Genomic DNA, 61,991 nt, shown 5'->3' with positions numbered 1-61,991 from the left:
GGCCTTCACTACCAAGAAGTCTACCATGATAGGGGCTGCGCAAGGAGCATTGACCACCAAGACAGACAAGGTGATCGTTCCAGCCGGTTGGATTGTCTCTCTGGAGAAGCCTTTGAGTGACATCGAGGCTGGTTGGAGTCAAGCTTCCACGAGGGAAAACACTTTCCAGAACAGAATGTCTGCCAAACTACTGTTATTGATGAGGATCCTTCTCGTGGTGAAATTGACGATTTGCATAGTCACCACCAGCGCGTCGTAGTGCAAGTAGAGGACTCCTTCCTCATCATGGGGGTAGGTTTGCCCCTCCTGTACCTGGTGGGATGATACATCGCCAAGTAAACTTCTCAGTAACTGGCCTTGGCGTGTGCCTTGCATCTGGAGGAAGTCACTCCTTAACTAGCAAAGCCCCCCACTATAGTTTTGATATCCTCCACCAAGGGCATCTCTCGGTGAGGGTTCTGGAGGGACCACGTGGAAGTTCTCCCTCAGCTTCCTTTCTTCACGAGCTCGCCTCTCTTCTTTGCTCGTAGCCCCTATTGGGGCCTTTTTCTCGAGAACGTGTCCTCCATACCTACTCTTCTCATTGAAATGGAGGGTGTCTCGGTGCTGTTCGGCCCACCCTATTTGAACGGCATTTTCCCGTATTGTGGGTGGTCAATTGGTGGTAGATGCAATAGCAACACGTCATTTGGTCGTCCTCTTGAGTTGTTTGGCACTCATCCTTCTGGATAGCAAACACTAAGTAGTCCTATTGATATGCCATATTCCTTGATGAAGGCTCCTCCTTCTTCCCCTCACTCAGCTTCCTTTCTGCTTTTTCGCTCAAGAGGCCTTTAGCCGTGGCCTTTCCCTTTCGGTCTACCCGCTCCATTTCTGTTCTCCTTGGTTTAGTTAGGCCGCAGAGTGTGTTCTCGGTATTGATCAAGTTATCTACCTACTCCATGAACTCTCATAAGGTCGTAAGGGTTCTCTTGGCCAGTTCTGTCATGAACGCAAATCGGGACCATACCCCCTATGAGCGCTGCTAGGGTAATCTTCTCATCCTGGTCCTCTACCATCATGCGCTCTTTGTTGAACCTGGCCAGGTAGGCTTTCAAGCTCTCGTCCTCTCTCTACTAAATGGTGAAAAGGAATGTCGTAGGGCACCTCCTTCTCCTGCTAGCTATAAAGCGCATGAGGAACTGGCGGGCCAACTCCTTGAGGTTTTCTATAGAGCCAGGTGCCAAAGAACAAAAGCAAGCTCTTGCCGATCCTCTTAAGGTTAACAGGAAGGCCCTGTGAGCCACCTCCCCAGGTAACCTGTGCAAGGTCATATGTGCCTTGAAAGTTTTGAAATGCTCAATCGGGTCTTAGGTCCCATCGTACACTTCCATGGGGGGACCCAGAAGTTTGGCAGCAGCGGGACTGCCATCACCCTCGTACTGCATGGCAAGCCCGTGCTGACAAGTAACTGATCCACTGATAACGAGCTGCCATCTTCTTCATCATCTCCTTATATTTTCCTTTAAGGTTGCACACTTCGTCTTACATGTTCTTCCTCTCTTCTTGCTCATTGTCATCTCCCTCCACATGTCTAGGTTTGTGCTATTCACTAGCACTAGGTTCTTGGTCATGCACCAAGTCCTGGATGTTGCCCTTGAGGGTCTTGTCTTCCTTGCAGAGGGCATCCACCTCGTTAATAAGCTTTTCTATGACTTGCTCCATTGCTGCTATTTTGGCCTCCATGTTTGTTGATGTCGCTTATTCTTGGTCCTGAACTATCTGAGAACGGGTTCTCGTAGGTATACGAAGGACATGTAAAGTTTTCTAGGATCCCACAGAGGCGCCACTATTAATATCGAGTTTCGTATGCCTATGGGTCGGGCTCTCAGTAGTCCGAATCTTCGATGTGGAGGGTCTACTAACAGAAAGAGGAGATCGGCAAGAGGTGGCCCTAGGGTGGCCGGGGGAGCCTCCGAAGCCTAAGTCAATAATGTCCTTAGAGATGGTGCGAGAAAGCAGGAGTTAAGTTAGAGAGATTTGTGAGTACGTAATCAGTCCCCCCCCCCCCCCAAAATTCAACGCTTGGGGGGTTCCTTTTATACCTTACCTCCAGGGCCAGGCAACCATGCCCTGCGGCTGGGTGGAGGAGTGTCCTCCTAGAGTCCCTTCCGCCACACATCATTTAATGTGGTGTGGCCTTCTGAGTGATGCATTTGATGCAGCGTGATCTCTTGAAGTGCTTTAGGGTTCAATCTCGTCAAAATGGTATGTTTCCCTCCCTTTTTCATCAGGTAGCTTCCCGTGCTCCTATAATAGAGACCTGTCGTTCAACCTGAAACCCTGAACCTAGCTTTTACCGGTCGAGAGCCCTTGACCGGGCCGCTTAGTGGCTTGATGGATACAGGTCTCTCTGTACTAGGCCTAGATCTCAAGGTCCTTTGGGCTTGGAGGAAAAAACCCCCCAACACACATGTTGACCTATAATATTTGGAAGGATAGGGTCTTGCATTTTTTTTTTTTCCCAACAAGCTTGCATTAAAATCAAAAGAGAGAATACAGAAGTGAGGATGGGTGATCCAGACAAAACCTCTTCATAGAAATTGCAGTGCATAAAACACAAAATAAAAATAAATAGACAATGATACTAATAAATTAGATAGAGCCCTTGTTAATTGACCACGCTAAGGAGAGGACCACTACAATAGCGATTATAAAATCCAACTGGTGAATTTGTCAAATGTGGTTGTGATCCGCATCCATGAAAAAGACACTACAACAGTTTGTTCGTGAGTACTTGGCTGTGTTGGATAGGGGTCTTGCTTGTCATATACATACAATTGGTTTTGGTCACTCATGCTGAATGTTTGACTTCTTTCCTTAACAAGCTACTGCAAATTATCTATTGATCACCTCTCGCCTTCCTTAACATATAGTAAATAGGTTTGCCTAGGAAAGACAATACGACATATATATATATATATTTATATATATGTCACAGTTTGAATTCTGAGACTCTACAAATCGAATTGTGTAAGCTACCATGTACGTACGAATGGATAGAGTAGAATTGGTTGGGTTAGGCAAGACTTTGTAGGAGGTCGAATTAAATCCCCAAGACTGGTCTATGGAAGCTAAGGCCTGGTTTGGATAGCAAACTCCTCCCAAGTCATCATATCTCATCTCAATATCCAAACAACTAATTTGCAAACCCAGTTTGCAAAAGGAATTAATAGGATATAAAAATGTGTTAAGAGCAAATTGTATGCTTGGCCTATGAGAGAATGAAAGTTCAAAGAGAGGTCTGTCACACAAATGTAGATGATATAGTAGATTTAATTAATATAGTGGAAATTTGAATTTCTTTTTAAAAAAAAGATAAATTTGAATAAATATAGTGGAAATATAGTAGATTTAATATTTTAAAAAAATAAATAGATAAAAGAAAGGCCTTTCATACAAGAAGATCTATGTGTAATTAAGAAATTTGAATTTATATCCGTATTATATCCGTACTGTGAGATATGATTTTAGGTGACAGTTAGTAACTCTCCGACCCATTCAGGATCTGAATGTTACTGAGCCATGCAATGAATCCTTACCAAGAGACAAACAATGAGCGGTGAAAAGGATGGCTAGTCACCATGACCGAACACTAGGAGATGAAGAGAGAGAAAATTCTTACTCACGGTGGAGAGAGAGAGAGAGAGAGAGAGAGAGAGAGAGAGAGCGTGGTTAAAGAGCATATCGAAGACCTTACCAAGAGGGGTAGATAGACCCAGTGGCTAGGGCAAACGTTGTCGGTGGTTGAGACATCCATGTGGAAGGGTTGTGCATGGCTTTGGTACTTAGGTGGCACTTGAACAAACGAAGAAACAAAAGCAAAAAAAATTCCCAACTTAACTTTCGGATTCACACTGTCTCGACATCTCGACGAGAGAAAGAACAACAGAATGCAAGGAAAAAATACCACAAATAGAAAAAGTGAATAAGAATTTCAAAATATATCTTCAAATCAAGAAGCAACAAAAGGACAAACACATTTTGAGCTACCCATCAAAAGCAACAAAAGGACAAAAACAACCGACACGGTTGCGAACAAAGCCCGTCTTTAGCGCCTCACCTCCAAAATCCCTCTTATGAATGGCCAAGAAAACGAACCAACGACTTTGAGCTTGAAACCTCATATTAGAGGTGTAATCGGATCGGTTTGGTCCCATTTTGAACAAATTTTGGCACTGAACTTGTATATATCGGTTTTGAGTTTTGAATAATCAATACCACACCAGTTACACTCCTAAACATGCACTTTCGATTTTTCCGATTCCGGTCTAATTTTTTGATTTTAATCATCTGCCATAAAAAAAACTATTGCCATGTAAAACATCTACTACAAAAATATAAAATCTTCTACTAGCTTGCAAATAGAATTTTCTACCTTGTAACACCGTAATGGCCGAAAGAATCAATTACCCTCCAAAAAATCCTAACCAAAACTTGAAATTTTCAAACATTCCCACAATCAACCCCTACCAGAATATGAATGAACTTGCCACAATGAGCACATGATCAACCTATAAGAAATGAAAATGCTACTGAATGTATGAAAAGAATACCAAAAAAAAGCTTAGTAGAATGATGAAGGTAGAAACTGAAATAAAATTGTTTTTGTATATTTGATTTCTGTGTTTCTGTACAGAAGGGCCTGCCCTTTATATATACTTACATATGTGTCACTAGCATACAAAAATCTGCAATTCGTACATCCTACCACTACCCTGCACACACTGCTTTTACAGAAATGGAAATGTAATACAAACAAAAGAACATGGTCTGGAGGTGGCCTGCACATAGGACAGAGCTTTATTCCTCAGAATTGTTCTCCCATTTCTTTACACAACTGCTTCCCTTTCTTTGCTGACCTGTCATTCAATGGTGATGCAGGTGAAGGTGACTGTGCTTCCTAGTTCTCCACCTCAGCAGATTCATTGATCTTCAACAGCCCCCCGCAAGGTGGAGAATAGATATCTGCTACTCCCATCTTGGACATACAAGAGTAAAAAGTTTGAGAGTCCAAAGCCTTGGTTAGTATGTCTGCCACTTGTGATTTGCTGGGTACATGTTCAGTGATGATGCTCCCTTCTTGTATCTTGTCTCGAATTAAGTGGCAGTCAAGCTCTATATGCTTGGTCCTCTCATGAAAGACTGGATTGGTGGCTATATACAAAGCTGATTTGTTATCACAGTATAGGAAAGCTGCTTGAGAGTGTTCAATATGCAAGTCCTCAAATAAGTATCTCATCCATGTCAATTCACAGCACACATTGGCCATGGCCCTATACTCTGCCTCTGATGAGGACCTAGAAACAACATGCTGTTTCTTGGACTTCCAAGACACTAATGATTCACCAATTAGCACACAGTAGCCTATCACAGACCTCCTGCTATCAGGGCAAGTTCCCCAGTCCGACTCACTATATCCATGTAGCTGTAGTTTTGAGTTTCTTGGATAGAATAACCCTTGGCCTGGTGCCCTCTTGATGTACCTTAAGATCTTGTGTGCTGCATGTAGATGTGGGACCCGAGGGCTATCCATGAATTGGCTTAATAACTAGACTGCATATGAAAGATCAGGCCTAGTTATTATCAAGTATAGTAATTGACCAACTAACCTTCTATACATTGTTGGTTCTGGAAGTAACTCCCCTTCCTCCTTGCTTAACTTGATGTTTTGTTCCATAGGGATCCTAGCAAGTGTAGATCCAATGGTTCCTGAATCATTTAGAATATCCAAAGCATATTTTCTCTGGCATACATGAATCCCATCCTCGGTCCTGGCCACCTCAATTCCTAGGAAGTATTTCAACTTGCCTAGGTCCTTGATTCTGAACTTTTCATGAAGGGAAGTCTTGAGATAGTTGATACTTTTAATGCAATCACCAACCACTATGATATCATCCACATATACCAATATGGCTGTGAATGAATCCTTAGTCCTTTTGGTGAACAAGCTGTAATCAGCTTTAGATTGAGTGAATCCTTGCTTAGCAATGAAATTTGAGAGCTTAGAGTACCACTGCCGTGATGTTTGTTTTAGTCCATATAGACTTTTGTTCAATTTGCACACCTTCTTGCTATCTACATTACAATACCCAGGAGGAAGTTCCATGTAGACTTCCTCATCTAAGTCACCATGCAAAAATGCATTGTTTACATCAAATTGGAAAAGTCCCCATCCCTTTATTGCTGCTACAGCTAGAAGTGTTCTGACAGTGACAAGTTTAGCCACTGGTGAGAAAGTTTCATAGTAGTCTAATCCTTCTTGTTGGGTATATCCCTTTGCTACCAACCTTGCCTTATATCTCTCCACACTCCCATCAGCTTTATACTTAACTTTATATACCCATTTGCACCCAATTGCTTCCTTATCAGGTGGTAATTTGACCAAGTCCCAAGTGTCATTTAGTTCAAGAGCTTCTATTTCAGCTTTCATAGATGTGCACCATTCAGGTGAACCTTTTGCTTCTTGATAAGTTTTAGGTTCAATTTGAGAGGTAATGGAAACAACAAAGGCTCTATGTAAATTGGAAAGTTTTTCATATGAAATATTATCACTAAGAGGGTAAGAATTACCTGATGGACTCTTGCCTTTTTGTTTGTTCAACATTTGAGATGGGTGAAGAGAATAGACCTGCTGACATATGAAATCCTGCAAATGGCAAGGTGTTCTTCGATTCCTTGTTGACCTCCTAGGCAAGTGAGTTATATTTGATGGATGGTGATGAGTGGGAAGGTCTTGAGAGCTAGTTTCTAACTCGATTTGAGGGGTGTCAGAAACTTCTTGTTCAGATATGGTATTTTGAGAATTTTCTTCTGCTTCTTGAGAAATGTTTGGAGGAGTTGTGATAGATTCTATAAAAATGGTAGGGATTTGAGTGAAGCTGATATTGCTTTGGTCTAGTTGCTCATGAGTTTTTGTGAAGGTCCCATCTTTGTAAGGGAAAACACTTTCATAGAAAATCACATTTCTAGAGATAAATATCTTCTTGGTTTTAAGTTCTAGCAAAGTGTATCCTTTAATTCCAAAAGGATATCCTATGAACACACACATTTTTGCTCTAGGGTCAAATTTATGCCTTCCATTGACAATGGTGGTGGCAAAGGCCAAGCAGCCAAAAACTTTGAGGTGCGTGTAATTTGGGGTTTTGTCAAAGAGAATTTGATATGGACTTTTGTTGCTTAGTACAGGTGAAGGTATCCTGTTTATCAAATACACAGCAGTCAAAATACAATGATTCCAATATCTTAAGGGTATTCCACTTTGAAACCTCCATGCCCTTGCTGTGTTTAAAATATGTTGGTGTTTTCTTTCCACCACAGCATTTTGTTGAGGTGTTTCAACACAGCTCCTTTGATGTATGATGCCCTTTTTGAGATAAAAATCCTTCATGTTAAACTCCCCTCCATTGTCACTTCGAATGATTTTTACTTTGGTCTCAAACTGAGTTTCTATCATAGCACAGAAACTCTGAAGTGTTGTGGTTGCATCAGATTTTAGTTTTAACATGTAAGTCCAGGTACATCTACTGAAGTCATCTACAATAGTCAAGAAATATTTTGATCCATCACTGCCAATCTCATTGCAAGGGCCCCAAATGTCGCAATGTAACAGTTCAAAACACTTTTCTGTTTTGTGTATGCTTAGAGGAAAAGGTAGTTTGTGTAGTTTGGCTAGAGGGCATATGGAGCAAGGTTTTTCATTTGGAATCTTGGAAAAATGAACTTTACCATCTATATTAGAAACTGAGTAAGAAGAATGTCCTAGTCTATAGTGCCAAACATCAAAGTTTTGTTCATTGCTGGTGACTGAAGCAGAAATAGAAAAAGAAGATAGTGGACTCATTTTGCTCAAGGCATCTAACAAGGCTGAGGGAGAGACCTCCCCTTGCAGCATGTGGTACAGCCCCTGCCTCACTTCACCCATGCCAATCGTCTTCCAAACTGAAAGGTCCTGTATGTAGCAGAAATGGGGGAAGAAAATCAAACAACAATGAAGGTTTTGAGTTAATTTTCTAGCAGAAATTAAGTTGTAAGTAAAACTAGGAACACAAATAACATTATGAAGGGTTAGAGAATTTGTGACTTTTACTGATCCCATGTGAGTAGCAGCAGCAACATCACCATTAGGTAGAGCAACAGAAAAAGAAGTTTGTGATTGGATTGATGAGAATAGTGAAGGAGAACAGATCATGTGATCTGTTGCCCCTGTATCAATGATCCAAGGCACATTCAATTTATTTGAAGGCTTGGAGTTAAAAACAGATAAGCATAATGAGGGTGTACCAGAAACTTGATGGACATTTTCATCAGAAGATGAAGAGGCAAAAATGCTTTGGACATTGTTGGCTGAGGGACCTGCTGCTGGTTTGAGCAAAGTCAGAAGCTGTGAATATTGTTCTTGGCTTAAGGACACTTGAGACCTGTCATTTTCCAAATCATGAGCAGAAGCTGAAGATGAAGTGACTTGATTTGCTGAGGGTCTGTTCCTTCCATCAAATTTGTAAGTTGGTGGATATCCATGTAGTTTAAAGCATTTATCTGCAGTATGACCTGGTATTTGACAATGAGAGCAAACTGGTTTGTTTGGGTTAGCCTTAAAGCATCATTCTAGAGAATGTCCTGTAATTTTGCAAAAGGAGCAATAGTATCGATCCCTCCTTTGTGTAGAAGTGTTTGGTTTACCACCCTCCTTGTGGTTGCCTCGAGTAAACAGTGCCACAGATTCATGGACAGATCCCTCAGTGGATATTTCCCTCCTTTTTTCTTCTTGTTGTATTATGGAATAAACCTCATTAAGACTAGGGAAGGGTTTGATTAAGAGAATTTGAGCTTTGATTCTGTTGCCCAGATGACTAACACAAGAGGGGGGTGAATTGAGTTGTATTAAAAAAATAACAATTATAAATCAAATATATAATATAAAATATAAACAAAATATGAAATAACAATAAATATAAAGAGTAAGGGTAAGAGAGAAGCAAACTCAGTATGTTAACGAGGTTCGGCCCCACTGCCTACGTCCTCGCCTCAAGCTACCCCTTGAGGATTCCCAAATTCACTATTCAGCCTCCTTCAGGTAGAGATAGAAACCTATTACACCTTTGAACAACACCGCTACAAAGGATCCGTGTAGAACACCCTCTACACTTGCAATCACCTTACACGTGGTGATTCAACTATTCCCCGTGTAGAATATTTTCTACACGCACAAGGGTTATACACACCCTTTTTCTGATACAAAAGCTGATAGTGGGTAGGTTATCAGAAAACACTCCTCAATGAATGAAATAAGAACAATACAGCGCAAACTATATCTCTCAAAATGAACAAGGATTAAGGCTCAATGCTTAGAGAAGAGAGAATGAAAGCTTTGAATGAATATTGTATGCTCTTGGTGTTGTGAATGTGAAGCTCTTAAATGATCTATTTATAGGCATATGAGACTTCATATTCAAATTTAAAAAGATTCACATGTCAAAGACAACATCATTCATTTTTTCAAAAAATTCAAATAAAAGGTTCTTCTTTTTCAATTGTCAAAGACAACATCATTCACTTTTTCAAACAAATCAAACCTAATCTTTTACTTTTGGCATATGACAAAATGAGCACACTTTTCCTTTTCAAAAAATTCAAACCTAATCTTTTACTTTTTGCATATGACAAAATGAGCACACTTTACTTTTCAAATTTTTCAAACAAAATCATCTACCTTTTGTATAAGTCTAAAAAAGCAACAATTACTTTTGAAAATATTCAAATAAAACATGCACATGTGAAAGATGACTATCAATCATCTTTAATATTTTCAAAGTTCAACCCTTTAATCAAGGCATGCACATGCAAAAGATGACAATCAATCATCTTTCAAAATTTTCAAATTTAATTTTCAAAAATATTCATGCACATGTGGAAAATGTATTTTAATGCTTTATGATAAAATATTAATTTTGAGCATTAATCCTAATTTCGAATTTTGAAAGATTTACAACATTACTCTATGACTTTAATGTGAACTTGTTTCCTTCTTGCTCATGCTTGGTTCTTTGATGTGCTTGATTCCATTGTGTGAACAACTTGAGCTTGAAACTCCTTTATTCTTTGAATTCATTTGTTATCATCAAAATCCATGTGTAGATTTATAATCCCATGAAACTTGAAATCTTGGGTTCAACAGATTCCCTTATAGGAATCATTCAAACCCATTAGGAATTTCATAACCCAATCCCTTTGTTGGTTTTGTACAACAGTTTTCAAGCCTCTACAGCTGCAACTTGGAATTGTCTCATAGTTCAAAAGCTCATCAAGTAAAGTTTTGAGTTTGGAGAAGTAAACACTTACAACATCTTGGTTTTGCATCAGCATAGTTACAGCTTGTTTGATCTCAAAAATTCGAGGTGCATTTTGTTGTGCAAAACGTTGCTCCAACTCAAGCCAAAGTTCATGTGTTGTTTCTGCATATACTGTGCTGCACTTGATATCAAGAGCCATGGTGTTTTGCATCCAAGTGATTACAACATCATTGCAACGCAGCCAATGTTCCATGAGAGGGTCATTTGGGTCAGTTGGCTCACATAAACTTCCATCAATGAAGCCAAGCTTATTTTTTATTCTTAAAGCTCTTTTCATTGATCGAGCCCATGAGTAATAGTTACTGGCATCCAAGCTATGAGTAACAAGCATGGAGCCAGTCCCATCATTTGTACCAATGTAGTATGGACTGCTTGGATGAGCAGGGTCTTTGGTTGGGTTTGAGTTTTGGTTTTGGTTGTGACTTTCTGAGTTGTGTTCCTCCATAGCCTAAGCTCTGATACCATATAAGAAATGAAAATGCTACTGAATGTATGAAAAGAATACCAAAAAAAAGCTTAGTAGAATGATGAAGGTAGAAACTGAAATAAAATTGTTTTTGTATATTTGATTTCTGTGTTTCTGTACAGAAGGGCCTGCCCTTTATATATACTTACATATGTGTCACTAGCATACAAAAATCTGCAATTCGTACATCCTACCACTACCCTGCACACACTGCTTTTACAGAAATGGAAATGTAATACAAACAAAAGAACATGGTCTAGAGGTGGCCTGCACATAGGACAGAGCTTTATTCCTCAGAATTGTTCTCCCATTTCTTTACACGACTGCTTCCCTTTCTTTGCTGACCTGCCATTCAATGGTGATGCAGGTGAAGGTGACTGTGCTTCCTGGTTCTCCACCTCAGCAGCTTCATTGATCTTCAACACAACCGCAAAAACTAGAAATGAAATCCCATTATTACTAATTATTTTACATCATCACAACCTTAAAACTCCAAAAATTAAAAAGAAAAGCAAAAGACTACATATAATGTTACTTCGCACATTCTACCCGCATACTCTATATGCATACCATAAATTGAACAAAACCCTATAAATTACTCAACAAGATCGTTATAAAAAATAAAAACAAAAAAAAATCCCAATCGTTTGCAAAAACCAATACCATAGTTGCACAAGAAGTTCAAAACACCCATTGAAAACCTTAAAATTCTTGATCAATGACCAAAAATACAAAGGACTAGAAGGAAAGAACAACTTACCACATGATGCCTCTCTCCTTGAGGGTGTATGGCCCGCTCTTGAGGGAGTGATCAAAATGGCTACGGACCATGTGCTTGCTTGTGCCACTCTGATCCAGAAGAGTGAGCTCGAACAGGGCTCGAACATATGTCGGTTCCCTCGCTGGCAAGCGCGATGAAGATGGAGATGTAGGTGGAATTGTCCTCGGGCTTCTTTCCATCTGGGTAGAAATAGATGGCCCACTAGTAGCCTCCCATGGTGAAGTTGTCGTTTGCAATGTGCTTGCTGATGCCAATCCCTTTGGCTAGCGAGTAACCTTTGATCATGAAGTTGTGGGACCTGTTATAGGTGACGATGTGAGAGAGGGGCTGTGAGTGAGAGAGGGCTGCGAAGATTGGGAGAGACTCAGAGAGGTAGAGCAGAGATGAGAGAGGGTCGGGGAGGAGGGGAGGAGTTAACCTTAAGCCCCAACTAATTAAAACAGCGTCATTTACTTCCCTAAAAACAACGTTGTTTTAATTAATTGGAGCTAATATATCCACCCCATTAAAGGACTCCATTTGGCCTTTGGGACAATATATATAGTATATATAGTAAATATTTTATATATATACTAACTATACATTTTACTATTATAGTGATAATAACTATATATTATGTTATTTGATTATTATGAGTAATAGGATTTTAAAATTTAATCTTATATTAATTAGCAATTTAGCATATAATATAAATTTATTTTATATTATAGAATATAAAATATATATGTATATACGGACCGGTCTGGTCTGATGCAAGAAAAGAAAAAATTGAAACTAGACCGGTTCGGTCCAGTTTAGGTTGGTTCACCAGTTCATCTATTTTAACTTTCACTCTTATCTCCCGTCAACCGACAAATACATCTCTTTATCCTCACAACACATCATACCAACACATTGTAGAATGCAAAAAGGGTGTCGATTTGGTCTTCAAAAGATAAAATAATCCATTGCAAATGAACGGAAAAGAGAACTAAGCCCCTACTAGGTCTGAAACTAACTAAATTGAAAATACTTAAAAAAATATAACAACCACCTAAACAGGGGCAAGAATGTAAACATGCGAATAAAACAAAGCCAATCACAAGGATAAAACGAGACAATGAAAAACATAGTGACAAAATTAGAAACTAAAATTTAGAAGAAAAAAAAAAAACCCTGTTAATAGATGAATAGACTCTTTTATAATAGAGAATAAATTAACGTGGTTAATGTATTGAAAAGGAGGAGGATAGGTGAAATAGCACAATCCCTTATCGTTAGGGGAGAGTGGACCAGACCAATTTCCTGCCTGGTCCGATCCAAAAATTGGAGGACCAAATCCATTCAGTCCGGTCTGCGGTCCAAGGAGTTTTCACCTCAAACCGAACCGAATGAAATTTTTTTTTTAAAATTATATATATTATTTATATAAATAATTGTATAAATTAATTATGTATATCACAATATTACATAAGTATTATATTCTTTAATGTATAACTATAATATATAGTACTAGTATATATTAATATATTAACATATTATAAGAGTTATAGTATAAATTATAGAATATGTATATATTTATAATAGTAGTAGTATAGTTAACTTAATATGTTAGTATTAAATCACTATAACTACATAGAGTATTATTTATATAGTATTTAATATAACTACATAGAGTATTAGTAATAAGAATATTACTATTATTTAATATAGTATTACATAGTGTCATGGAGGATTAATAAATGTGTGGGGTTTGAAGAGATATAGTAATACTAGTGTATTACATTAGTATTACTATTATTACATATAGTTATTATTTATAGCATTAGTACTAGTGTATTATTAGTTATAGTAAATAAGTTAATAACTATTACTAATTTACTATATACTAATAGACTAATAGTATTAGCGTATTACTAATATATATATAATAGTATACTATATGTATATATATTAAATATATCACAATATAATTACATAAGTATTAAACAAAATGTCTTTAGATAAAAAAAAAATTTAAAAACAGTTTAAGGTGGACAGAACAGATTGACCGGATTGGACCGATCTGGTCCTTAAAGAGTTCGGTCCGATCTAGGATGAAAAAACTATTAACCGAATAGGTCCAATCCAATTCACAAAACCTTCCTAAACAAGAACGGACCGGACCTAACCAAACTCCCCCGACATATCATCATGGATCATTGACCAACCATAACGGACGAGTAGATTTGGAGCCATAAGCTATGGGTGGAAGAAATTCAACAATGGTGGGAATGATGCTGGAATTATGAGACATAAGTTGGAGTCATGCCAAAAGGGTCTACAAGTGGCAACAAGGAAATAAGCTAGTCAACCACAAGGCCACCAAACAAGCCTTAGACCAGATTAGACACATCCAACAAACTGGTATTGGCTCACATATCCCTTCCATGATTCAAATACAGAAAGAAGTGGAAAACTCAATGGTTGCAAAGGAGCGAAAATGGTGTTAGAGGGCCAAGCAGTACTAGCTACAGTTTGGGGATAGAAATACATGCTACTTCCACCTACAAGCATCTCAAAGAAGAAAGACAAATGCTATCAAAAGTGTTGAGGACCCACAAGGGAGGACAGTTGCTGAGTAGGAAGAAATAGGGGAGGTATTCAAGGGTTACTTCTCTTCCATCTTTACTACATCTAGCCCATCTGGTTTTGAAGCATGTATGGGTGTAATGAACTCTAAAATGAATTATGAGATGAAACAATGGCTCATGCACCCTTTCACCAAGGAAGAGATAAGAGATTCAGCTTTCCAAATGAACCCATTAGGATCTCTAGGTCCTGATGGGTTCCCTGCCAATTTTTTTCAGAAACATTGGGAGGTGGTGGGTGAAGAAATATGTCAATTTGCTCTTCAGGTCCTCAATCATGATGGGTCTCTTCGGGAGATTAATGACACTTATATATCACTCATTCCAAAAGTAACAAATCCAAAGAAAGTTGGTGAATACAAACCCATTAGCTTATGCAATGTAATTTACAAAATTGTTTATAAAACCATTGCCAATAGGTTGAAAGGAATACTGCATAGACTCATATCCTTGAATCAAAGTGCTTTTGTGCCTAATAGACTCATTTCAGATAATGTTCTAGTTGCATACGAAGCCTTACACTCAATGAAATCAAGGATGACAGGCAAAAAAGGATGTTTGGCCTTAAAACTAGATATGAGTAAGGCATATGATAGAGTAGAATGGAGCTTTGTCAAAATAGTCATGACAAAGATGGAATTTCCCCTTCACTGGATTAATCTCATCCAATCATGTCTCAATTCAGTATCATACTCAATCCTAGTTAATGGGGAACCAGAAAGGCAATTTAGGCCTTCTAGAGGCCTTAGACAAGGTGATCATGTGTCCCCTTACATCTTCATTATGTGTGCTGAAGCTCTCACTGCCTTATTGAATCAAGCAGAACAATCTGACCTGATAACACCTACACCAATATGAAGAGGCCCCATCTCAGTCAACCATCTTTTCTTCGCGGATGATAGTCTTCTTTTCTGTTAAGCAACCCCTTAAGAGCTCCTTACTATGCTTAACATCCTTTCTACTTATGAGAAGGCTTCAAGCCAAGTGCTCAATAAAGAAAAGTCCACTATTTTCTTTAGCAAAAATACCAAACAAGATGTTAAGCACCAAATTTTGAAGCTGGTAGGGGTCAATTCTTGTAGCAATTTCAAAAGATATTTGGGGTTACCAACACTAGTGGGCAGAAGAAAAGTTGTAGAATTCCTTAACCTTATTGACAGAACATGGGCCAATGTGACTAATTGGAAATCAAAATTCCTATCTGCAGCAGGTAAAGAAGTTCTCCTCAAAGCAGTGTTGCAGGCCATACCTACCTATTCCATGGGGATCTTTCTGCTTCCAAGTTCAATAACAAGAAGGCTAAATCAACTTCTAGGGAAGTTCTGGTGGGGCTACAATGAGGAAACCTCGAAGATTCAATAGGTCAAATGGAAATAGATTAGTCATGGTAAAAATAGTGGAGGACTTGGTTTTAGAGATTTCAGGAGTTTCAACTTAGCTTTACTCTCAAAATAAGGGTGGAGAATCCTTCAAAATCCAACATCTCTAATTGCAAGGATCCTCAAACAGAAGCCCTCCATGGAAAAGCTTTCATGCACCCCCACAAGAGTATTCCAGAGGGCAATAGAGGAGTTCACAGCTCACAAAGAATCTCTTACAGCATCAAGAGGAGACCATGAGAAGGCACCAATAGTCATCCAAAGATGGAAGAAGCCTGAGAAGAACTAGTTCAAACTAATCTAGGATGTAGCAGTCAAAGAAAAGGAGGGGCGAATTGGCATAGGAGTAATTGTCAGAGATTTTCAAGGACAAATCATAGGTACTCTCTGTGCCCAAAGGCCTCTCAAAGGTTGTTCCTCGGATGCTGAAGCTTATGGACTACTTATGGCTGCAGTTTTTTACAAAGAACTTGGTCTGAAAAAAGTCTATCTAGAGGGTGACTCAAAGCATGGAGTGGACTTATTGTTAAGCAAAGGTCTGGACTGGAGTTTGTGAGGCTGCTTGATTGAAGATGCACGACAAGTGTTAAACTCAAATACCAAGTGGACAGCTTCTCACATCAAGAGGGAAACAAATAAGGCTGCCCACTAACTAGCAAAAGCTGCTTTTGAGGAAGTCGAAGATGTCTATGATATTGAAACATGTCCTTCATGTATTAAGTATATTTTGATTTCAGAATTGATGTAATCTCTTGTACTCTCTATGCTTATTTACCATAGAGTATGATGTTGGTTAATGATATCCTGATTAATGAGATCAGTTTTTTTTTTTTAAAAAAAAAAAAATAGATTTGGAGCCTTCCAACAATTGGAGCTAGCGCCACGTGTTTATCGCTTTCTTTCTGACTTTTTGACTTTTTGCCGGAGCTATAGAATGAAAAATATCTGTCCCTCGTCACGATTTTTCAAAAAATAAAATGATTTTAAAAGCAACAACATTAACTTTCTTAAATTCGATTATTTTCAAGTCTCATTAAATAATACTTTATATATACATACATATATGTATATATTTACTTTTTTTTTTTTTTATGAAAGGATCTATATATATTTTACAAACTCGTTGAACAGACCACAAATGTGGAAGACTTTGTACCAACTAGTATAGACATTGTCTTATAATTTATTTTAGAATAATAATCAATAATAAGATACAATGTCAATTAAATTTAAACAATGGTTTAATATTATCTTTCTTCTCGACGATATCAAAATATCTTTTTATAAATTCATATTAATAGATACTGATTTAATCATTATATGTGAGATTTATTGCAATTTAATTGAATTTTGATAGAATGAATATATATAATCACCTTATCAGTAACTTAATAGTATGTAATAATATATTTTAATGAGTTAAACTCTAAAAAAATTATTTAAAATACAACCTATATTCAGCAAAGTTAAGACATCAAAATTCACCCATAAAAAATATTAAAAAAAAAAGACAACAAAATTCAAATTAAAAATCAACATATCTCTAATTTTCAGCAAATTGTATTTTAATCAAAATGATATTTTCATTTTCTCTTTACATTTCATTTTGAGGGGTGTTATAGTTATAAAATGATTATAGAAAAATAATTTTATAAACTAACGTAATTTTATATAATTTATAAAGAACCTCAATTTATAATATTACTGTTACGTAATCTGTAGCTAAAATATTTCCCTTTCATTTTAGAAGCATATTTCTTTGCTTTTTCTTCCGTTTCTTCTTTGTTCTTCTTCTGTATTTTCCCCCTCATTATAAAGAAAATATGGTTTTTATTCAATTTATATTTTTTCCCAAAACAGAGAAGAAACACGCACACAGCTGCTAGGAATACTCGTGAGGTCGTACCCTGACCGATCTCGAAAACGACTCGTTTCGTTCCTCTGCCTCGCGTGTTTCAACCCGAAACCCTAACCCTTACAAGTTACTAATCTCTTTTTCGATGAGTTTTCGTTTCGACTGAGTTCTAGACATCGGTCCGGCCGGTTCCCTCTACGCGGCTTTCGATCCCTGAAATCGGCGATCTCGTCGGGGTGGATCTGAGTGGTAAGAGATAGAGGGAGGCTTAAACGATGCCCTCGCACGCGGATCTGGACCGTCAGATTGAGCATCTGATGGACTGCAAGCCGTTGCCTGAGGCCGAGGTGAAGACGCTCTGTGATCAGGCCAGGGCAATTCTGGTTGAGGAGTGGAACGTACAGCCGGTTAAGTGCCCCGTGACGGTGTGCGGTGATATCCACGGCCAGTTCTACGATCTCATCGAGCTGTTTCGGATAGGAGGGAATGCCCCCGATACCAATTATCTCTTTATGGGCGATTATGTAGGTGAGGATGCGAGTTCTTTTCTTACCTATCAAGAAAAAATAAAAAGGATGCCAGTTTTTTCTTTCCTTGTTCTGAAAAAAAAAAAAAAAAAAGCTGCTTCCTGATGTGTTTGATTTGGGATTTTCCTGGTCTTGTTTGATCGTGAAATGCCTAATATAACGCGTTGGCCCTTTTTGTTTTCCAAATAGGTGTTTGATCTATGAGGGCCCAATCATATGTTAAATTTCGTATTTCATGCTTACTCTCAATTATTTGAAAGAAAGAACAACTCTTACCTTTTGGGGGGTGAGCAATGGTTTTCTATCATTAGAATTTGTTATTTGCTTTAAATCCTGATTAAATGAAAAGTTGTATGCAAGATACTCCTGCTGTTTTGTAAGCGCCCAATGCTCTCAGGTGGCCACCTACTGGCAGCTTCTTAAGCTTGGTTTGTATTGTGTCTGGGATGTGCACAAATTGTGATGATTCTGCATAGCTATATTGTACAGACTATGCATGGAAACTGTATGATTTGGCCAAAATATGGCGTTGCAGATTTTTACATGCAATTGGTCTAAGATTTTGTGCGGTCAAATCTGTTTGCAAAAACAACTTTCTTGGACTGAACCCAGGCTTCTGCTTATCTTGTTTTGGGGATGATTTGCCACATACCACAAACTAGCCGTATGGCTTTTGTCTAAGATGTTAATAAATACATGTTTTATATAGAGAAATGTCTGGTTCGCAAAATTAAACTCACTGACAGATTGGTTTAATGCGGTACATTATATTACAAAGTTCTTTTTTGTGCAAAGTAGATCTAACGTATCATATTTAGCTACGTCAGCTTGTGAGCTTTCGTTTTGCAAAATCTCTTTTTGAATCTAGCACTCTTTTTTAAATTTGTTTACATCTTTTGGTTCTGTATCTTATGACATGTATATTCATACTTTTTTAAAAACAAAAAAAGAGTGTATACTGGTGCTTTTAAAACCTGTGGGTGAGAGACAATCGAGAAGACGCTTGTAGAGGATCATGTGAAGATGAATGTTGTAATATGAGATATTTTTGTCCTGCAGCAAAGCCAGTCTCGTTTTATCATAAGTAATTTTAGGTATTCTTGAAGTAGCGTGGGTGTTTTTCTGCATGGGAAGTATTCAACTTTGATGTTTATGTGATGTCCAGCAATCATTTCAGTGCATAAATTATGTGCTTAGTTAGAGATGTCGCAAATTTAAGGGGAAGTATGAGGACAGTGTCACTATTGAGATAATAGGTTGGATTGTGTTATTCATGTCATACATTTGTGTCATTAATGAAGAGGGCAGTACTGATGTTGAGATAATTGGTTGGATTCTATTTCCTCCTCTTTTTCATCTTTCAAGAATCCTGCTATCTTAATTATGTCTTTGGTTTTGTGCAACGGCCCAATAGAAGGCCCAAATCACATGGTCTATACTCCAAAAGGACTAGTCAATGATACAATTAGAGCCACATCGGAACCTTATACAGAGCAAGAACTTCTCATTCCCAAGCAATGTGGGATCCCATATACCACCTACCCTTAATCTTATCATATCGGAGTATCACAATCTACCCTCCTTAAATTCCCGATGTCCTCATCGGGCCTATCCATTGTAGGTGGCACTGCTCAAGTCCCACATTTCTGGTTGGGATAGGCTCTGATACCATTTGTAACGGCCCAATAGAAAGCCCAAATCACATGGTCTATATTCCAAAAGGACTAGTCAATAATACAATTAGAGCCACATTGGAACCTTACACAGAGCAAGAACTTCTCCTTCCCAAGCAATGTGGGATCCCATACACCACCTATCCTTAATCTTATCATATAAAGGTATCACATTTTGTTTACTAAATGCTATTTGAGTTGCAGGTTTGAATAGCTGTTTGAAGTTTTAAATCATGAATATACTAGTCTTTCCTATTGTCTTGTTTACTTATATGCAGATCGTGGCTACTACTCAGTTGAGACTGTCACACTTTTGGTGGCTCTGAAAGTTCGTTACAGAGACAGGATCACAATTCTTCGAGGGAATCATGAGAGCCGGCAGATAACTCAAGTGTAAGACCTTTTCTTGTTGTTTACAGTTTTTAATTTGTAATTTTTAATCTAAATTATAAACCTCTTCAAAAGTACAAGAGGTGTATATATCTTGCTAATGGTCACTGGAAATGTTGATATCTGTTGAATGTTTTGAGGTTTGAGATGAAAATTATATTTTTTATCCATTTATATTTTTTGAGAGGTGGGGGATGGTTGATGACCTTTCCACCTGTAAAAAGGGTGTGCAAGTGTGGGTTTAATTAATCTGTTGGTTTGGTGATTCACTGTTATTGCCTTTGTACACAGTTATAAACCCATTTGAAGTTACTAGAGATAGCTCTAACTGGATAGTAGAGGGATTTTTTTTATATGGTTTTCCTAATGCAATAAAAACTTTTGAGTAAAGAGCGACATATCTAGGCTTGATGATACTGCACAGATAACTGAAGAAAGATGAGGGTAACAAATGCATGGGAATATGTAGTTTACGATGACTCGGTTGGAAAAAATATATATTGCTTTAGATGAAGAATGACTGTTTAAACACTGAACCTTCATTGGCGGTAAGACTTTTTTGTGTGAAATATCTGAGTGAGATAGTGATATCAAGTCACCATCAACTAAACCCTAAGCCCCAAGCCCCCCTTCCTCTTCTTCTCTCTCTCTCTCTCACTCACAGATTCATGCGCATGCGCACACACTGCAGTTGATTTTGTAGAATTCCAACCTTATCTTCATTCCTTTCCCCCCTTTCAGGTATGGCTTTTATGACGAATGCTTGAGAAAATATGGAAATGCCAATGTGTGGAAGTTCTTCACTGATTTATTTGATTATCTACCCCTCACCGCCCTTATTGAGAGTCAGGTTTGATTTGGATATGTTGATGCTAGGTTACTTCATTAATTCTATGGCAGCTTCTGACTTACTTTGTTGTTGTAGATCTTCTGTTTGCATGGAGGTCTGTCACCCTCTCTAGATACGTTGGATAATATCCGAGCTTTGGACCGTATACAAGAGGTATGTACATTTTTGCACGTCTGTTTCATAGTGGACATGGCTAACACTTTCAAGTATTAATTGTGTTGGAGTGCATTTGTTGGTAAAAGTATTAATATCGAGGCATCGTGACTGTGAATGCTGATATTGATCTTTTTACCAATTTTTAAATCCATCCCTGTATGTGTTGAGGCTTACCCCGTTGAAATTTGTCGATTATGTGACTCTATATTTATTCTCCCTATTTTATTCCCATGGTAATTGTAAATGCATGCATAACAGTTAGTGCCATTTGTCTGCCATGAGCAGGTTCCACACGAAGGACCAATGTGTGATCTCTTATGGTCTGATCCAGACGACCGCTGTGGGTGGGGAATATCTCCACGTGGTGCTGGTTATACATTCGGACAGGATATAGCTGCTCAGTTCAACCATACCAATGGGCTGACATTGATTTCAAGAGCCCACCAGCTTGTCATGGAAGGGTACAACTGGTGTCAGGTTTGTGAACCTGACCGGACTGAAATCTTTGTTTGGGGGGGTTGACATCTATTTCTACTGCAAATTTTGTTAACTTTCATCTCAAATTTATTTTTCTAGGAAAAGAACGTGGTGACTGTATTTAGTGCTCCAAACTATTGTTACCGTTGTGGGAATATGGCTGCAATACTAGAAATTGGGGAGAACATGGACCAGAATTTTCTGCAGTTTGATCCGGCACCTCGGCAAATTGAGCCTGACACCACACGCAAGACTCCCGATTATTTTTTGTAATTTCATATTTTTGCCCGCTGCTTGTAGCCCCTGTTCTTCTGCTATGTTATTGTAGATGTGTCTTTAAAAGAGAGGAGTTTTGTTGTTTAAGATGAGGGTCATCATCAACATGATTCTTTTGTTGGAGTTTGTGCTGCTGCTTTATTGTTTTTCTTAAGAAACTCATAGGAGAACTGACAGAAGCCACCAATGGCCTGTTTTCTTGTATATTTTTGGAAGGAAGAAGCGGCAATAACATGGTGTATTTGTTCTGTAACACCGCAATGTTAGGGTAGGGGCTAGATTCGGTAGATTCTTTTATAAAGTTGTCGTTCAAAGGCAGATAAAGAAATTCTCCTCAAATCTGTAATTCAAGCCATTTCAACTTTATTAGAGTTTTTAAACTTCCAAAAGGGTTGGTGAGTGAGTTGAATAAAATGATGAAGGGGTATTGGTGGGGATAGATTAACCAGGAGAAAATATTGAGTTGGGTCAACTGGAATCAAATGGGGAAATCAAAAATGGAAGGGGGTTTGGATGTTAAAAGATTTTGAGAACTTCAACAAAGTTTTGCTTGCAAAACAGTGTTGGAGATTGATACAATACCCATACTCACCACCTTCAAGTTTTGCGACACAAATACTTTCCTCGTATAGATTTTCTCAATGCAAAAATGGGCTGTAACCCCTCTTATATTTGGAGAAGTTTTATATATGCTAGACTTTTAATTAAAGAAGGGCTTATATGGAGGGTGGCAAATGGGAAATCTATAAAGATTTGGACAGATAAATGGTTGTCAACACCCACAACTTTAACTCCTCAAAGTGGGCAGAATTATCTCAGCACAGAAACTAAAGTGGAGGAACTGATTAACCAGGAAACAAAGCAGTGGAAGATTAATATCATTAAAGAAATATTCTCACAAGATGAGGCAGAAAAAATTAGTCAAATTCCATTAAGTAGAGGCAATAGACAGAATAAAATTAGTGTAGAGAGGTACAGATAAGAGAATATTCAGTGAGAAGTACTTACTTCATGCAAGGTGAAATTCAAGAAAGAAGCAAAGGTCAATGCTCTCACAGCTCACAGCAAAATGAAGAGTGGACAAGTATCTGGAAGTTAGAAAATCCCTCCAGCAACAAAAAATTTCGTATGGAGAGCATGCCTTGATATATTACCAACTAAAGTTAACCCATGCAAGAGGAAAGTGATAACAGATCAAAGCTGTCCATTATGTATAGTGGAGCCAGAAACAACTAAACACATTTTATGGAATTGCATCTCAGACTCTGACATTCTAGGCCAATGCTCAAGAAGAATTCAGAAAAGCAAAGTCTCATGCATCAGTTTTAAGGCTCTGATACAAGATATGTTCAACAAGCTGGATAGAGAAGAATTGGAAGAACTCATTTTGATTTTCTCGAAATTGTGGAGAAGGAATGACTATGTTTTTAAAAACATATTAATTGACCCAAAGTTAGTGATATCCAAGGTAAACCAAATGTAACAAGAACTGGGAGGTATACATCTCAGGTCCATTGTCCAGACAGAATACAACAATAGAAGGAATGCTATATGGGATTGTCCACCCCCAAATTTTTGTAAAATAAACTAGGATGTGGCAATTGATAAAAAGCAACTCAGACTGGGAATTGGAGTTGCAGTCAGAGATGAGGAAGGTAATTTTCTAGCCATAATGATAAAGAATGAAACTTATACTCCTAATCCAGCGATAGCTGAGGCTAAAAGGGCTCGTATAGGTAGATTTTGGATTGCATTTAGGGATGAGAAGGGTAGTGCTTGAAGGAGATTCTAAGAGGGTTGTTTTGGCCATTCAGAAACAAGAGCAAAATGAAAGCTATTTTTGGATGATCATTGAAGAAATCAGAGAAGGTAATGTAGTTGCACATAAACTAGGTAAACATGCTTTACTTGTAATAGATTGTATAGTGGATTGGGAGGAAACTCCCCACTATCTTCAATGTGTTTTCTAAATCAGTGAATGCATGAAAAAGGATCTATGTTTAAAAAAAAAAAAAAGAGTTCTCCCCCACCTTAGCAAATTGCAATTAAGCTGCATAAAATGTAGCAATTTTTGCAAAGCTAGAACACGGTGGAGGGAGAAGGTTCTGTGGTTTTTGTTTAGAAAGTTCGGCCCAAACTTTGCTGAGACAAATTGACTGATAAGACTGAGCAACGACAGAATCATTTTCCCGATAATGTATTAAATGGGAGTACAAAATAAGATAAATCTTTTAGCCGTAAAGAAATGATTTGTGACTACAGCAATTCTCCTTTTATAACGAGAAGTGCTACGCCTTACCCTTAGTTTTTAACACTGGCCATACTGGCCAACGTGTACACTGTTTTGACTTGAGTGAAAAAAAAAAAAAAAAAAAAACTATTTAAGGGCATCTAATCGACCTCTTCTATCTTTCATAAGACTAAAATAAGTCCTAAGTAGCAGCACAAGTTTTCCTCATCTGCTCGATCCCGAAGCTGTGTTCTCCAGTGTTGCATTGCATCCTCATCTCCTCTAAGTGAAGATTAAACTCACGAAGGAACAAGCCATTAGGGAGACAAACCACGCTTCAGTAGGTAAATAAATTCCAAACCTAGATCTACAGAAAATATTCGAGAAAAAAACTCAAATACGTAACTACGTATAGTGAAGAATTCGCCGTCGTAACCACAGAAAATTTCAAACCCAGATCTACACAACTATGTACAGGGAGGAAGTCGTCGTTGTCGCTGCGGTTTGAGGTGGTCGCCATCGAGTGACCTAGGATGGGTTGCTGTCGATCGAGTGATGGGTTGCAGCGTTTGAGAAGAAGATATTGGTTTGTGGCTTCAAGGGAAAGTGAGTTTATGGGCTTCGCATAAGGTGGTGTCTGAGAGAAAATGGATGGTCTGAATGAAGTTTTTAATAATGATGAGTTTAAGACCATAAAATCGAAGGGAGAGGACTGATTTTTCAGGTGGCTTCGCTTAAGTGCTACGCTTCAGCCGTCGAATGAGGGAACTTATTACGTGTGATTTTTTGGAAAGCAAATTCGTAGGTTGGAGAAGGTTGATTTTTAGAAGGCCCTTTTGGTCTTTTCCTACTGCCAGGCTGGACGGTGTGGCCAGCGTGCTTTAAAAAAAAAGGGCTGAAGAATAGAATTTTTGTTTTATAATTATTTTATAGTTAAAGAGTAATGTTATAAATTAAGGATGATAATATGTGTTAGGACTCATAAATTTAATATAAATATAGCATGAAATTAGTTAATTTGAATTTAATATAAATGGATTCACATAAAAATAGTTTAATCTGTTAAGAACACGATTAATAAGTGAGTTAACTCATTTAACTTGAAATTATAATGCAATAATTCATTTAAATTTTATTTTAAAATTATAATTTTATTATTAGTGACTATATTTTTATTATTGAGATTGTAATTATGAACCTATACTCATATTTGTTATTGTAGAGTTTGTAATATTAGTTTTATTATATATTAAAATTTAAAAAATATTGATTTTTTTTTAGTAAGTAGTTTTATTATTATTTTTTAAATATTTTAGCTTCTAATAAATATAGATTTTTAATTTTTATGTGAAATTGTATTAATTAGGTCATAAATAAGTTATACTAGTTAGTTCAATCCATTTATATAAAACGGGTTTTAATGAATTGTGTCATATTGATTTATTTCTAATTAATTATTAAACAGGTGATACGACATGACCCATTATTTAAATGGTCAGGTTAAAGTTTAAAAATTTGATACATTTAACTTAATAGATAGAGTTCAAGTTAATCTATATAATCAAATGATCATTACTTGACACGACTCGCAAACATTAATTGACACCACTACAAGTTACACTTTTATTTTATTTTCATTCTGGCACTTTTCATCACTTTTGGATATTTTTTATTTTCTTAAAGAAAAATTTAAAAGTTGATGGACAATGGTCATTCCAAATCTTGTAGTTTGGACTTTAAAGAGATCACTCACTGGCTTTTAAAAATGAATCTTTTTCATCCATATACTCTGAATTTCATTGTTTTAATCCTTCCGTTTGACAGTTGTTAGACCCACTAACAGAGCTCTTGCCGCATGACTTGTAAGTCATGTCATCACGAATGAAGACACATAGACGATACACATGACTTGTAAGACGTGTATTGTCCATGTATCATAATAAAATAAAAAGAAAAATATTTAACCTTATAAAATTATTTTACAAAGATGCCTTCATCAAAATGATGGTTGTAAAAAGAATTGTGTTTATATTTTTCTGTAAATGAAACGGTCGGATGCAAGTATCAATGGATGCCGGGATGTGGCAGCAGGGAAGTTGTCCGAGTTTGGAGTATAATAGGTTTTCAATTATCCTTTGGTTGATCTGAATCGGGTGGTTCACTTTGAAGTAAAGCAGATACATGAAGATCTTACGATGATGAATATTAAGTATCCCTGTGAACAATGCATGCCATATGAGGCAGGAGCATGAACGGATATGTCTTCTCTTTAAATTGAATAAAAGTTTAAAATGACCTAATCATTTTAGATGTTATTACACTGTTAGTCTTTACATTTTACAACTTTTTATGGTGCTCAGATTTGTTTATATACAGCCCTAATTATAGGGGAAAACACAAAGCAAAAGGATCCATACGATGCATTAAAACCTAGAGTTGGTCTGGATCCTCCCTCCAAAACCTGTCATGGCAATGGTCCGCTTTCTTCTGAAGTATACAACTGTGCCGCTGATGAGCAACAAACACAACACAATCCCCTGTACGGAGTAAAACAGAATAATAGGCATCAACACAGGCATGTATCATGTTCTTCATTTTATTGCAAAGCAAGTAAAAGGCTAACTTTAAAGAAATTGCATTTAATCTGCAATGTTTGCATCCACCAATCATTATTATGAAAGTGAAATATTTAACAAGTTAGCTTATAGTGCTTAAGAAAACAACAGATAACTCGTCAGAAACGTGCGCACGTTCACACAGAAGCAGACATATAGACAACTATCAGGTTTTTATATGTTTTCTTTTTGATTGTCAATACCTCGTTGGTCAAGTAACTTATAAGCTCACAACGAAGAGCAAAAAAGTAAATACATGAATCACGATGCAGAAGCTCTACATGTTTGTGACAAATAAGTTCAAAGCAAAGAAACAGAATAGACTAAAACAAAAGTGTGTGATGTTGAATGTTGAAAATCCTTTTTGTAAAGGAATATAGCACAAGTGTTCCAATGTCATTACATGGATTATAAGTGCACAATATACTTTAAATTAAAGTATTGAGACTAGCAGGCCAGAGCCAAATAGACCCATAGCACAGAATATTTGATCTATCACATGTAAATAGGACTCTACCCGTTAATTTGTTAGCATTTACTTCTTCATTTTTGACAAATTAATCAAGTGCACTAATCAGGCACTCTGATAAAGAGAGATACTAGAAGATAATGCTAACCTCAAACCCAAGCACTGACAACTTCTCTTCATTAACCGGCGGTAAACAGCTTTCATATGTAGTATAAGCTTGCAGTCCACTCTTTAACATTGCTGGATCATCAAGTACACTTCTCTCCCTCATTGGAGTAGTGAGTTCTCCAGCATCATGCAATACACCATTTAATTTTTTATTCTTGTCAGAGATTTCAAGAGTAAAACGGCTATTATGAGAATTTTTCACATTTGGGTCCTTCGAATTATCTCTGATTTCTACGCATTTGTATGGAATACGATAAACAGTCTCACTGCACCTATATTTTTCATCATTCTGCAGAACAAAATAAAGATAAAAAAATAAGCGCTAATACATTTAAGAGACCAATGGAGTGACATGCAAACAACATCAACAGCATATGAGGAAAGTGCAGCAGCTAATCTACACATTTTATTGTCATTCTATACAGGAAGTTATTAGGAGCACCAGGTTGTGGATGGCTAATAATAAATAACATGATAACCAGTACACGGTTGCTACCAGTTGAGAAGGCAGTCAACAAGGAAGCAATGGAGCTAATACTGAAGGATCACAGCAAGGTCTGCAATTTTGTCTGCAATGCACCCTTTCGTTGCATCTCATATAGCTATATTGGTTCAGAAGTTAAAGTCAGATGAAAATAAGATTCAGGCTTCATAGAGGTAATCCAAAAAACATTAGCACACATTCCTGCCTAATGTATGTCTCTTCCAATATCCCAATAATAATGGGATTGAGGTTATAGAGGATTCACTGGCCCAACTTTCTATCCTACCTTCCGTTCTTGTTTTCCATTGCACCATAGCATCAATGAAAATTCCCAATTGCGAGGAGACCCACTATATACTTCAATTGCTTTGTTAGTTTTCCAAAAGATTTCATATACAATACACCAACAAACAACATGGACACAGCTTGGGTATTACTTCAGATTTAGGAAAATCTACGACCTTCGGTCACATGACACCAACTCTAATTTTAGAGGCACGAATCTCCAATAATCCGAGTCACAAACATATCCACACAAATCTATCAATTGAAGCAGTCGTATAAAAATCCAAACATGAAAGAGAGGCTTCAAATTCTTCGTAAAAAATGAAAATCGGAACCTTTTCGGAGTAGAGGCAGGGAACGCAGGGACCGGACGGAGAGCACTCATAGGTAGCGTTACTTCCCCCAGGGGTTTCTTTGAAACTCGGCAGAACTCTGCGCCCGATCCGATTCTCTGGTCCGACACTTGCACCAACCCTGCAAAAATCAAATTATAAAAACAGCCAGGAAAAAGTGGAAAAATCAAATAGACGATTACCTTTGAAGCCCGAGGGCGTGCACTGCAATGGAAAGGAAGAAGTGGAGAAACAAAAGCGAATTTGAAATCATTTCTTCTGGTATCTGTGGCCTCTGCTTCTGCTGGGCTTTTCTGAGTTTCAATTCGGAAGAGTTGATTGCCTTTTCTTTTTTTTTCTTTTTTTTTTTCCCTCTTTTAAATAGCCTCTTTTTTACCTAACTTTTCTCAAAATTGTAGTTTTTAGGACCAAATTGTAAAGAAAAACGTTTTAACCGTAGAAGTAAATTCATAAAATTAAAAATGTTATAACGTCTCTAAATGTCATACGTTATATTTTAAAGTCTTACACCACGTGTTTATTGTGAAAAAAAAAAAAAAAAGATGTGTGGTGGTAGGAGCTATACATCTACTTAAAAGTAATATTACGTATAGTCATAAAGTATGTAAATTATATGCAATCGTTTTAAAAAATAATAGAATTTAATATTAAAAAATTAATTTTTTTTATTAAATTATATATTTATTCACTTTTTTTTAAATAATTATACGCCATTCACAACTATATTTATCATTTCTTTTTTTGTCAAGAGCAGGGTAAAGTAGCTCCCAATGAAGAATTTGAGTTCCAATGGATCATGTACGTACAAAGACGAAATAAAAGTGTAGAATGGAAGGTTTGCTAGGAACTTGAATAGAGTTGAAAGGCAATTGGCGGACAGAAGTTGTAATGGGCTAAAGGCGAGAAATGCACGGGGATTAAAGTGATCAATGCAAAAGAAAGCATTGATAATGAGGTGGGAGTGGCCTATACATAAAAGGCAACCAAAACAAAATGAGGGCGATGTTATGCAAGAAAGGCATTGGTAAAGATACCAGCTAACAATTATGAGGCCATGAATAACACAACTCTCTCTACAAGAGTTGACAAATTAATGTGAAAAAGACGGAGAGATTGGTATTAAATTTTAGGAAACAGATAGTGCACAATTCATATGATGTCACTGCAACTCGATACCCAATACTCGCAATGATTTAGCAAAGATTTAATTCACATTAAACGCAACCATCTAAAGGCAACTTTTTTACTTGTGCATCTTTGAGATGATACGATCCAGTCTTGTGGCTTGCCACTACTAAGTTCTAAGTACGGGCCTTCCCATCACAGGCCGAGCTTCCCATCAGGTGTCGTAGTGACATTAGTTTCTTTTAAGACTAGGTCTCCTATTATGAAGAACCTTGCCTTAACCCTTCTATTGAAATATTGTTCTACTTTCGTTTTGTCAGTTGTCATTCTGACCTCTGCTTCAAGTTTTCTCTCTTCTAGTAAGTCAAGATTTTCCTCTAATGTCCCAATATTCAACCCTTCACTAAGACTTGGGCTCGGTAGCTTGGCATCCTTGTTTCTACCAATATTATCGCCTCATTGCCATAGGTTAGGGCGAACGGTATCTCTCCTATTGGGATTTTAACAATAGTCCTATACACCCATAGTACCCTGGGGAGTTCCTCGGTCTAGGTGCCTTTCTTCTCTTCAAGCCTTTTCTTCACTATACCCATTATCGTTTTGTTCGTTGCCTTAACTTGCCCAATGGCCTAAGGGTGTCTAAGTAAGAAGTATTTGATCTTGATTCCAAGTTTGACACACCAGGCTTGGTAGTGCTCGAAGTCGAATTGTTTACCATTATTTGAAATGATATTATGTGGTACCCCAAATCGGCACACAATTATTTTCCACAAAAACCTGATGATGTTTTGTAAAGTTACAATTGCCAATGCCTCAACTTCGGCCCATTTTGTAAACTAGTCAACGGTGATAATGATAAACTTTGCTCCCCCTCTTAGGTGGCACGGGGCCGACCAAACTACCTCTCATTGGGTGAATAGTTAGCGAGACATAATTGATGTTAGCTCCTTAGAGGGGAAACTTGGAATTCACGCGTGCAAATGGCATTGGGTGCACTTTCAAGCAAAATTATTTGGCATCTTTGAGGGTGTATATCCAATAATACCAAGCCCGCATGACTTTAGTCACCAAAGCTCTTCCTCTCAAAGGTTCCTGCATGTTCCCTTATGTACTTCCTCCATGACGTACTGGGCTTCTTCTGTCGATACACATTACAGGAGGGGGATAACGAATCCTTGCTTATATAGCTTGTCGTTGATTAAGGTGAAGCGAGTAGCTTTGTTTTTCACCTTCTTTGCCTCTTCCCTATTGTTGGATTTCCTCAATAGCCAAGAACCTAGCTATATCATGTGCCCATTCTACAGTCCTTGCACTTATTTCTGCGATTTCTATTCCGATGGCTGGGTTTCTATTGCTTTGGCGATCACCTTCCACAGTAGGGCCGTTTCTTCTTTCTCAAATGTCGCTCGTGCTAGTCGTCAGCCTTCCAGTTGTCTTCCCGAGGGATGCGATTGATTTGGACGTAGTTGAAATGGTCACGCCTTCCGTGCACCTACTGCAGATATTTTTCAAGTTTTTTGCCCTTCGCCAGATGTTCCTCCATTATCTGGCTGGCCACAACCTATGAGTTTGTCGTTATGCTTATTTATGTTGCCCCTAAGGCTTTGGCTATGGTGAGTCCTACCAGCATTGTCTCATACTCAACTTCATTGTTGGTAACCTTGAATCGGCGCCTTATTACATAGTACGATTCCATGTTATCCTTCGTTATTACATACACCTATACTTCTCTCCTGGAATAGCAAGATGAGCCATCGATGTAAACTTGCCACAACTTCTTTGTGGGGGTCTCTTGAATTTTTTCGAAGAAGTTAGAGAATTCTGCCACAAAGTTGACCAGCACCTATCCCTTTACTACGGTTAGAGGAATATAGTTAATGCCAAACACACTTAGCTTTATTGACCATCTTACTAGTCGACCTGAGGAGGTCTCTGACCATTGCAATATTTTTTGTAAGGGTTTTGCTATTACTACTCTTATGGGATGAGCCTGAAAGTACGATCGTAATCAACAAGCGGCTACTACTAGTGTGAATGCTAGCATCTCCAGTCTAGGGTATCTGACCTCAGCTCCACTTATAGCTAGGCTGATGTAGTAAACCGGCTTTTGTATCTTTCCCTCTTCACATATTAGGGCGATAGATATGGCTTCCGATTTGACCAACAAACATAAGAGTAGAGTTTCTCCTTGTTTGGCTTGGCCTAAGAGTGGGGAGTGTGATATATACTCTTTAAGTTGTACGAACGCCTTTTTACACTCGGCGTCCAAGTTTTGTATCTTTTGCAAGACTCGGAAGAATGGTAGGCATTTTATAGTTGATCTCAACACAAACTTTTTGAGTGCTGCTATTCTCTCGGCAAGCTTTTGTACTTCATTCAAGTTCTTCGGTGGTTCCATTTCAATGATCTCCTTGAGTTTCTCAGGATTAGCTTCGAGTCCCTTTTCTAACACCATGAAGCTTGGAATTTGCCTGACTATACTCCCAATACATATTTTTCTGGGTTGAGTTTCATTTTGTATTGTCGTAACACACTGAAAGCTTCCCTCAGATCCTCTACATGTTGCTCTAGCTCTTTACTTTTGACGAGTTGGTCATTAACATACACGTCATGTTCTGCCCAATTTGTTTCTTAAACATTATGTTAACCAACATTTGGTACATTGCTCCAACATTTTTTAAGCCGAAAGGCATCACTTTTTAGTAGTATAACCCCCGATCAGTTATAAAGGCCATTTTGTCTTGGTCATTTAGGCTCATACAGATTCGGTTGTAGTCAAAGTAGGCATCCATAAAACTTAGCATCCAATGTCCTATTGTGGAGTCCACATTAAGGTTGATTAGGGTAACAAGAAGCTATCCCTATTAAGATCCCTAACGTCAATGCATATTTGAACCTACCCATTGGGTTTTTATTTTATTTTTTACAAGAACCACATTTGAGACCCACTCCCATTAATGGGTTTCTCTAATAAATCTTGCTCCTATCCTTACAATGCCTACATTATGGTAGGTGCAAAATCGATGGGCCCTTTAAGTGCGACCCTTGTTGTCTTAGATTGGTTCCTCAGCCCTATTTTGGATGTTCATGTTGGAGTATTGGACCCTAGGGTTGATTGTATGTGTCGGAACACCCGCTTCTTGCCTTATCTATCGGGGGTTTCTTTTTGCCCTTGGCTCCCTCTCTCAGTCTCTTCCCTAGGCGCCCTTCCTTGCTTGGTCCTCTGATAGCTCCATTTCCAATTTTCTTGGTGCAGTTAAGGCTCGTAGGGTATCCTCAACATTGACAAAGTTTTCTGCTTTGTATATGAATTCTTGCAAAGTCGTTAGGGTCTTCCTCGATAGCTCTGCAATAAATGGGCTTCTGGGCCAGATGCCTCCTAGCAAGGCTGCTAGTGTGATATTTTCTTCTTGGTCGTCCGCCATCATGCGCTCTTTGTTGAAGCAGGCAAGATAAGCTTTCAGGCTCTTGTCCTTTCTCTGTTTCACCATGAGGACATATGTGGCAGGTTCCTCCTCTTTCTACTCGCCATAAATTAGGTAAAAAACTGCCTACCCAATTCTTAAAAAATGTCTATTGAACTTGGATGTAGCACCTCGAACCATCCCAGTGTGGCTCTTTTTGGGGTTAAAGGGAACACCCGGCATGTGATCTCCATGGGGAAGCCATGGAGTGTCATATGTGCTTTGAATGTTTCCAGGTGTTCGATAGGATCCTTGGATCCATCACACATCTTGACTTGAGGAACCTTGAATTTTGATCAAAGTGGTATTGCCATGATCTCCACGCTATATGGTAGGTCAATGCTGGTGAGCAGTTGATCAACGAATGAGGATGCTCTTATTTTCCTTGCCATTTTCTCATATTTGTCTATGAGGCTGGGTAAATTATGGTGAAGCTTTTGTTTCTCGTCCTTATTGTCGCAAGGCTATATGGTAGGTCAATGTTGGTGAGCAATTAATCGACATGGCTTAGTGCAGCCCTGCACTTCAGGGAATTTTCACTATGAAGAGCCTTCATTTCTGATGTCATTCTTTTAAACTTTCATCCATTTCTGCTAGTCTTCTCTCATTGTTTGTTGTGATATCCCTTTTTACGTATATTTTCACTGAATGAGTATTTTAATTTAATTAAAATATTGGTTCTTTTATTTTAAATTAATCGTATTTTAATTGGATTTACTTAGTTGTAAAATTTATTTTGTAGAGCTTTCTTAATATTAATTATCGTTTTGAGTTTAAATTGCTGTGTAATTTATTTTAGTTTGTTTTTTGATTTAAAATTATGTTGTTAGTTTTTACTAGTTATTTATTATATTTTAACTTGATGTGGTGTTTAAATTATTTTACTCGTTTTATAACTTTTAAAGTCGTTTTCATCAGATCAGTTTCTAGACTTCAGAGGTGAAGACTGGACCTCATTTCTTTTCCCTATCTTTTCTTTTTCTCTTTTTCTTTTTCTCTTTTCTTTTTCTTTCTCTTTTTTCTTTCTTTTTCTTCTTTTCTCCTCCAGACCTCTCCCACGCGCGTCTCTCTCTTCCCCCTTCATTTTCGCCATTTCCTTCAGCCGCCCAGTGCTGCCGTTCGCCAGTGCCGTGGCCTGCACCGCCCGCCCATAAATCTTTCCCTCCAGCTGGAGCACCTCTCCACTTCCGGCTACCACATCTTCACCACATCATCACCGACCTCTTGCCGTCCCCTAAACCACCTATTTCTAGCTCCGATCCGTTGCTGAAGCAGCCCCCACGAGCTCATTTTCGTTTTTTGCCGTTTTTCACTTCCACCGCCATTTCCTCCGCCACCCACGGCCAACTCTCTCTTCCACTAGCTTCATAAATACATTTAGGTCATTTTCTATCAATTCAAAGTCTTGATTTGTCCCCATTCAAAAATAAGTATTTTACAACCCACGGCCACAATGTATTTTACACTGTTACGATGTTCTTTCTTCTTTGTTTGCAACCTCTTGATCCTTCAAAAATTATTATATAGCGCTATAAGTATTTTTCCAAACTCTATTTTAGATTTAAATATATTATTACTTTTACAGTAAATTCATTGACTGATTGGTTATTCCAGACTGAGTCTGAGGAGTCGGGAGTCGGATGGATTGAGGACTAAGTTATTTGTTTATTGTTGATGTTGAAATTTGTTGGATAAATTGTGTCTTGAGGTGTGCATTGCATGGTGCATTCATGTGCATGTATTAAATTGAAAAAAAACTGATTTTATCAGTGTAAATGGATTTTCGGGTGCGTGTGTATTACGATCCCAAGTCGGGATGGGGTATTATATCGGTGGAACTCCTCTGGTCACTCGGGAGTAGATAATATTGAGTGACATCCCCTGAGTTGTTGCTGGGCGACAACTGGATTGTACAATACGGTAATGCTGTTGTGTCGACTCCATGGTCCCTAGGCTGGCGGGGACTAGAGGATGGCCTGGTCCAGGTACGCGCTGGGTGCTAGACTGGGCATCGCTCGTTTAGGTGTCACATGTGTAGTTGTTACCTGTGGTGTGGCACAGGAGCCAGAGTGCGGATAATCTTTAGAGGAGATCATGGTGCATACAATAAATTGAAATGGATTTTGAATATTGGATATGGGTCATTTTCTGGAAAAATTGCGAGATTTTGTATGAGGATATTCTGATCCATTTTCTAAAAAAATGGTGGTTTTCTTAGTTCGGACCATAATCTGGGATAATGGCAAGGACTGGTTTTAAAAGATATGTTTTGGGTCAAAATGAGATTTTTGGCGTGAGTGGAAAAAGTGTGGATGGGACATGTGCATTTGGCATTCTTTCATGCATATTGTTGAGTTTAATATATTTTTTATCTTGTGGCATTTAGATTATTACTTACCTGCGGCACCATTTTGGTACCGTAGATTTTGATGCAGATGTTGAGAAGGAAGAGGAGGTTGAGCCTGAAGAGACAACTCTGCCAGAGTTTTGATTTGGAGTTTTTATGTTAAAAAAAAAAAAAAAATTGCCTCTACTAGTTTATATGTCTTGTAATTTGGCTTTGAAACAATATTGAGACTTATAATATTTTATTATGTGTGGTTTAAACAAGTTTGTATTTAAACAAAAAATTCTGGTACTTAGTTATAAGACTTTTATTATCCACTGTGTGATTTTATTGTACACTTGTTACATGTACATACACTTAGCACTTGGCGATAGGATGTGTGACTCGTGTTATCAGATGTGTTATCATCATCTCGACGTTTTGATTTTCACATGTCCGTATGTTGGAGTTAGAGGAGTCACATTTGCAGAAGTTGCTTCCTAGTCTCGTGTTGATCGAGAGTGTGTTGTCACAGGCATGCGAAAGACACATTGAGATGAAGATTTCACACAAACGTCACCAATTATTGTGGACATGTTTCGCACTAGTCAATGCGTCTCATGAAGCTGCACCAGAAAATTCAGAGAATGCCTTAAGGGTATTAAACACCTCTAATGCCTAAGTTATATTTTTTTGTGTTTCTAAGATTCAACTCAACTTACCTTCATCTTGAGTTTCCTCCGATATTTATAGAGAAAGGGAGGGCTTGCTTAGGTATGTGTAACCAACCAACCAATCCCATCATTCAAATTGGATTCAAGTTAATTGCCGTTTAAACTCCTCTTTTTCCTACCTAGGATACTTATTAGGAGGAAAGACATTTGAATTTCCATGTTTTTCGAGCATGGTTATGCAACTACTTTATTCGTCGATTGCTTAGGATGATTTGGGGCTTACGGTGGTGCTCCAGATGAACTGGCTAGGGCCGAATGTATGGATTGTCTTTATCGAGCCCCTACGCCCCTATAGCGTGTGGGCAGGCCCATTGGGGAGAAGTGGGTTTCGAGCCTTCAAACAATGTCATCACACTTACTCACCCACCTTATATGAGACTGAGCAAATACAAGTTATCATTTATCGACTGCATTTGAATTTGGTAATTGATAGTATAATATTTATTGTTATCTATAAAAATTATATAGATTATATTAAATATTCAATATTCAATAAATATTAAATTGAAAAATTGAAAAGACTTTAGATTCGCGTATAACTTGGTCAGGTCTGCAAGATTGCAAATCTCGCGAATGAGGATTGACATATAGCCTACCAGGACTTAACGGGCCCCCGCCCAAATGTTAATGCTATCACGAGAATGCTCTGTTGCCGACCGTTTGTGCAAGTGTCTTTTTCGTATTGTCTATTCGTATTATTGCACAATTTACGAGAGCAAAAGCATAGACTAGGACCAAATACCGGATTGCAATAATTTATGAGAAAAGATATTTACAAATTGTCCTATAATTGCTCATAATTTTTTTATTAAATGTCCCCTTACCTTATCCCCTACAAAGTCTCGTGTGTGTGTGGCTACTTTTTTATTTATTTATTTATTTACTTTTTTATTTATTTATTTATGTGGAGGGACTAATATTGATTCAGTCCAATTTCAGACTTAAGACCTATCACGATCTTTTACAATGGATATTTGAATAAACTGTTTGATATCTCCTGAATTACTATGGTCGATAAATATGGTATGGCAATAAGAACATTTCAATTATTTATGGATAAATCTCACAGGTAGATAATGCGTGGAAATAATAATATAATAAATCTCTACGTTTATATATATGGATAGCAGGTAATTCTTAGACTACTTTTGATCATATAGTTAAGCTATTATACATCACTAATAATTGACTTAAATATCGAAGTGACCGCAAGTATCCAGTATCATTTATATTTTTACTTGCAGGTTAATAATCACGTTCGATAGTAGGACACCTCATTTACATTCTATTTTTTGAAAATATAAATCTCTAGACAAATCAGGGTCAAAAAGACATCTAGCTTTCATAAAAATAATAATAAAAAAAATAAATTATCTATAACCATAAAAGCATGCCTCGAGGTTTGTGTGTAAACGAGTTAATTTAAATACGATGTAAGGGATTTACATCAAGTTAATTTTTTGTTAATATTGTTATAAGGTTTATACATACATATATAAATGATTTTATTAAGAATAATTCAAGTGACATCTTTAATATTAGAAACATCATTTCCTCTAATCTCTCTAAATATTAAAAATATTGTCCTCGTAAGTATAGAGATAATAACATAAAACATAATAAATTTGAAGTTATAAAAGTTTATATGATCCGAATTAGCTTTTATACAAGTTGCATTGTTTAATAATCAATCATAATTTTGTGCTTACAAACAAATCATGCCAAACTCAAGTTTAACCGAACCGATCTTGAGCGGCTTGTCGAGCAGCCTTATTTATTTAGGACCCTAGAGGCTTCCATAATCCAGGCTCGAAGCAATTATGCCATTTGAAAGACATAAGTAGTTATTGAAAAAAGTTGTCTCAAATTCATGCATAAATGTGAAGGTTTTAAGTAGAAGGGAGACACATGAAATGGGTCCTACATCATTTATTACTGATTTAATACTATTTAAAATAATAATACAACAGCAATCTATACTGTTTGAACGAATTCAAATGTTATTATCTTCAAGTTTAAAGAAAGTAGATTTTGATCCATTATTTATTGCCTCCAAGCGAGTAAAGGTTCTGTTTATTTAGGTGAATGGCAATATAGAAGACTAGAAGTGCTTTATGAACGACATCATGACAACCTTTTTGTCCCCGAATCACGTTTCACATTAACCACATATCTACCAAGAAAAGCATAAAAGATCGATCCTCTGCAATCGGCCCGGGGGGGTTATCAATGCAGATTGCAAAAGCTCTAAAAAGCTAGAATCCATGTAATGTCATTTTAACCAGATGACTTCTGTGCCTCCCAAAAGTCTTAAAACTGGACATAAAAACCATTCATGTTCAGCTACTCAAAATAAAAGAAATTAGCTTCCTTTTAAATAGAAATTACCAAAAACAAAATGTGTCCTGCCCAAAATAAGGAAAACTTTTCACTTTGCTACAATTGCTAGTGAATGTATCAAAGGTTAAATGCATTGGATGAGCAAAGTTTATTCATTGGATGGGGAAGTCGAGAGAAAAGCAGATATAGGGATGGAAAAGAAGGAAAAAAATGTAAAAGATGATGACTTTCCAAAATGTTTGGTATGAGGAATGAAAAGAGTTGACGCATAGACAAATATATTATATTTAAACTCTTTACTGGAGGATATACTCGTTGTATCATTTTGCCCCGGTTCCTGTCTCTTCTTCCACGTCACTGGATAATCCGATGGTCCATATGGAAACCACTCACCCATGCAACCCTCTTTTTCCTTCATGTTTTCTCATCAACCAAACAATAACAAACTCTAATCCACTCTCCCATTTCTTTCCTTCCTCTTCCATACTCCCGAAATCCCTCCTCATATCAGTATAAAATTAATATAATTTCTTGTTCAAGGGGAAGCTCATTTGTTTTTTTCTTTCTTAACACCCTTTATTTAATAATGGAGCATGGATTCTCTATTGTAATTTTTTTGACCAAGTTGCCCCAAGTTATTTATATCGATATTTTGAATAATGTTATTTATATCTTTGAATTTTTGTCATCTCAATTATATCAATTGATGGTGACGCATTTGGACTATTTGAGTGATTTTTTTCCATCAAAACTTAACAACCACTCCAAAATACATCACATTAGTTTAACAAATCTAGGACAAATAAAGACATTTCTCATTAAGATAAGATTTCCCTGCGTTTGCTTCACAACCGAATTTTGACCGAAAAAGAAATTGGAACTGATATTGAACACCATCTTTACTTAAATGTTGGTTAACCAAAACTTCTATCGAAGTTCTCAATCTTCTATGTGACCCAAGCTTATCAAAATAAGCTCAAGTCTGATTATTACACAGACAACATGGAATATGACAAACTTTATAAGAATCTTGAGGCATCAGATCACAGGGAATTTTGTTCATAAAATAAAAAATGGGTACCAGATAGGTTAGAGAGTTGAGCTGTTTAGCAAAGCTCAAGATTCAGAGGTCTTGAACAGCATATCACAAACCAAAATGATTTAGAGGCAATTTTATCCACAGCAAGAACAGAAAAGTTTATGAAATAAAAGCTACATTGCATAATGCTTCTTTCATGCGACAAATGCGCGGTAGAACAGGGAATCATGGTCGAGTGAAATGCGTACCAATTGCGAAAAACACCTTTCTGGCGATAACAGAAAACAATGCTGCAATTCTCAAAGCACGCAAGGGGCTTTTTATGTGCTTTCTTTATGTTTTCCCAACCTCGGTTACTCTTTGTAGGAAGGATCTTTTTTCCCAGAGATCACCGGAAAATCGTCATACTGTTCGGAAAAACCAAGACTCTCAGCCATGCTTTTCAGAGACTCATAAACCTGGTACATAGAAGGTCTATCCTTTGGCCTAGAAGCCACACAAGTACAAGCAACTTTCATAAACTGAACAATTTCATCGTCGTGACCTTTTCCACTGAGAGCCTTATCAATGGCATCCTTGCTGCCACCTGTGACGAACAACTGACTCACCCAATCCACCAAGTTTCCCTTGTATACTTCCCCTGCATTGGTAACTTCAAGAGGCTTCTGCCCTGTCACCAACTCCAAAAGCACTACCCCAAAACCAAAGACATCCCCTTTCAACGAGGCAACCATTGTGCTCGAGTACTCGGGAGCCACATAACCAATCTCCCCCAAATCGCCATTCACAAACGAGCTATCATCAGAATCACGAGAACCCACAAGCCTTGCTAGCCCGAAGTCCGATATGCGGGCTTCGAAATCATAATCGAGAAGAATGACATTGGAGCTAATGTTTTGGTGCATATAGGGTGGCTGACACGCATGGTGAAGCCAAGCAAGTCCTCTGGCAGCCCCCAAACCAATTCGCAGCCTCGTCGGCCAGTCCATGAAACCATATTGACTATTGGCATTGCCACTTCCATGCAGTTGAGAGTACAAAGTCCCATTAAACATGTGCTTGTACACCAAAAGCTTCTCTTCCTCCACCACACAAAAGCCCAATAATGGCACTAAGTTGGGATGCCTGAGCTGCCCCAACCTGTTCATCTCCGACCGGAATTGCTTCTCGCTAAGCTTACAAGCATTAAGCCGCTTGATCGCGAGGGCAGACCCATCCGGCAACACGGCCTTATAAGAAACCCCTGTTCTCGTCGAGATTACGATGTTTTCAGAATCGAAATTGTTCGTCGCCGCCAACAAGTCCGCCAACCTGACTTTCACGATGGGTTTCTGAAACAAAGAAACTTGAACAAGCTTGTGTGACCTCAGAAGCTCGACCCAGAAACCACCACCCTTCTCGCCACTACCACCGACACCATAGCCACGCTTTTCCCCATTCCGCAAAACGAAGCACCACCACCATATCAAAAACCCCAGAAACAAAGACCCGGCGGCACCTATAATACCCGCGGCGACAATAATGGCGAGGCTTTTGCTGCTTAGTCCCCCACAGTTGGATCCGAGGGGCTTTCCACAGAGCCCATTGTTCCCATCAAAGACCGATTTGTCAAATTTCCCCAAATCAGATGGTACAGAACCGGAAAGATCGTTGTTGGCCACGGAGAACTTCTTCAAGCGATCCAGGCGGCCGAGGCCGTAAGGGATCGAACCGGAGAGCCGATTACCGCTCAAGACCAAGGTGTTGAGGAATTTGCAATCGGCGATCTCCTGAGGGATCGGGCCGGAGAGTTGGTTGGAGGAAAGGTCTAGATTTACGAGGTAGGGCAGCCAGAGGCAGATTTGAGGAGGGATGGGGCCGGAAAGGGCATTGCCGGAGAGATCGAGGTTCTGGAGGCTCCGGCAGTGCTTGAGGGACTCCGGCAAGGCGCCGGCTAGCTGCATGGACGGGAGCTGGAGGCCGAAGAGACGGGCCTCCTGTTGGTTCCAGCAAGACACACCTACGAGCTTGCAGATTGCAGATACGGAGATGTCGCTGAAGGTCCAGGAGCTAAGCTTGTTTGCGGGGTCCGAGAGCGAGCGCTTCACGCCCTCAAGACACATCACGTCGTCTTCGATAGATTGGCAGGGATCAAACGAGTAAAACAGCAAGATCGAAGCTAAGAAAGGAACCAGAAAGTTCATGGCGCAAAGAGCTAGAATAACAATAGGAACTGGGACTTTTACTTCACTGCGAGAGTTCTCGCTCAGAGCTAGAGCTGTGAGATGCTGCTGCGAAGTACAGGACTGGAGTGGGCTCTGTGAAGAAGGTGGTGGAGAAGAAGGAAGGAGGGGAGATATGCTCACATGGGCGAAAGGGACCGTGGCTGCGTTCGGTACGCTCACACACACTAAAATGCAGCTTGTTTGACCGCCAGTCGATTTTTATTTTTTTCGCTTGAATTTCAAGAAATGTAAAAGCGACGCCGTTTACCATTCAAGGAAAGTAGGCCTCTGTGATGTGACAAACAGGCTTCTTCCTCCAACAAAGAGGTTGAAGTTTTGACAGCGACCAAATTTACATGAAAAATGTTTTTAATAAGATTGGATCATATAATTTCACTATTAATACATATTTTAATAAGGAGTTATGTTATTTATAAACTTATTATATAATAGTCATTTATCATCACTTAATAAAAGTGCTAAGTGACATGCATATTAGAATATGTTAAATATATCAATAGAGAGACTTGCAAATAATAAACTCACATAAAAAAAATTAATTTTTTAACTAAAACCATCTCATCTCATTTCATTTTATTATCCAAACTGCACCTCAGTGTTCCAATGTGACTAAACACAGGTCGAGCAACTAAATTTTTCCAAATCATCATTTAGAAGTATGTTTAATGCGTTTAGTTATCAAACACATCTCGACTCATCTCATTTAATTATTACAACTTTCCCAACTTCCAATACAAAATATAATAAATAATTTAATTTTTTCAAATCTTAACATAATAATAATATTAAAAAATAATATTTTAATAATATCTTATTCAATTTTCATCTCAACTCAACTCACTATCCAAACTGACCCGAGTACAATTATGCTTGACAGTTTTTTTTTAGCTTACCTTATCTTATCGTATATAAAAACCAATCTTATAAACAATGTCTTAATATTTCACATATTTTAGTTGTGGATTGCCCCTTTGATAATCAAATTACAACAATGATAGGCGTGTATTTATGCTGGTAATTTTTTCAACTATGTTAATAGTTTAAATTTCGGCCTAAATTTCGATAATTAATTTTAGTGGATCTCAATTTTATTAATTTTTATTTGGTATGTGTGTATATATACTCCTTGAACCAATTTTTCTAAAAGCTAAAAATAAATTAAAAAACTATGATTTTCTTGAGGAAAATTACATTTCCACTCCCTAAATATGATCTCTTCTTTTTTTTTTTTTTTTTTTTTCCACCTTTGATCACAAACTATAAAAACCGGGAATTGGCATGTTAAACATCCAAGAGATATGGAATATGAATGTTACGAGGTAGTTAAAAATTTTGTATAGAAAGCAGGCAATGATATTTTACCAACAATAAACACTTGTTTCATAGTAAAGTTATAAAAAAATCATCTATGCCCAATATGTGAGAGAGGAGGAGGCCATCTAATCCTGTATAGAAATGGTCAAGCATTGAGGAAGATTTCTCAAAGATATGGGAGAATCTAATCAAGAACTTATAACACAGGGAGATAGAACTAGTAGCAAGTAGGGGTGAAAGTTTAAATCAAAAAAACTGAAGAATCGATCCGAAATGGACCATTTGGCTCGGTTTTAAATCGGTCTGGTTCGAAATCAGTTTATAGATTTTAAAAATTAATTAAATCCAATTTGGAATCGGTTCATGACTTTTAGGAACAAGGCCTAACCAGTTTATAATATATATATATATATATAAAAATTTAATTTTTAATATTATATAAAATACTTTATATATGATATGTAAATATAATCTTTATATATAATTATATATGAAATTTTTATATATATTATATATAATTATATATGAAATAATTTTATATTATAATTTATAACATAAAATTTTAATCTTAAATATATATATATATATATATATATATAATTTATATACATATAATATATATAATTACATTAACACTTGATTAAAACTGAAAAATTGGATCGAACGGGACCGAAACCGATAAAACCAGAAGTACCGGTTTAGGAGGATAACGAGTCCAAAATCGGTTCTTGAAAATATAAAAACTAGTGTATATCGGTTCGGTCCCAAAATTTATACAAAACGGGACTAAACTGGACTGGTTACACCACTAGTAGCAACTATAATGAAAAAAAAGTGGCTTAGAAGAAATACACTAATCTTTGAAAATCAATTTGAAAGCTCGAGAATGATAGTTAAAATTGCAAGGGAGGGACTTGAAGATTTTCAGCAATCACAAAGTGTCCTCAAGGAAAAACAAAACATGGGTGGAGTTGCTAGGGTAATAGCAAGAAGGAGAAAACTAGATCACAGAGTTGTTAAAGTAAATTGAGATGCAGCTCTTGATCTCGAGACAAAGAAAATTGGTATTGGAATTATCATTAGAAACTCGAAGGAGGAGATTGTGGCATCACTTTGAAGAAACAAAAAGAATGTGACAAACCTATAATAGTTGAAATCAATGCAATTTGGAGGGCTATGGAACTATACTCCAAGCTAGAACTCATCGTTGTGGTATTCAAAAGTGATGCTCAATTAGTTATCATTGACATCAACAATGAAGAAGAAAACTAGTCTTGGTACATACAGTTAATAAATGATGTTAGAAAGCTATTAAAAGGAAGACCTGATTGAAAGATTCAATTTACTTATAGGGATTGTAACATAGCTACTCATCAGCTTGCTAAACTTGCTCTATCTTATAACATGGAACAAGTTTGAATTGAAAATTGACCAATTGCTATTCATAGTTGTGTAATACAAGATGAACTCTATAATGTTTGATTCTTTGACATGAAATAGAATCAATAGAATTTCTTCTAAAAAAATGAAGAGGTTTTGACGACTTGAGACTCAACTAAGATATTAAAATTAAAATTATGTCACACATCCTCATTTATATCGATCATAACGATCATATTTTGACTGAAGATAAAAATTAATAAAATCTCGTGATCTCATATATCAATTATTAATTTTGATGGTTTAAATACAAATGAAAAATATGACAGTTTGGGATGGAAAAGGTAACTATCCAATTTTTGAAGTAAGATGTTAAGATGTGTTTTGTAGTTATCACTAGGACAGGGCCTTGGGTCTTGCAAAAGAGGAAGAAGTGGTGGTTGGGTGTGTCTGTGACACCTTCGATGCTAAAGTAAAAATGCATTTTCCACAGAGAATCAAAAAGGGAAAGCTCAGAGAGTTCAAAGGGTGGTCAACCTTCTTCTCTTGCCAAAATTTTTCTATTTATACTAAATCCATTGAAGAATCCCAGACCCTTCTATCACTGTAATGATCATCCTTTGTTTTGGAAGGCATGGCGATCACATTTAATGCAACCATTTGACTTTGGTGCCGGCCATTCGACATTACATTGATGTGATTGATCCTACAAAGGACAAGATTCCGACCGATCTTTTCTTCATTAGTGCGCTTGGGCTCGAGGGAGGGCCGTCTTTCTCTTCCCTCATGGGTCGGCTTGGGCTTCTTTCCTATCATCCTTTAGCCTACCGAGTCATGGGTTAAGGGCTTTGGTTGAGTGGCTTGAGCCTGGCCCAGCTAGGTACAAGAACCCCCTTGTAGCTAACTCATAAATTGTTGCCACATGAGTGTAGCGAGAATTTTATTTTCCCACACTTGTCAACTCCCCTCTTAAATTCATTCCATCACTACAGCTTCCCACACCTCAAGAACTAGCGTAATGGTCACATCCCCACATCCTGTCAACTCCTCGTTTAGGCTCCTGATCCTCTACCTTTCCCCTATTTATATCGTCTCCTATTCCTAGAGCATCCATTTCTTCTCTTCCAACTTTCAATTCTCTTACAAGGTGCCCCTTTATTCAAACTTAGCCCTCCTTTTTCCATTCCTTATATATACTCTCGATGGCATTTAAGAACGCTTCTCATAGGGAGCCTCCCCCTTACGACGAGCACTGATGATCCACCGCCGTCAAGCCTGCGACCCTTGATGCGTTACATAATTCGCACGAAATTTTAAATTCTGTTGTCTTGGAGGTTCCAAAACCTAAATGTGGGGCTGTCAATTTTGAGGGCAATGCCAAGAAGGTTGCCCTCTCCGTTGGTATGTTTTCGCATGAACTGAGGCTCCCTTTTGCCTCCTGGTCTGTGAAGTCTTGGACTTCTTGGGTTTGGCCCTGGCTCAAGTGCATTTAAATGCCTAGAAGATTCTAACATCTTGCTGTGTGGTGCGGTGCATGGTCTTGGAGTCCATTAGGGAGGAGTACCTTGACCTGATCACCTGTGAGTTTCTGTTCACTCACACGGTTTGCACTTTGGAAGGGAACATCTGCAGTTCCTGCTTAAGCCCTAAGTTTCATCTCACTCAGCTCAATTCACGTCACTCTAACACCAAGCGGCAGAAAAGTAAATTTTTCTTCACGTCAGGCAAAGGATGGGGATTCCCACTTGGTGAAGTCACTCCCCATGAATTCTTTATTGGTCTGATTGTGGATCATTCTCGACAATATGAAGATCAGGATTGACTTATTCGAACACGAGAAAGCTCGCATTCAGCTGGTGTACTCCTGGGTTTGAAAGCGCCAGGAGGAGGTCGGGATTGATACTCTTTTGATAGAGGAAAATATCATCCGATTCCTTGTTACACCAAACTAGTCCCACGTCACAGGCTGTGACTTCTTGAAAACCTACCCAGTCTCGAGAGTGGATAAGTGGCCATCCAAGGGCCCATCAAGGGTAGAGACCCTTTCAGGAGCGCAAGATGGTCTCTCTAGGTCAACCATTTTCATTAAACACGTAAATAATGATATTCTTTTTATTCAGATTTATGTCAATGATATAATATTTGATGTTACTAATGAAAATATGTGTCAAGTTTTTACTAAGAGTATGCATGAATAATTTGAAATAAGTATGATGGGAGAATTTATATTCTTTCTTAGATTGCAAATCAAGCAAGCAAAACGTAGAACATCCATTAATCAGTCAAAATATATCAAAAAATTACTCAAAAAGTTTGGGATGGAAAGTACAAAAGAAATTGGAATACCAATGAGCCCATCAACCAAACTTGATAAGCATGAAATTAGTAAGTCAATTAACTCAAATGTGTATTGAGGTATAATTGATAGTTTATTACATTTGACAGCCAGTAGATCGGATATTATGTTCAGTGTATGCTTATGTGTACCTTTTCAATCATCTCTAAATGAATCTTATTTGATTGGTACAATTGACCTAGGGTTATGATATCCTAAGCACACTTATTTCGATCTAATTAGCTACTCAAATATAGATTATGCTGGTTGTAAAATTGATCAAAAAAGTACTAATGGAACATGTCATTTTTTAGGTCATGCACTTGTTTTATAGTTTAGTAAAAAGTAAAATTTTGTTGCATTAACTATTGATGTGACAGAATATGTTAAGATGGATAGTTGTTATGCTCAAATTTTTTACATGTAGAAATAACTTAAGGATTTTAAACTCATATATAATCACATTCCAATCAAATGTGATAATACAAGTACTATAAATCTTTCAAATAACTCAATACAACATTCTATGACTAAGCATATTGAGATTAGATATCATTTTCTACGAGATCATGTGCAGAAGGGTGATATTGTACTAGAGTTCACAAGCACACATGATCAATTGGAAGACATTTTCACAAAATCTCTAACAGAAGATAGACTATATATGATTAGAAGAGAAACATGAGTGATTCATGCTATAAATATCTATTAAATATTTTTATTTTAATATCTCAAATGACTTAAAAAAAACTTGAGACTATTAACCTCATTTTTCAAGCGTTCTTGCTCTTCATATATCAACATGTTATCCTTATCTTAAGGATTAGGCAATCAAAATGAAGAGACTAGCAAGGATTTTGAATCCTTATTTCTTGTTTTAAATCTCCTATTTTCTGTAAGACTCGTGAACAAGACGTTGAAGTACATAAATCTTCTCGTTAAACTTTTCAACCTAACGAGTTCTAGACTACAACCGTAAAAAAATATGTGACAATGGATTAGGAGTATTAAGTATCGAGACTCACAAGTCATAAATAGTATCATCATTTGACTTGTTAGTTAGATCACTCTCATGCTGCATCATGGCACCTATGGCAGATGCAGAAATAACTGGTGATTGAGATGTTATAAATACCTCATATAGTGATCAAAGAGATTTTTGGAAGAAGATGCTGAGCCATTACAAATGGAAAAAGTTTAGAAAGTGAGAATGTAGATAGATTACAGGGAGTAAGAAAGATTTAATGTGAATTAAATGAAAAATTAAATGAAACTCAAGACTGATTTTATAGGGATAGAAATGAAAACAAGACAAGCTATCATCTTTTCAAATTTTACTTAGTCAAAAATTACAAGATATGTTGGACGCATATTGTCAAAAGTTATTTTGCTAAGCCAGCGAGATTAATTGCAGGTTGTCCCTATTTTTTTTCGTAAACACTTGACCTCTATTGTTATCTAATAATGTTGACTTTGTATTTGAGTTCTCTCTCGTTTCAACTCCTCTATTCATGGTTGTAGGTTATGAGCATATCGGCTTGTAAATTTTTCAACTCATTATTTTCTTGCTTTAACCTTTTATTCTTTATATCTTTATTAGCAAGCTTTTGATACAACTCAAATATTTGATTGTTAAGCCGATCAACCTCACTCACCCTCTTCAATAACCTCCAAGACATAGTCGTAACAAAGGCAGTATATTGAGCACTAAACATTCTTGGTTTTGCAACAACCTCAAAATTAGTCCTACCAGAAAAATGCATCTTTGCTCCTTTCATGAACAACCTCAAAATTAGTCTTACCAGAAAAATGCATCTTTGCTCCTTTCGTGATGTTGATGGTATCGGGAGAGAAAATTGGTAGTTGAGGTGTAAATGGTTTCTGATTCAAATCTGGAACATTAACAGAAGAAAGTTGTCCGGCCATACTATTATTATGGATAAACATAAACATGGTCAAAGAGCAATGTGATAATTGTTTTTTTATGAGTATCCGTTGGTGAAAATGGTCATTTTTAAATAGAAACTTAGAGCTTTCAAATCTCTACAAAATCTTATTTGTCAACAATATCAGGCGATTTAAATCTCCTTCTGCACTAAGTTGGTAGAGTTAGGCCTTAAGACTTTGTAACATTTGTTTGGACTCAAGAGCTAAACACATGAATTCAAGCATATGGATTTTGATAATAACAAATTAATTCAAGCATAAATGAGTATCAAGCTCAAGTTGTCTTACACAATAGAGATAAACACATCAATGAACTAAGCATGAGCAAAAAAGGAAACAAGCTCATGAATAAATCTCTTAGAATAAATTTGTACATCTCTTGAAAAATTCAAAATTGGATTAAGGCTAAAAAATAATATTTTCTCATAAAGCATCAAATTGCATTTTCTATATGTGCATGATATATTTGAAAATTAAAAGTTTGAATTTTAAATTTTTGAAAAATGATTGATTGTCATCTTTCACATATGTATGACATAATTAAAAATTTGAATTTTGAAAATTTAAAAGATGACTGATTGTCATCTTTCACATGTACATGTTTTGTTTGAAAGATTTTAAGAAGTGATTGATACTCTTTTTGACATATGTAAAAAGTATATAATTTTGTTTGAAAAGTAAATAAATTTTGTCATATGCGAAAAGTAAAAATTAGATTTGAAGATTTTGAAAAATGAATTATGTTGTCTTTTGACAATTGCAAAAATGAGAAATTTTTATTTGAAATTTTTAAAAAGTGAGTGATATTCTTTTTTGACATGTGAATCTTTTTAAATTTGACAATAAAGTCTCATATGCTTATAAGTAGTTCAATTGATATCTTCAAATTCACAACAAAAGCATACACACATCATTCAAAAGTTTTACAGCATTCATTCAAAATTTTTAATCTCTCTCCTCTAAATATTGAGGTTTAACTTTTATTCATTTTGAGAGAGATATAGTTTGTACTGTCATATTCTTATTTTACTAATTAAAGTATGTTTTCTGATAACTTACCCACTATCAACTCTTGTATCCATAAATGGTGTATATAATCTTTGTGCATATAAAAAGTGTTATAATAGGAAATAGTTGAATAACTACGTATAAAGTGATTGTAAGTGTAGAGGGTGTTCTACACGGATTTTTTGTAACAGTACTACTCAAATGTGTAATAGGTTTTTATCTTCACTTGAAAAATGTTGAATAGTAAATTTGAAAACTCTCAATGGATAGTTTGAAGTGAGGACGTAGGCAGTGCGACTGAACCTTATTAAAATAATGAGTTTGTTTATCTTTTACGCTTTCTCTTATATTTATTTTTGTTTAGTATTTTGTTCATATTTTATATTGTGTATTAATGTATTTGGTTTCTAATTTTTAATTTTTAAATCCAACTCAATTCATCTCCCCTCTTGTATTAGTCATTTAGGCAATACATTAAAAGTAGCATGATATCTCCAAAAGGCTTGGATCACAAATTCCTCTTCTCTTTAGCATATTGGGCATATAGGATCATCAATAATGCACCTCTTAGATAAGTTTACTCTTGTTGGTAAGATATTATTGGCAACTTTCCATAAAAATAAAAATAAAAAATCTTGAAAACTCCTACTACATCCAGATTCCATAGTTGTTTCCATTGTTCTTCCTCTTAACCTTCGTAAGATCTCTCACGGTCACTCTCCTTCTTCCTCTGCAAATCAACATAATAGGCACTTCTTACTATAAATTTACCATTCTTTGTAAAGCCTCATATTTGTTTATTAGTTACCCCCAATCAACTAATAGGAATGGTACAAATTTGCATAGCCTCTTTTAAGTGGGAAACTTCCTTAACCACATCTTCCTTCCATTATTTTCTCACATCATCAATTGATTAACAAACGTTTGATTCAGCATTTAGTATTCTGATGGGGTGATTGTAGTCTATATGTGGTAGGTAGTGGCAACCACTTCTGATCTCAGATCTTTATGTTTTGCTCATTACCCACTCTCTACCTTAACCCATCCTTTGATATATCCCTTACAGATTAAGTACTTCTCGAGATTAGAGATGGGGAGTTTCCTAGCCTAGCCTCAAAAAGCTATGAATTTTTTAAGTACTTCTCTTTATATATAGAAGCTGCTAGTGAATAGGGTTCTTGCATCATCCTCCTCTTTATATATCCAAGCTACTAGTGAATAGGGTTCTTGCATCATCCTCCACCCTTGTTTGGTTAACATAACCCTATTAAAACATTCCATGTCTTTGAACCCCACTCTACCCTTAGCCTTTGAAACACCAAACTTTGTCCAACTTCCCCATTTGATTCCTCTTTCTTTATTATTGTGACACCACCAAAACTTTGAGATCATTGCCTCGATATCCCTACGCAACTTCCTAGGAAGTTTAAAGACACTTATTGAGTATATATAAATAGCTTGTAATATAGTCTTCATAAGCACTTCCTTGCCAACTTTTGAGAGAAAATTGTTCTTCCAATTGTGTATCTTCTGCCACACCCTTTCCTTACTGCATCTAAAGTTGTACATAAATTAATTACGGTCCCTCTCTAGCCATAACTATTCCCCTTACATCACCTTTTTGCTCTAATTTTATGAGGAGCTGGCTCAAACCTTTAGTACAAATTATGAACAAGGGGATAGGAGATCCCCTTGTCTCAGTCCTCTTGAGATATGCAGTGAATGTGACAATAACTCAAATATAATAGATCAAACATGAGATGAAAGAGAGATCTGGTGGAAGAGAACGATGGCAGAAAGATTTTAAGGGCTACATCTTGATTATTTTTAGTGACTTGAATGCAAAACATATATATGTCCTTATTTATTGAAAAATTAACGAGATAAGATAAATATCTTGATGAGATAATATTTTAATAATTTTGAAAATCAAATATTTGGGTTAAGACAATGAGATATTATCTTGATGTGATTATTGCCCAACATTAATATATAATTAAAAGTTAGGAGTACAAGTCGTTGTTATATAGAGATAAGTCGTTCTTGTCCTTTTTTATTACAAGAATTCAATTTAAAGAAGCCAACTTTATTGCGTGTAAACATCATACATCATGACTTTAACCATACTTACAAGTTATGGAGACCCGCAAAATAGCTTTGAATGAGCATCTTTGGCTGTAATCAAACCTTTAACACCCACCAAATTCCTAGAATTGAGCAGAAGAATCTGACTAATTTCATTGTTCCCCCTTTTTAAAAGGCACAATAATACTACCTCTTTAAATTTCTTCCTAGTTATTTTTCTGCTATTACCTCATCTTTTCTTAAAACCAGTTTAAACTCGAATCGAAGTTCATAAATTGCCATGGTGAAGGAGACGGCCAATTACAAGAAGAAATGACATCTAGCTTTGTGAGAAATCCAAGATGTTGGTGGTGAACCTCATCAAATGTTCTTCAATCTCCTTCTAACAAAACGAAAATGTTAATTATTTATATATATAATTTTTACTTATGTAAAAATACATACTAATGTGTCAATTATTGATATGCTGAAAACTATAAAATTTGAAATTTAAAATTTGAATTAAAAAAAATAAACTAATAAAATGAGTATTGTATTGTACGTATAAAATTGCTAAAGAAAAAAAACCAATACCTATGAAATAGTGAGAGCCAAAGTTCCTGCTATTGATATTTCAATATATAGTGCCTCAAATAAATTAAAATGGTGGCTTTGAGATCCCCCACTTCTCATTTAATTTACCTTAATTTAAGGGCATTAACCAAATAAATTATTGTATGACCACGAAGATGGTTAATTAGTGTTGGCATAAAAGGATTTCAAAAGTATTATCGACCTATATGGTCAAAGATCTTCTTATCAATTTGGGAGGATGGTTGAGTAGTGACACATAAATCATAGATCAGTTTGGCATGCATAGATCGCAATAGATTGGTCAGTGACACATGGTTCACTTAGCAATACCCTCTAACCCAAACAAACAAATAAAGATTGCTTAAAGGGGTATGACATATACATAAATATTCTTCCTCGAACTTTACCTCTAGATATCTTCGATCTTCTCTCTTCCTTCATCTTGTAACAAATTAGAGAGAGATTTCTAGATTAGAGCAAGTAATATGTAAATTTCTTAGAGATTTCTAGATTAGAGCAAGTAATATGTAAATTTCTTTTGTAGTAAGAATTTTCCCTCAAACCCTTTAGATAAAGATCTTAACTTACTATTTTTCTTTTTCATATTTTTTTTTAAAGAAAAAGGTGATGTTGGGCATTCAGGCCAATGAATTCATTAACTCAGATGGAGTGTTAACTTAATGTGGAAGGTTTGACCTGTCAATGTTGAGCCTACTCGATGTTCTTCTTCTACTTTTAATCTTCTGTTTTCGGAAGTTTATCGGCCAACAAACTCACCCTAGCATATTTGAAATCAATAGTGACAGAGGACTCTTCTCGTTAAAAGTTTAGATCATCAATCTATGATAGAAATTACTTACATTATTATTATTATATCATCACTATTACTTACATGATATATATATATATATATTATATATATATATATGTATATGTATATGTATATGTATATAGAAAGGTAGGAAGGATGTCAGATAAAGAGAATATTCTACTTTCAGATACATTTTTGCGTAGTTGAAACTCCCACGAAGCAGCAGAAGAGATAACAGGAGTGTGGGGTAGCCGTTGCTCTATCATTTCACTCCAAAAAGCAACAAAGATAGACAAATTCAAACAAGAAATCCACCACGCTCATGAAAACGACATCACATTTCCCTAAATCTTCTCTAAACCTGTACAAACAAGGATCTGATCACCTACTACTCTTACCTAATATCTTTCTTCTTTCATTTTTTTTTGTTTTTTTGGCTAATTGAATTATCTTTTATCATATATAATCCCTATTCGAATCTGCAACCTTTACAGCATGCATGGACTTTAGCATATATTCTTCAAGCAACACTGATAATACTATCTCCAGTAGTACTGCTGCTGAAGTTGCCGGGAATTGCCTGAAAAGTTGACGAGCGTGTCGCCGGAGGTGACTGCTCGTCCGACGATGCTGTGGAGAGCTTCAGTGATAGAGGCAAGCTGGGGTCCGTGTTGGTATTCTGGTTCAGATTAAGATCAGCCATTTTCGAAGACGGAGGCACTGGAAGAATCGGTGTCGGCCTGATTGGCTTGCTTGACGTTCTTGTATGGTTGCCGGGTCCCAACGAAAGATTTTCCAGTGGGTTTTCGTCGGCAAGTGGTGCCCCCGAAGGAGCGAAAGCCACTGGAAAATTAGGCATCGGGAATCCGCCGAGATTATGGCATGGATGTGGCTGTGGCTTGGGTAGCGGCACGGTTTCATGGTAAACTTGATCTTCACCGATTGAGGAACCCGGAAGCTGCCCAAACAATAAAAATGCTGGGAAATTAATATTCGTTGGGGTTCGTTATTTGGGTGGTCCTACTTTGAGTCGGTTCAGAAAGAAACCAATCATGGGGTGTAATTTGGAAAGATCAATTCTCCTTTCAGATGAATTAATTACCGTATCGGCGGTTATGTCAAAGAGACTAGATCTCCGGCGTCTCCGATTCTGGTTAGTCCGGCGGAGGAAGTACTTCTGAGCGTGGCTGGCCACCTGAGTTGGAGTTCGTGTTTTCACGAAGTTTCGTGAAATCCCTCTCCAATCTCCTTTCCCTACCTTCTGCAAACCCAGCAAGAAAAGCCTATGCTCATCCTCCGTCCATGGCACCCCTAAATATACACATAGACACAACAAAAACCAATACAAAAATAAATAAATAAATAAAAATAAAATTCAGAAAGAAAGATCCAAAAAGAAAAGTGTAAACCCGATCAAAGATATTGAAAAAAGTACCTCTCTTGCGCTCGCGGCCGCCACCGGAGGGGTGAACAACATCGTCAGAGGCATAGCCCGCCTCGCCGTTGGAATCCTGAGGTTGCTGGTCGTACTGTGAGAGATTGATCATACTGGCACTCTTCCGGAACGAGTTTCCCTCGGTGACCCGCACGCCGAACAGCATGATCCCGTTATCTACGCCGCCGGCGTCCGCGCACGCCCGAGGAGACATCTTCTTCGTATTCACTGATCAAAGCTCAATCGATCGGTTTCAAGAAAGCAAATAAACAAAATAAGCAGTGCAGAGAACAATAGTAGTTAAGAGTTCTCAGTCCATGCAATAAGGAAGATATACAAAAGAGATGGAAAAGATGCAACGAGGGCTACTCATGTTAATATAGCTGAGCTGCGTGGTCGGGGGCATCGTTTCTCTGTATTTGCATGGATGCCTTTCTGCAACAGCAGGTGCATTAATATATTGGTCCAACTTACCCAGATCAGAAACCTGGACCGTCCATTCTTGTCACTCGTCCTCCGTATCGGTGTAAACAAGACCAAATGTTATAGTGATTTCCAGAATGTTATTGTCGAGATAGATACCGTAAGATACGCATGTCGGCTCTCTAATACTAAGCTATACATTCCTTCGTGCTGTGATTTTATCTTCAAAAGTTCTATTGTCAATTTCAAACTTAGTCTATTTAAATAGGAAAATTTAATAACATGATATCCAAGTTTAGAACAATTTGACTCATCATCTCTACATTATACATCTATTTTAATATATTTTTTTATTTTTTTACCTTCTTTCTTAACAAGTATTGTAATGTATAAATAATGAGTAGAAAAATTTAGTTAATTTAGGAGAATAAAATAAAAATAATTAAAATATGATGTATGGTGTAAGTGGTTGGGTAGCATTCCTAGTAAGTTTATTGCGTTTAAAATATATTATACAAAAACCTTTTGAAAAAGAATAAAATTTATAATAAGAGTAAATAAATTTTTTCAAATCAGTCTTACGTAGGCTTATACGAATTATATCTCTAAATTTGAATAAATTATTTTCCCATCTTATATTATTCTAATAACTATAATAATAGTTTAAAAGAAAGAATTATTGAGAATCTAAAAGATTTAGATAGTGAGTTAAGATGAAATGAAATAATATAAAAATTGAATAAAATATTATTATAATATTATTTTTATTTTAAAATTTAAAAAAAAAATTAAATTATTTATTATATTTTTTAATAAATATTTGTGTAATCGGTATTCACTAAAATACGGATTCCAGCATCCAAACAAATTTTTGTAATAGTACAAAGTAGTTGAAGGTTTCAACCAAGAAAACAGCCTCGTGTGAAAATTTTGGGTGGACGAGGTTTGAATCACATGCATGCTGTTCCAACAATCGCATGCCTATTGATTAGGTTTAAATAATTGGACTGCGAGAAGTTAAATTTTTCTTTGTAAGTTAAACTGAGGTTGGAAGTTATATGATTGGCGGAAATGTGTGCATAAAAATTAAATAAAGGTAAAGGGGATATGGTGGAGCAGCAAAAACGATTGTGGACCGTCGAAATGGCATATTCGGAGTCTGTTGTGGGTAGGGAAGATTATGGTTGTCTCTTTGTCTCAGAGTCTCTCTGGTGGTATTCAATTTTGTCCAAAGCCAGTGGAGCCCACCCATCACCTACACAGTACGCTGTGCCCGACACAACTCTTCACCTCAACCTTTCTATGTGGCTGTGATTGTCGTGGTGTGGGACTGCTCGCATGGTGCCCTTTTGGCATGGTTAACACGTTGAGAGATAAGATTGAGATAACATGATTTTAAATAAAAATTAAATAATATATTATTTTTTAATATTATTATTATTTTAAAATTTAAATTAATTAATTAATTAATTATATATAAAAATTAAAAAAATTATAATAATAAAATGAAATAAAAACACTTTTACTATCCAAATAACTCATTCCGCTTTCCGTTTATCTTTTTCTATTTCTTGTTTTTTCCTCCAACTAGCTCATGACAAATGAAAACGTGAAATTCTAGGTACGGACGTAATTTTATATAGAGAAATTTTACTTACAATCTTAAATTAAATTAAGTTAAGATCAATTTTATAATAAAATGAGTTTTAATAATAGGATAATTCACATTCTTTTAATAATAGTGTAAAATGATTTTTCTCTTTTAATTTTAAATCTTTAATTTTTTTCATCTAATTATTACAATTTTTTCAAATTTTTAAATAAAATATAAAATATAATTCAACTTTTTTACATACTAAAACAAAAATAATATTAAAAAAAGTAAATTATAACAATATTTTAACTTTATATTATTTTTATTAAACCTTTTTTCTCTCATTTTCTAAAATTCCATAAAGCATCATAACTCAAACTTTTTTTTTTATTATTTACATATTTCTCATTTCATTATCCAAACATTTCCTAAATCACATTAATTTATAAATATGTTGGTGTAAAATTTCTGCCAAGATAAAAAATTTCTCATGCCATATTGCACCTTTCTTTGGCAAGTGAGCATTGCCTGTGAAGATAAATTCACGATTTTACTCATGAAGATTAGATTCATGACATTTTTTTTTCTACAAAGATATGTGGGAGGGGTATTTCCCACCCGGTCCATTATGGTTGGGTCTGAGCTTAACACTAGGTCTTGGCGGTCCAATCCGAGTCTTAATATTCCAAGGCCCCAGAACCATCTAAAGGGTTCTGGCCTCGAGATCATATTAGAAAAAAAAAAGATGCGTAATGCAGAAACCTTACATAGGGGACAGATGAGACCCGCTGACTCTAACCTTCTTTGTTACACTTAAAATCAAGGAATTGAATAAGTAGATAAATAGAAGATACAGATGACCCTCCATATTTGACGGAGGGTACTAGAAGTGACTGCACCGCTCACCCATTGCCGAAACTTCCCCTGAGAGCTATGCTGCATTAATGATGTCATCCAAGAGGCATATCGCATTAATGACCTTGCCTCATAAGACTACATCACATTAAATGCCCAAACCATAACATACATGGGTAGGACGGTTAAATCCTGACACAAGGAGCAAAATGTTTTATGGGGATTTAGTATAAAAGATCCCTCCACTCAAATACAAAAGATTCTCTTTGAATTCTAAATGCAAAAGGCAATCACTATACATCCAAGGAGACTAACTTAAGACATCAGAAACTTCCCAAAGAACCCCGAGTCCACTTTCTTCTTTGTGTTTGTAAGTAAAAATTCCGATTCGAGTAGCTAAAAGCTCCAAACATACGAAACATGATATTAACAAGATGACTCATTCATTGCGGTTAGAATGTTGACTTTCTAAAAACAACTAGTTGAATTACAAATCAAATGTTATAATATAATTAAAATTACTTACATATTTAATAATTTTAATCGATATGAGATCTTATAATATGATAAGAATTAGAGCCTATTTGATTTAAAATTTTGAGAAAAATCTGGATAATTTTTTAAAAATTATTTAGATGTGCTTTTTGTCGGATTTTGATTTTTTTTTTAATTGAGTGCTATTGTGTGCACAGACACCAATGCCTATGGACGTTCCACGGTTACAATACATGGGTATAAAATCATCAATAATGATAGATATCTTCTTATCACTTTTTTACTACTTTTTTTATTTTTTTTAATCTGTTTTGTTTACTTAATGGATAAGGAAATGATTATTAATAAAATTATATATTTTTTAATTTTTTCTTAATGATTAAAGATGTTAAAAACATATTTAAAAGAAAATAATAAAAAAATAAAAATTTCAAATACACTAAAGTAGTAAATTAGTAATAAGAGGGTGGTAAATGTATCGTCATCCATAAAATCATTGTAGCCACAAACATCCGTGCCCTTAACATTTTTTTTTTTGTTTTAATTATATTTTGTATTAAGATTTGTAAAGGTATATGATATGATTAATGAGTTGTTTGAATTTAATTTTTTAAGAGTAATTTTTATTTTAAGACAAATGTTATAAAGAAAATTTATATCACACACATTCATCTAATCAAGATGCGATTTATCATTTTTATCATTTTATTTAAATATATATTTAATTATTAGTATAGAAGAATAAAAATAACAAATCACATATTAATTAAGTAGATGTACGTGACGTAAGATTTCTGTGTAGAATTTATCTTATTTGAAATATTATAAAACTTATTTTGATTATTGTATTTTGATAATAATTGAGTAATGATTCTACCAAAATTTGAAATAATATATATGTGTATATATATATATTATTTTTTTAGATTTAAAGATGTTAACTAAATATATAAGATGAATTTAATTCTTTTTATATACTAATTTGTAACAAAATTTTAGCTAAAGATACGTTGAATTGATGAGTAATGTTAAGAACAAATTTTAAAAATATAAATTTTGTATAAATCTTTTATAAAAAGTAGACTCATCGTATAAATAAAATTTTCACATTTTTTTAAATGAGATTGTACCTTTTAAAAACTTTGATATATCATTATTAGTACGGCATGAATGAGTGTGATCGTGAAAAGCAAAGATAAAAGATGCGTCCGATCATATCATTCTTTGTTTTTTAAAAGTTAATAAGGAAAGATGCATGTAATGTCCACTTAGGTAGTTGATGCCTCTATTCACGAAATCGCTAGGCATCCAATCGACCAGTCCAAGCAACAATCCACTTTGATGGGACATTAATTTTGCCTTGCATTTGTGGCCAAGAATGATTGAAGATATGGTAAAGGCATAGATGCGCCCACACCCATCCCAAATAGGATTGAGACTCAAATCATTTTGATAAAACATAATTCATTTATTAATAATATTACAATTTTGACTTAAAATATATATTACAAGTCAACTACAATATTAACAATTTTTCAATATACAATTATGACTAGCATGGTCTAATCTATATTGTAAACATCTTAAACTACCGTCTGAGAGACAACACAACTCTATCTAAGATAGAGTTAATAAACCACATACTTTATCTAAGACGGAGTAGAGGACACAATTTATGGATAAAAATCCAAGAGACATACTTTATAGACAAAAATCTAAAAGACTATGTGTTTTTTTTAAGACAAAAGCTAAAACAAAAATTAAAAATAAATGAAAAAATGAATTATATCTTATAAAGATATAGATCTACATTTTCAATATTGGAGGAAAAAAAATACAAACAAAGTGATTGTGATAGCGCGTGAGAGCCACGCACCACCCTGGAAGTATGGCAGTCAGTTAGGTCTAAAGTAATCGGTAGCCTTGGATCCAAAAAGGCTTCGCGTGGTGACAGAAGATCACTCTAAGCGGTGTAGCGTGGATTTCATGCGCCCGCTTTAGACTGCGAGTGTAGCTCACGTGCAATGTCGTTCGGCAAAATTTTTCGCCCTTCTAAAGCGGCATCTTGGGAAACCTGCGGTAGGAGCTGTGGTGGTCGTCAGACGACGGAGATCAGTAGATCGGGCTTTTGCCATATTTAGCCTTAGAAAAAATAACCAAAAAAATGGAAAAAAAAAAAAAAAAACTAGAGAGGAGAAGGAGGAGGGAGGAGCTGCTCCAATGAGAAAGAGTCTCTCTCTAAAACTAGGGCCGGCTCAACCTACTCTCAAGTTTTGCTTGAGACTCAAATTTATCTGAAGGACGCATTTACGATATTTATTTTTAATTTTTTTTGAGTCTAGTCCTCGTCTAAAGGGACTTTCCAACACTTTAAAAAGTATATAATCATGATCACATCAAATAAAGGAGATCGATATATTTTTTCATCATTTAATTTTAATTTTTATAAGAACTTAATCGTCTTCTTCCTTATGGGAAAGAAGATTGTGCAGACAATTTAAACTCCTTTTTATTTTTATTTTTAGGCGATTGTGTAGACAATTATTATAGCTTAATTAGCTGAGGAAAAACAGTGTAACTTTAATTATCTAGATATTTAGCTTTTCTCACTTAGAACATACTGCACTTCATTCTAAATGAATTTTGTAACGTAAAGTTATTTTTATGTATTTATTATTCATTTTATTAATGTAATTAGTTAAATTAATTATTTTATATTAAAAAATAATACAATTAATTATATTAATAAAGTGATTAAAGAGTACACAAACATACTTTACATAGAGTTTTTGAATCGGCCAATAACAACTGCTACAACATAAATATGGATTTTTTGTTTTTGGGTTTGAACTTGAGCTGGTCCAACATTTAATTCCGACTTTAATGTTACGTGCATGTTTGGATACTAAGAGGCAGAATATCACATAATCCTGGTAATGGTAATAAAATGATTTATAAATAATAATAAAATAATTTGACTTAAAATGTTTTATTAGATTTTAGGAAATGAGAGAAAAAAATTGACTAAAAATATTATAAAGTTAAAAATTTGTTTAAATATTATCTTTGTTTTGAAACTTGAAAAATTAGTATTATTTTTTGTATTTTTTTAAGTCTAAGAAATTGTATTGCATTTTGTGTTTGGATAATGATTAAGTAATGATTAGATAAAAAAATTAAAAATTTGAAATTGAATTTTTTATTTTATATTTGAGTAATGTTTAAAAAGGAAATTATATAAAGTTTTGGTAATATATTGTTACCAAAGCCCTACCAAGAATACTTGAAAATATTTGAGAATTGTGAGAATTTGTTTGAGATTAGATTTGGAAAATGATAGAAAAATTAAAAGATTTTTTAAAATAAGTATTATATTAGAGTTTGTGAAAGTGAATAGTTAAAGTTAAAAAAATTTGTAAAAATTATATTAAATTTTGTGTTTTAGTTAATAATTAAGTAATAATTACATAAAAAAGTTAAAAACTTAAACTTATATTTTTATCCACACTCTCATGCTTAAGACCCGAAAATTTTGAGAATATTGAAAAATTTTACCAGACATGCTCTTAATATTGATAGAGTTCCGCTACGCACAGTCGCCAACTACAGTCGTCGTGCAGTCGACTGACGTAGATTGCTGATATGGCAGTTACTATTCATTTTAAAAATAAAATAAAAAGTAGAAACGAAAAATGCATTTTGGATTCATTCCCGCTTCTCATCGCCTCTTCTCATCTTCTTCCTCTGGGTTAGAATGCTTTTCATCTTCGGCCAGAAAATTTCTTCGGCAATTTGTGCTGGCGACTGAACTTAGTCTGATTTTCTTATATAGACACTTTGCATGTTTCTTGCTTCCGTGCGAAACGTAGTGCGTGTCAGTTTGAGTAGTGGAGTATTTTGAAAATATTCAATTAATATTTATTATTTTATTATTTTTTATCTACTTTTGACTAATTTGTACTATTATCCATTACTATTTATTATTTAATATTTTATTATTATTAGTATTATTATTACTATTTATATAATATCTAAGATGATCTAACTAT

The 61,991-nt window shown here is 36.0% G+C and overlaps 4 protein-coding genes across 5 annotated transcripts; 1 reads left to right on the top strand and 3 right to left on the bottom strand.

Moving 5' to 3' along the window:
- Positions 1-17,433: 17,433 nt before the first annotated feature.
- On the top strand, positions 17,434-22,083 carry LOC122313409 (serine/threonine-protein phosphatase PP2A catalytic subunit). Its single transcript, XM_043128385.1, has 6 exons — positions 17,434-18,009; positions 19,960-20,074; positions 20,813-20,921; positions 20,997-21,074; positions 21,363-21,554; positions 21,654-22,083. The coding sequence occupies exons 1-6, from the start codon at positions 17,757-17,759 to the stop codon at positions 21,825-21,827; spliced, it is 921 nt and encodes a 306-aa protein (XP_042984319.1). The 5' UTR covers positions 17,434-17,756; the 3' UTR covers positions 21,828-22,083.
- Positions 22,084-26,334: 4,251 nt separating this feature from the next.
- LOC122312523 lies at positions 26,335-28,777 on the bottom strand. The gene is made up of 4 exons (XM_043127160.1): positions 28,617-28,777; positions 28,417-28,555; positions 27,293-27,601; positions 26,335-26,597 (listed from the first exon to the last, which is right to left on the bottom strand). Exons 1-4 carry the CDS (start codon positions 28,685-28,687, stop codon positions 26,484-26,486), a joined length of 633 nt encoding a protein of 210 aa, XP_042983094.1. The 5' UTR covers positions 28,688-28,777; the 3' UTR covers positions 26,335-26,483.
- Positions 28,778-39,466: 10,689 nt separating this feature from the next.
- On the bottom strand, positions 39,467-41,882 carry LOC122313752 (probable inactive receptor kinase At1g27190). The gene has a single exon (XM_043128965.1). The coding sequence runs from the start codon at positions 41,643-41,645 to the stop codon at positions 39,816-39,818; it is 1,830 nt and encodes a 609-aa protein (XP_042984899.1). The 5' UTR covers positions 41,646-41,882; the 3' UTR covers positions 39,467-39,815.
- An 11,417-nt stretch (positions 41,883-53,299) lies between these two features.
- Positions 53,300-55,205, bottom strand: LOC122314334 (transcription factor MYB1R1-like). 2 transcript variants are annotated; one of them, XM_043129852.1, is made up of 4 exons: positions 55,050-55,205; positions 54,576-54,803; positions 54,243-54,451; positions 53,300-54,098 (listed from the first exon to the last, which is right to left on the bottom strand). In XM_043129852.1, the coding sequence occupies exons 2-4, from the start codon at positions 54,787-54,789 to the stop codon at positions 53,661-53,663; spliced, it is 861 nt and encodes a 286-aa protein (XP_042985786.1). In that variant the 5' UTR covers positions 54,790-54,803; positions 55,050-55,205; the 3' UTR covers positions 53,300-53,660. The 2 variants fall into 2 exon arrangements, with proteins under 2 accessions (XP_042985786.1, XP_042985785.1); XM_043129851.1 differs by having other exon boundaries at positions 54,945-55,195.
- Between the last annotated feature and the right edge of the window lie 6,786 nt (positions 55,206-61,991).

Source organism: Carya illinoinensis, chromosome 6, assembly GCF_018687715.1.
Source record: "Carya illinoinensis cultivar Pawnee chromosome 6, C.illinoinensisPawnee_v1, whole genome shotgun sequence".
Taxonomy (NCBI): Eukaryota; Viridiplantae; Streptophyta; class Magnoliopsida; order Fagales; family Juglandaceae; genus Carya; species Carya illinoinensis.
The sequence above is the reverse complement of the archived record's forward strand: the minus strand, read 5'-3'. Positions and strand labels throughout refer to the sequence as shown.

Coding starts and splice junctions, on each gene's coding strand:
- LOC122313409 (XM_043128385.1), top strand. CDS start 17,757: ATGCCCTCGCACGCGGATCTGGACCGTCAGATTGAGCATCTGATGGAC. Junction 20,922..20,996: donor CCGCCCTTATTGAGAGTCAG/GTTTGATTTGGA, acceptor TTGTTGTTGTAG/ATCTTCTGTTTGCATGGAGG. Junction 21,555..21,653: donor AAGGGTACAACTGGTGTCAG/GTTTGTGAACCT, acceptor TTATTTTTCTAG/GAAAAGAACGTGGTGACTGT.
- LOC122313752 (XM_043128965.1), bottom strand. CDS start 41,645: ATGAACTTTCTGGTTCCTTTCTTAGCTTCGATCTTGCTGTTTTACTCG.
- LOC122314334 (XM_043129851.1), bottom strand. CDS start 54,981: ATGCCCCCGACCACGCAGCTCAGCTATATTAACATGA. Junction 54,804..54,944: donor GCTCAGCTATATTAACATGA/GTAGCCCTCGTT, acceptor AGCTTTGATCAG/TGAATACGAAGAAGATGTCT. Junction 54,452..54,575: donor CGGCCGCGAGCGCAAGAGAG/GTACTTTTTTCA, acceptor GTGTATATTTAG/GGGTGCCATGGACGGAGGAT.
- LOC122312523 (XM_043127160.1), bottom strand. CDS start 28,687: ATGATTTCAAATTCGCTTTTGTTTCTCCACTTCTTCCTTTCCATTGCA. Junction 27,602..28,416: donor CCTGCCTCTACTCCGAAAAG/GTTCCGATTTTC, acceptor TTTGTTCTGCAG/AATGATGAAAAATATAGGTG. Junction 26,598..27,292: donor TGTCAGTGCTTGGGTTTGAG/GTTAGCATTATC, acceptor TACTCCGTACAG/GGGATTGTGTTGTGTTTGTT.